The sequence below is a fragment of the Durio zibethinus genome, chromosome 8, assembly GCF_047325235.1.
Source record: "Durio zibethinus cultivar Kanyao isolate XHJ-2024 chromosome 8, ASM4732523v1, whole genome shotgun sequence".
Classification (NCBI taxonomy): domain Eukaryota; kingdom Viridiplantae; phylum Streptophyta; class Magnoliopsida; order Malvales; family Malvaceae; genus Durio; species Durio zibethinus.
In genome coordinates, this window is record NC_143169.1 from 1,606,191 (window position 1) to 1,678,279 (window position 72,089).

At 29.3% G+C, this 72,089-nt stretch overlaps 5 protein-coding genes and 1 pseudogene across 6 annotated transcripts; all 6 read right to left on the reverse strand.

Annotated features, from left to right (window-relative positions):
- Positions 1-12,178: 12,178 nt before the first annotated feature.
- LOC149516954 (putative 2-oxoglutarate-dependent dioxygenase AOP1) lies at positions 12,179-13,840 on the reverse strand. The gene is made up of 3 exons (XM_089765109.1): positions 13,298-13,840; positions 12,767-13,088; positions 12,179-12,580 (listed from the first exon to the last, which is right to left on the reverse strand). The coding sequence occupies exons 1-3, from the start codon at positions 13,669-13,671 to the stop codon at positions 12,338-12,340; spliced, it is 939 nt and encodes a 312-aa protein (XP_089621235.1). The 5' UTR covers positions 13,672-13,840; the 3' UTR covers positions 12,179-12,337.
- A 14,141-nt stretch (positions 13,841-27,981) lies between these two features.
- On the reverse strand, positions 27,982-31,076 carry LOC149516955 (uncharacterized). The gene is made up of 2 exons (XM_089765158.1): positions 30,238-31,076; positions 27,982-28,015 (listed from the first exon to the last, which is right to left on the reverse strand). Exons 1-2 carry the CDS (start codon positions 31,074-31,076, stop codon positions 27,982-27,984), a joined length of 873 nt encoding a protein of 290 aa, XP_089621284.1.
- A 1,986-nt stretch (positions 31,077-33,062) lies between these two features.
- On the reverse strand, positions 33,063-34,794 carry LOC111278748 (putative 2-oxoglutarate-dependent dioxygenase AOP1). Its single transcript, XM_022865373.2, has 3 exons — positions 34,421-34,794; positions 33,917-34,241; positions 33,063-33,441 (listed from the first exon to the last, which is right to left on the reverse strand). The coding sequence occupies exons 1-3, from the start codon at positions 34,792-34,794 to the stop codon at positions 33,199-33,201; spliced, it is 942 nt and encodes a 313-aa protein (XP_022721108.2). The 3' UTR covers positions 33,063-33,198.
- A 4,508-nt stretch (positions 34,795-39,302) lies between these two features.
- LOC111278899 (pleiotropic drug resistance protein 1-like) lies at positions 39,303-47,943 on the reverse strand. Its single transcript, XM_022865640.2, has 24 exons — positions 47,182-47,943; positions 46,894-47,014; positions 46,714-46,802; positions 45,523-45,607; positions 45,251-45,410; positions 45,052-45,128; positions 44,540-44,593; positions 44,353-44,443; positions 43,961-44,262; positions 43,594-43,875; positions 43,187-43,503; positions 42,909-43,069; positions 42,713-42,816; positions 42,470-42,626; positions 42,259-42,387; positions 42,017-42,177; positions 41,580-41,912; positions 41,114-41,404; positions 40,934-41,017; positions 40,699-40,832; positions 40,319-40,546; positions 40,058-40,229; positions 39,708-39,962; positions 39,303-39,619 (listed from the first exon to the last, which is right to left on the reverse strand). Exons 1-24 carry the CDS (start codon positions 47,517-47,519, stop codon positions 39,356-39,358), a joined length of 4,389 nt encoding a protein of 1,462 aa, XP_022721375.2. The 5' UTR covers positions 47,520-47,943; the 3' UTR covers positions 39,303-39,355.
- An 886-nt stretch (positions 47,944-48,829) lies between these two features.
- LOC149516956 (heat shock 70 kDa protein-like) lies at positions 48,830-49,445 on the reverse strand (annotated as a pseudogene).
- A 14,141-nt stretch (positions 49,446-63,586) lies between these two features.
- On the reverse strand, positions 63,587-71,116 carry LOC111278898 (pleiotropic drug resistance protein 1-like). 2 transcript variants are annotated; one of them, XM_089764505.1, is made up of 25 exons: positions 71,088-71,116; positions 70,535-70,843; positions 70,245-70,365; positions 70,065-70,153; positions 69,862-69,946; positions 69,590-69,749; positions 69,392-69,468; positions 68,888-68,941; positions 68,701-68,791; positions 68,310-68,611; positions 67,942-68,223; positions 67,535-67,851; positions 67,260-67,420; positions 67,064-67,167; positions 66,822-66,978; positions 66,610-66,738; positions 66,368-66,528; positions 65,932-66,264; positions 65,466-65,756; positions 65,311-65,394; positions 65,072-65,205; positions 64,695-64,922; positions 64,434-64,605; positions 64,083-64,337; positions 63,587-63,997 (listed from the first exon to the last, which is right to left on the reverse strand). In XM_089764505.1, the coding sequence occupies exons 3-25, from the start codon at positions 70,251-70,253 to the stop codon at positions 63,734-63,736; spliced, it is 3,939 nt and encodes a 1,312-aa protein (XP_089620631.1). In that variant the 5' UTR covers positions 70,254-70,365; positions 70,535-70,843; positions 71,088-71,116; the 3' UTR covers positions 63,587-63,733. The 2 variants fall into 2 exon arrangements, with proteins under 2 accessions (XP_089620631.1, XP_089620630.1); XM_089764504.1 differs by having other exon boundaries at positions 70,535-71,116.
- Positions 71,117-72,089: the final 973 nt, after the last annotated feature.

The following is a 72,089-nucleotide window of genomic DNA, read 5'->3' on the forward strand; positions in this document are numbered from 1 at the left end:
AGTAAACATATATGATCTATGTTTTTTTATATTGCAAAAAATTTGGTAGATTTTTTTGCAAATGAGAAAAAAATAATAATACTATAGATGGTCAAGGAAATTAAGTTGTTATTAAGGTTGTGCAGTCGTCGGTTCAAATCAAAAAAACTAAAAAAAAAAAATTCCTCAATTAAATTAAATTAGGTCGATTTTTTTGGTTTAATAGGGTAAATCGATTAAGTTGTTAGTTTAAGTAGTTTTAACAATTGATTTTCAATTTAAAATTTCTAAACCCGAACCAACCAAAAAAATAAAAAATTAAATATTTAAAATAATGATGATGATGATGATGATGATGATGATGATGATGATGATGATGATGATGATGATGATGATGGGTAAGAAAATTAAGTTGTCATTAAGGTTGTGCATTCATCGGCTCAAATCGAAAAAAATAAAAAAAAATTGCTCAACTAAATTAAATCAAGTCGATTTTTTTGGTTTAATATGGTAAATTGGTTAAGTTGTTAGTTTAAGTAGTTTTAACAATTGGTTTTCAATTTAAAATTTCTAAACCCAAACCAACCAAAAAATAAAATAAATAACTATTTAAAATAAATAAAATATACTTTTTCTTTTCAATTTTTACCTTAAGTCTTTAATTTCATCCGTTTTTCCTCATTGTCTACCACTCAACCTCTATGCATTATGGCTGTTTAGCCTATCCTCTTTAGTCCAATCTCTAAAAATCTAAAAATACAATACATCTCATGACTCATGCAACGAGATGCCACTAAACACCGATCCTCTCACCTTACAAATTACAATAGATCTCGTAATCTTCTCATCTATAATTTTTTTTCTTAGACGCTAAAAACTCAGCCACCATCTATAGTTAAAACCTAAGTGGTAGTCTAACTAAGGACAACTGATCCATCGATGGTTGTATATTTTGTTTGACTTTTCCTTTCATCCTTATCTTTTCAATCTTTGACAATCAAAACTTAAATGAAAGTTTGTTTTGCTTTTTTTGCTTCTCACATAATCACATTTTAACTTTCCTATTTTTGAGAGCTTTTCAGTATGAACTTTCTCACATTTTTTTTTCTTTTCTAAATGGGATTTGTAGCCTTTATAACACATGATTTGTCCATTTAATTTGTTTTGTTTGTTTTTAACTTCCATTAATTGATGGTTTAGCCAGATTTAAAATTTACTTTATTTGTAGTTGACAGACCTTGATCTTGGTATTATAACTACTTATTTTAAACAAAAAATGGATTAATATTTTGCTTTGATATGCTTAGATTTCATTTTATTTATTGGGTTTTTTTTTTATGCTCCATTGATTTTAAGCTTCTCGATATCTCCTAATTTTGTTTAAAAGGATAGCTATTTTTTTAATTAAAAACTGATGAAATCAACTAAACCGACCTACTTAATTTGGTTTAGTTAATTTTGATTTTCACCTTATTAGTTGGTCGGTTTGGTTTTTTCAATAAATGAAGTTAGTTTAGTTGGTTTTCAAATTTTTGTAACCAAATTAACCGAATCAACTGTTTGCTCTACCTTAGTTGTTTTAAGGCTTTAGTCAACGATGAAAATTATCTAAAGCTTCGAGAATCAGTATTTAGAACATTGAAAGAGCTTTTTGACCTTTCATTGGAAACCAAAATGCTCAATGTTTCTGAGAAGTCTTATCATGGATATCTTGGGGAAGACCATGGTAAGTCACCATTATATGAAAGCATCAGCATCATTGATGATCCAAACATCATCCAAAATATAGAAGGCTTATCTAACATCTTGTGGCCTAAAGAAAATGTAGTTTTCAGGTTCTATAACAACTAGGTCAGAGTAAACGATCGGTTCGATTAATTTGATTACAAAAATCTAACAACCGACTAAACCGACTTCATTTATTGAAAAAAACCAAATCAAATGACTAATAGGATGAAAACCAAAATTAATCAAATCAAATTAAGTTAGTTGGTTTAGTTGATTTCATTGTTTTTAATTAAACAAAATATTGTTATCCTTTTAAACAAAATCGACATAAATCGAAAAGCTTAAAATCAATGGAGCACAAAAAAACCTAATAAATAAAATGTAATCTAGGCATATCAAAGCAAAAGATTAATTCATTTTCTATTTAAAATCAGTAGTTATAATACCAAGATCAAGGTCTATCAACTACAAATAAAGTAAACGCTAAATCTCCCTAAACAATTAATTAATAAAAGTTAAAAACAAACAAAACAAATTAAAGAGATAAATCCTGTCTTATAGAGACGGCAAATCCCATTTTGAAAGGAAAACAAATGAAATCATATTGTACTACATTATATTCAAACAAGAATTTTGAATTGTGAGAACGTTCATACTGGAAAGCTTTTAAAAATGAGAAAGGTAAAATTTGATTGTGTGAGAAGCAAAACAAACAAAACAAACATTTATCTGAGTTTTAATTGTCAAAGATAGAAATGAGAAGGATGAAAGAAAAGGTCAACAGAACCTTCGACCATCGATGGATCAATCATCATTAGTTAGACAATCGCTTAGGTTTCGATTGTAGATGGTGGCTGAGTTTTGAGTTTTTGAGAAAGGAAAAGATAGATGAAAAGACTATGAGATTTATTGTAATTTGTGAGGTGAGAGGATAGGTGTTTGGTAGCGTCTCATTGCATGAGTCATAAGATGTATTGTACTTTCAAATTTGTAGAGACTGGATTGGAGATGATAGGTTGAATGGCCACATGCAGAGAGGCTGAGCAGTAGGCAATGAGGAAAATGGGATGAGTGAAGACTTAGGGTAAAAATTGAAAAGAAAAAAAATATATTTTATTTATTTTAAATATTTAATTTTTTCAATTGTTTTGATTGTTTGGGTTTAGAAATTTTAAACTAAAAACCAATCATTAAAATCGCCTAAATCGACAACTTAACTGAGAAGCAAAACAAACAAAACAAACATTCATCTGAGTTTTAATTGTCAAAGATAAAAAGGAGAAGGATGAAAGAAAATGTCAAACAAAACCTTCGACCATTGATGGATCAATCATCATTAGTTAGACAATCGTTTAAGTTTCGATTATAGATGGTGGCTGAGTTTTGAGTTTATGACAAAGGAAAAGATAGATGAAAAGACTATGAGATTTATTATGATTTGTGAGGTGAGAGGATATGTGTTTGGTAGCGTCTCATTGCATGAGTCATAAGATGTATTGTACTTTCAAATTTGTAGAGACTGGATTGGAGAGGATAGGCTGAATGGCCACATGCAGAGAGGTTGAGCAGTAGACAATGAGGAAAATGGGACGAGTGAAGACTTAGGGTAAAAATTGAAAAGAAAAAATATATTTTATTTATTATAAATATTTAATTTTTTTAATTGTTTTGATTGGTTTGGGTTTAGAAATTTTAAACTAAAAAACAATCATTAAAATCGCTTAAATCGACAACTTAACTGAGAAGCAAAACAAACAAAACAAACATTCATCTGAGTTTTAATTGTCAAAGATAGAAAAGAGAAGGATGAAAGAAAAGGTCAAACAAAACCTTCGACCATTGATGGATCAATCATCATTAGTTAGACAATCGTTTAAGTTTCGATTGTAGATGGTGGCTGAGTTTTGAGTTTATGAGAAAGGAAAAGATAGATGAAAAGACTATGAGATTTATTATGATTTGTGAGGTGAGAGGATAGGTGTTTGGTAGCATCTCATTGCATGAGTCATAAGAAGTATTGTACTTTCAAATTTGTAGAGACTGGATTGGAGAGGATAGGTTGAATGGCTACATGCAGAAAGGTTGAGCAGTAGACAATGAGGAAAATAGGATGAGTGAAGACTTAAGGTAAAAATTGAAAAGAAAAAAAAATATTTTATTTATTTTAAATATTTAATTTTTTCAATTGTTTTGATTGGTTTGGGTTTAGAAATTTTAAACTAAAAACCAATCATTAAAATCGCTTAAATCAACAACTTAACTGATTCACCCTATTAAATTGAAAAAACCAATGCGATTTAATTTAATGGAATGATTTTTTTTTTGTTTGAAACAACTAATGCACAACCCTAAAAGCAACTGAATTCATTGAATGCTTTTCGGACTTGAAATTTCACTAAATCCTATTTAGAAGTGTTTTACTTCAAGTCTTTGTTTGAAAATTTTGAGTGGTGTCTCGTAGCTTATTTCTTCTCCCATTGTAAAAAATTTAATGGCTCAAATTAATAAGATGGGAAGTTAAAATTGACCAAAAATTATATCACCTGTTGATCTTTTCCTAGCAATACATATTTGTATTTTCAAGCAAATTCTTGCACTAACTCGATTTGTCTTCTATTCAACTTAAAAGAATTTAAAGCCATATTTCAAATGAACAAATAAAAAAAAAAAAAAAAGAGAAAGAGAGAAAGGAATGAAACTGAAGAAGAATGCCAACGATTTAACTTTTAGTTTCAAAATCAAGATTGAAATTTTGGTAATCTCAAATATTAAAAATAAATTAAAATACTAAATGAATCTTTGAATTTTATGATTTGATTTAAATAAGTTCATATATTTTTGTACCTAAATAAATTTTTATTTTTTTATTTTTATCTAAGTATGCTCTTATTTCAAATAAAAATTTATTTATGTCAAAAGTTATTCAAGTACAAATTAAAGAATAAAAATTTATTTTGATACACATTAATGTTTAAGGGTTTACTTGGATAAAAAGTAAAGGTTAAAAACTTATTTTGTTTTAATAAAAATATAACAACTTATGTAAATTAAATGATCAAATTTAAAATTTTTTTAAATTTTAGCTAAAAGAAATTAAAAGATAATGCATGTGACTTTACCACCAAATCAGCAAAAATCGTGTATGATGATTATTGAAGAAATAAAATAACTTCAATTGTGGCGAGCAAATTTCAACCACCTCGAGCAGCCAAAAAGGGTTTTGAAGCAGTACCGAAACTGATCAATCCATGCAGTGAGAAAGAAACACGCAAATGATAACCATATAATATATAAGCATGAAATACACAACCGCCTCGTGTATAAAATAGGAAGTACAAAACCCATTCCAGTTTGAGAATGTTCCTTTAGGCCTTTTAACCGTTAGCCCAATTAGCCCCACTCCCACATAAGCTAAAATTTGCCACGTTAACCCAATCTTTTATTTTTATCTCTTGTTATTTATTTTTGTGATACATAAACATTGCCATGTTATTTTTATTTTAATTGCCATATCAGCTTATATATATATATATAATCATGGTTTACTCAATAACATCTAATCTAACATTAATCTATACTTTAACTATAACTATTCGTGAAAGTAGACATTAATGAATTTATGATGTTTATAAATTCAATTAGTTGATAAATATATTTTGTATTTTGTGTTAATAGAATTGAAATTTTAAATGTAGATTCATTTTATTATTAATTAATTATAAATTAAATTCAAAATAAATGAATTTAACTATTTACGAATTTAATCATTTATAAATTTATGATATTTATAAATTCAATTAATTGTGTATAAATGCACTTAGTGTTTAATGTAATTTAAGTTTAACATATTTATTAAATAATATAAATACACATGAATTAAATCATGTTGATGATAACTTACTTGACTCCAAATCTATTCCTTAAATCTCCAGCAAAAAACAAAAAACAAAATAAACTCTAAATCAATAATATAGTAAGTTTTTCTTACTACAATACTTATTTGAACATAATTTTTTATGCTATCAACTTAGAAATTTCAATTTGTAGTCGTACTTTAACCTATTTTCCTACATTACAATGTTAAAATAATTCAAAAGAAAACTAAACATCTGCAGCAATGCATGTTATGTGATAATATATCACTACCAGAAAAATGATTTTTATTAATGAAATTTTTCGTCGGTAAAAGTCAATATTCTATTAATAATACTTTTATTGACAGAATTATCAACAGAAAATATTACGTCGATCGTTAACAAGTTATTAATGTCATTCCATTGGTGAAAGTCAAATTTCGTTAGTAATTATCAAATTTAGAATATGAAACTAAAAAGACCTAATATTTTTCTCATTACATGTATTGTTTCTTTATATAATTTTTAGCATCAAAATTTAAAACAAATTATTGAAATGAGTATATGATTAGGATTTAGGACTTAATTGACAAACTTTTAACTCAAATATTTAAAAAATTAAATAACAATCATTGCATTCAAGTGATTCAAAATTCTTAATTACTTAAATTTTTAAATTTATTTAATTTATTACTTTTAAGTTTGTTTAATTTATTCATGTTACATATTAATATAAACTTTGTCAAAATATAATTATAGTAAAAAGAAGTTTTTAATATTCATATTTTTTAACTATCACCTTACTATTTTTGTAATGTTATTAAAAAATAATACAAATTTTTTTAGATATCAAATGTGATAACTGCATACTATTCATCTATCTCTAAAAAAATTTTAAAATCAATAAGTCAAATAATGAAATTATACATTGCAGAGATGTTGCAATCACAAACTCAAAGGGAGCATCGAGAGAAAGGCAGCACAGACGGGCTAGAGGGTGGCATAGGGAAAAAGGCGCAAGCTCAGGGTAGAGGGAGAAAAGAATGGCGTAGGTTCCCAGGCAAGCGTACGGGCTAGAGGGCGGCTTGGAGAGGATGGCATAGGCACCGGGGCTAGTGAGGATTACCAACGAGAGGAGAGGAGAGGAGCGAAGAGAGGGAAGGAGAGAGAAAATAAGAATTAAGGATTGAAATCGAGCAAGAAACAAAAAGGAAAGGGAATTTTGACTAAAAATAGATTTTTAGTGGCGGATTTTTCGTTGGTAATTCAATTTTTTTTTAATTTTTAATAACGGATTATCTATGGAATCTGCAACTGATTACATCGATAATCCATTGTTAAAAAGATTTTCCCTCCAAAAAATTTTTTTTTAATTTCTTTTTACTGAAATTCCTTTTAGCAACAAATTTTTTCTGTCAGTAATTTGTTGTTAAAGCTTTTAGTGACTGATTAACAACATAAAAAAAATTCATTGTTAAAAGTGACACCAAATGCTCATTTTTTCACATTAACTTTTAGCAATAGGTTATAGATAAAATTTATTTTATCGGTATTTCGTTGGTAAAAAAGTTTTTATTTTTATTTTTTGTATTTCATTGATAAACGATTGTAAATCCGTCGATAATTATTGATGAAAAAATTTTATCGATAAATATTTAATGATATTAAACTTATTTTTGGTAATATATATATATATATATATATATAACTAGTAATTTATCCTCACTTTGCTTCGCTTTGGGTTAACATACACTTAGGTTACAATTTTTTCAATATGAACACTTTAATATTTAATGTCAAAAAATCAACAAATGTATTAAATTAAAACTCCATTAATGCATCAACTAAAAATAAAAATTAATTTTGAATGATTCGAAACCATTAATGCATGCTTTACAATGTATTGAAACATAAATAATCAAATTGAAATATAACAATTTCGGTTTCATTAATGATCATGTATACTATTAAATATATATGTCAAACTTAAATTACGTCAAAACATTAAGTATATCCATTCACTGTTCATAGGATTTATGAATACTATAAATTTATAGATGGTTAAGTTCATGAAAAGTTAGATTCATATAATTTGAATTTGGTTTATGATTATTTATATTACTTAATAGTATATATAAATTTGAATTTGGGGTATTGGATATCAACCAAAATACCCCAAAGAACATTGTAAGTCACCTTACATTCCCGACATTCGTGAATATTGGTGAATCAAATGCGGTAATTACATTACGTGGTCTTTCATTCTCTCAATAATTTTACTTCTTTCAAACCAATCAAACGCTATCTGATTTTTATTAAGTTAGCATCTTTCGATTTTCAATAAAAACGATGTTTGACGTTTGATAAAATAAAAAATTAAATACATTCTAATGAATTACAGTAATGAATATAAAAGTTACTGATAGTCATACGATGTGTTAACTACTATAGGAAAGGAACCGACCCACCCTTGCTTTCTCTATCGTTTCGCTTCCTCAGTATAATTAGGTTCTTATTTTCATCTCCTTTCGATTTCCTATCTTCTATCTTCTACCTATCTCCATCAATTTCATTTATTTTCGGAAAAACTCCTTCCTAAAATGGAACCCACTACCTGTTCGGCAAAATTCGTCGTAGAACCGCACCATGTTTCCACTACTCGCAGCAGCCATATACTTGCAAGCCCTAGCTCCTACACACACCAGCATCTCCCAAGCCTTCTATTTTGCTGTTGAGAGCTGAATTTAGAAGGGCTGACTTTAGTTTGATTACTTGTCTTGTCAAATATTTATCCAGGGGTTACTCTTATAAACACAGGTTAATCTGGAAATGCTATCTAAAAGGGAAACAGGGAGAGTTTCTAGGTAGCATTCTGTAAGCCAGAGAGATCAGCAACATCAGTAATCCAATGCAGATTGCCATGGTGAAGGTACTTCAGCACGGTTTCATTTTTCTAGCTTCCCTCATCTGTGGTATACTGCTCATTTTTTGGAACTATTTAAATGGTATGGTGACATTGTCAATGTTTACATTCCTGCTAAAAGAAATGTTCGAGGTCAAAGATATGGGTTTGTCAGTTTTAGGAATGTTAAGGATATTGAGTATTTACTTGAAGCTTTAAATGGTATTTGGATTGGTACTTATAAAAATAGAATTTTCGAAGCTAAAGGAATATCCGGTGTTACAAATCAAGTATAACATGCAAGAACTGCTAAGATTAGAGAACCTAGTAGTAGGCCTGAGGTTCTTCTTAACAAATCTTATGCAGAGGTGGTCAAAGGTATGTGGCAAGAAAATGTAAATGACTTTTAGCAGCCATAAAAAGAGAGTGTCGAAACCTAAAATAAAGAACATTGATGATTTTTGCATGGCAGGGAAAAGGTTTATACGAGTTTGGTTTCTATTTTTTATGGTGTTGCGTATAATCATATTCAAGTCTCTTTAGACAAAGGGTTTTTAGTTATCAAAATCAATTTAGATGAGATACTAAAAGCTTACGTCTCAGAGAATTTAAAGGGAAGTACACAGAACAGTAAGAAGGATTTGTCACATGAGAATCATTCAGTAGAGGTAGCTAACCATGTTTAAGCCAAGGAGTTAGGGGATGAACCAATACAAGCATGGCTTTCAATTGATAATAAGCAATCTCTTAGTGGTGCGGGTCTTCAGATATTCCTAATATTGATCCAATGCAAGAAAATAATTAGAGCCTTGATCCTCTGGTGAATGTTGAAGGAGGATGTATCATTTGTTAACTATCGAAAAAAGCTATGGTGATTGTGATGTGGTTCAAAATTCTTGTGAAGTAGCGGAAGAGCCTAACAACATTGGTGGTTGTCCAGAAATGGTTGAATGTGGTAATGGTGAGGGGGTAATCAAGGACAAGAAATTATTAGAATATTGGTTGAGCTCAAATTCTATGAATTTAGTTGCGGAAGTTGAGAAGGAGAAAGACGAGGAATCTGTCCAAAATGAAGAGGGTGAATTAGAAAAGGAAGATGAGGAGTATGGTGTTAATTGTGAAGACATTATGGACCATCTTTTTTACTTAAGGCAAGAAGAATTTGAAAGGTCACAAAATCAAGAAAAAGAAATGGAAAAACTACAACTGAAGTAGGAATAAGATTTCAAAGATTCCATTGTGTATTCATGATCCCCTTATGATCCTTGAAAAAGATAATAGCTTCTTAGATAATGATATTCGACACATAAATTCATTACATAGAGAAGAGGCTATCAAAACCTAGAAGCTTGGGCAACGGCTCGAGTTGTCATTTAATGGTGATGAAGAAATTATTATTGACAAGTTAAAGGAAATGGAACTGAAGGATCTTGATGATAATGCTAGCAGTTAGTGTTCGATAGTTGTCACATGATGGTTCTATATTTTATAATAGGGTGGTTGATTCTATAATCAACTGGCCATTGCTTGTTATCTATCTCTGAATCCATAAGTATATCCTTTTTCTTACTTTCTGTGATTAGCTTTTTATATTTTCCTGCAAAACTGAAGTGTGGTGGGCTTTTTCATAGTTGGTCATATTTTGGATTCTTGTTTTGTATCTTGATCGCTTTTGATTATTCTGGAGAGTTGGTAGGATGTTTTTCTTCAATTTACATTTAGGTCTTCTTTGATATTCAAATGGGTTTGTGTTGTTTCTTTAGATCTTGTCTTTGCTAGTCTGGACTAACTTTGTAACCTTATGGTTATTTAATAAATTTTGGCTTAGAAAAAAAAATACAATCGGAAAATAAATTTGATTAGAAGCAGCATATTTCCAGGATCATTTTCATGTTTTCATTTTACTGGTATCTTCTGTTTTCAGGGCCAAGCTCCTTCATAGTACGGATTAATTAATTAATGCATTTCTACAAAGAATTAGCCAAAATATTTCTTTTCAAGGATTTGCTTTCTGATTGCAATTGGGTACTATGATGACGCATTCTTTGGGACCAACAGTTTAAAGGAACAAACACTAATAACATTATTCTGAGTCGTAGTTTTTAATTTCTTGGATTTAGTTCGCAATTGCTGGTTCGCCATGCTCTTTCCTTGGTCCCCTAAATCCAGAGGATTATTGGAAACCAGCGGTGGACGCCGTGCCTCTGTTTATCAAATGACGGTAGACTAATGTAACATGAAGTGTTGCCTTGCTTTTAATTTCAGCATTTTATATTAACAGATCAACAAACTATTAACTTACATAGTTTTTACTAATATAGCTTATTGGATTCACAATGGTATAAGGAATCATTTGGATGTCTTGAATTCGATCTTCCATAACAACAATTTGGACTCCAACAATATTTATAATGTCTTGAATTTCATAGGATGCTGCAGAAAAAACAGCAGAAATCAGAAAACTTTGTGACCTAAAACCTCAGAGCATAAAACTTGTGATTTAAGAAAAAAAAAATCCAGAAAATTAGAACAATCTTTGTTTTAAAAAAAAAAAAAAGTTCCCCCTCAGACTTGACAAGAACGAACAGTTAACAGGCTAATCAACAATGCTTGTCAGGTAGCCTACGATGAACTTAGCCCTGATCAATGATCACATCAGTAGCATTTAAAAAAATAGAAGAAGCAGAGTTCAGTCTACATTTGTATGCCACTAGGTTTTGAAAAACAATATAAAGGTCATATTCTTGAAAATTTTTCTTTCAAATAATTAATATTAACTTCTACATCGCAATTCTTTATCTAAGAAAAAACTTGATATCATTTAAATACCAAATTTTTTAAGAAATCCAAGTTGTGCAAGTTTTGGAATTTGCACTTGCATGTATTATGAAATATTCTAAAAGGTTGATGTGGAAGAGTGAACCAATCTGAATTTCTACATATCCTACATTTCTTCCTTGAATAGTAAAATTGAGGAGTACTTGAATAGAGCGTTGTTCTTGTTAAGAGAAATAGATGAGCCACTTTTCATACAGCTACTTTGGGTAAAGGAGAGAATTAGACTAATTGTTGATTAGTTTTTTTTAGATAAATTAAGAAAGGTTAAAAATGTTTAATCGAGTTGATTACTATAATCACTTTTAAGAGGTAGCATATAACATATATGAAATTCAAATATTAACATTTGTAATCTTTTTTTTTTTTTTCGATATATAAGATATCTTTTGTATATATCAAAAAAAAAATTTACTAGATTAAGGATTAAAGGTAGACTAATTAAAATCATGGTAAAATCAAAGATGGTTTTGCCCCAATTTGGATAACATGCATGAACATAACCAAAACAACCCATTACCCAATGTATATATGAGAATTTCTTGACTAAAGAACTTTATTGCCAACTTTACGATGATTTTTATAATTTGCTAAAAACCAATCATGTTATACAATGAATAATGTATTGAGGCGACATATAGCAACATGTCTACTACGTTGTTGATGGGTCCCCTCCTTTTACTGGGTTGGGTTTTGAAGTCCTGCCTGCCTTTCTTTGGGATATTCAGAATGGTCTCAGGTTTAGCTAGGAATCTTACAAGAGTCTGTGCTTTGAAGCCTTTTTCTTGATTATTTATCTCTGATTTTGTTTCTTAGTAAATTATCTTCGGTGTAATATGCAATTAAGCTTTGAATTTTTAAGGGTTTAGGGTTTGCAATTGATCACAGATAACAGAGTTCTTTTATTCAAGAAAAGGTTTTACGATGAATACATAGCCTGGGCATCATTGGACATTCAACATTAATTCAAGACCATATACGTAAGCTGGCAACGAAGCTTTGACGTTGGAGTTATTTTCATCACATTCATAAGCATGTATCAAACACCACAAAAAGCTTTGATAGAACACATAGAGCTATTGCCCTCGTTCGATTGGTTAAAATGAAGGAACTCAAAATGGTCGAAGGACTTGTATTTTATTGGATGCCTTTCATCCCCTAGCTCTTCAAGTATATGTATTGTCCCACTTATGAATGAAAACATTCCGACTGAGTATCTTGTTTCCTTCTCTTTCATGATGACTTGATGGTAACAGTGTGGTATTCTGTCATTACTCCAAGCCTAATCAAAGAAACAGCATTAAAAATTGTCGATTTTCGGATAGTTACATTAATTGAGAAAGAGGGATTCGAATTTTGGATCTCTTGCTTGATGAATCAAAACGATTATCATTGAAGAGAGAAAATAAAGGAAAGGAAAAGAGGGTAGCTTTGAACTTCAAAGATGAAACTGAAGATCGATACTCACCATCAGTGCATCACCTGCCATGACCACAAAAGATGTTGGCGATGGCTGTACATCAACCCACTGACCATCCTTCAATTTCACCTGCAAACCACTAATATGACCTTGATGAATTATGGACAGAAAAGTTTTGTCTGTGTGAGGTTTCAAACCAGTATTACTTTCGTCCATCTCAGGCGTTCTATATTTGAAATATCGAAGAAGATAGTTGGTTACTTTGATGTAAGGATCATAGTAATTTCCAACACCATAACTTTCAAATACCATTCTCATCACGGTTTGTTCCAGTTCTGCTACTAGCTCTGAAAACTTTTGAGCACTTTCACTAATTCATCAAACAACAAATGGAAATAGAAAGTTAATTAATAATATTAACTAACGAAAAGAGAAATGGAAATACATAATTGAAGAAAGAATTGTTTAAGTGCTGTACTCTTAATTTTAATAATCGAGATTCAAATCTTTATAGCCTGAGTTAAAAAAAATACATAATTAGAAGATCATAAAGATTAGAGTGAGTTTCTCAAATTATACCGAAAGCGATCATTTCCAGCAGGCCACATGAGATTAGTGAAACTTTGAGTTCCATCAAGAGTGGTTGGATTGTCCATCGCCAAGGATTCATAGAGAGGAAGAGATCTGTACTGTCCGAAATAGTCAAAGTAAGGTTTATTGCTAGTGTTTCGCTTTTTTACCTCTGTTGGGAGATGGAACAACTCTCCAGCAGTGGCAAAAACTGTGTCATGAAGCTGTCGAGGTACTTTGTCGAATATTGCTTCAAAACAACCGTGATCTTCGAGGGCTTGCCGGATATCACTGCACGTTGACACCCAGGTGCTTGTTCCAGGCTTTAAATTTTCCTGAGAGAGATCAATAACTGGAAGCTTAAGCAGTGTTTCCAAACCCATGATAAATTAATTGCTATTATTATTTCTTCTCCGCAAGTTTTTGGAGATAAATCAATTTGGCATGCTCAGCTTGCTATTTATAGAAGTAAGTATAATGGTTGACTTGGGTTTATAAGGAGCAAAGTATGAATGGTAACTAAGAAAGCTATTGGTAATGCACTTGAAACTTGGCTTGAGCTTCATATGTGAAGTTAACTTAAAAGACTATTGCGCTGCTTGACCTCGATTTGGGGTTATCCTAACTTAAGTAAATGTGCTTAAATTAATTGGACTCCATCTTCGTGATTTTAGTTAAAAAGAAAAATGAGAATTGTAAATTGTTCAATGAATCAAAGTTGTTTTCAAAGAAGTCTATGCAGTAGACACCTGTCTAGTGATATATTTATATTTGTTAAATTAGTACAATTCGAATTTTGATACGGTAAATATAAAATTTTTTTTATTTTTATTAAATTTATATATAATTTTTGATTAAAATTTTAAAATATTTTATTTTTATATTATATCATTATATTATATTTAAAATTATTAAATTTATATAATCTATATGGTCTTAGTTTTATGGCTAAATTTGTTTCTCTTGTTACAATGTGACAAATGGTTGTCTTGTCTTTGGAAGTGATACATGCTCGTTGTTAATAGTCAAGAGCATGCTGCTATTATTTGGTATTTCTCGTTAATGTACAGCCTATTTAAAGGCTTTCATTACAACAATTAGAGCATTTTATTGGTAGATAGAACTGTAAACATGCTAGAGATCAAGTATACCCATTCTATTTTCATATTGAATGTTCAATTTTTTTTTTTGGTCAGATTCAAAACTATGTTTTTTTTTTTTAACATCTTCTTACATTTTTTAGGTTTTTTTTTTCTTTAACTTGTTGGTATTAAAAACTGTAATTTATTATTGTTATAATTTCCTTTGATAAGATTGTAAATTTTTTAAAAAATTATATCCATAAATTAAAATTCAAAGCTTTTAAAAATCTTTTTATCAAATTAATTATAAGAATAAATATAAAAATTCGTACAAAATTTACAAGATATTATTCATTTTAATTCAAAAGTCTCATGATTTTATCTTATAAAAATATTTTATATATATTATAATAAAATATCAAATTATCTTGATATGAGATTAAGATATTATAATAAAAAAATTTATTTTATATTTTAATTTATTATATAAAATAAATTTAAATTATTATTAATTAAAAAATTTTAAAATTTTGATTAAATTATAAGGTTCACGAGCTACTTAAGTCTTACCAACCAGACTAACTTTACTTCTGTTATAGTCAATAATCATATTATCCCTCCGAATGGTAGGGACTGCTAACTTAATCATAGAGCTTGAATTTTTCTTTTTCTTTTATCATAAAAAAGTTTGAAATTATTTTCAGTTCAAGTTTTGACATCCGATTAACAATAAATAAACGAAAGATCAAAGATAATCAATTAACTATAACAAATAATTGAACATATAGAATGATTCCTTTCTTTCACCGTCTTAAAACGATATATGTACTTGTCATCACCTCATAATCAATGTTGGTTCTTGGACCACGTACGGATCGAATTATTGTAACTATTTTCCTAAGATCAAAGCTATGATTTGATGTCCCATTTGGTTGATTCAAAGATATATATAGTCAATGGCAACATGAATTTTAACCTCACAAGTTGAGATTATCACAGTTTTGATATTATTTATTAAGTTAAAAAATATCAATTTAATCACATTAATAAAAATAAAATTAAATAATTAATCAAACACATAATAAATAATAATTTAATATGATTAAGTCTAATTGACTTACGTTCATGAATAAAAAATAAAATTTATTAATTATAAAGAATTATAAACATATATCAAATCAATCTCATTCAATAATCAATATTCATAAGACCCTCTCAATTTCTTTTAATCCACTCTCAAACATTCAAACTTACGTACCCATAAGATGTAACTCTTTAATACTCTTATGAGGTGTCTATCTCACAAAATCCTATAATTCTCTTACATTTTTTTCTCATACTTAATTTTATAGAAACTTCACCTATTTATAATCATATAAACTTACCTGTTAAGAACCTTTTTCCTTTTAAATTTTTTTTTTTGTAAGTCAAATTTACCTATTAAATTTTTTTTTTTTGTAAAATTCTTTTTTTTAAGTTTTTTTATTTATTAAATACTATCCAATAAATCTCAAACAAAACCTCTTATAAAATTTAAATCATTATTCTCAACAAAGAGATCATTAATAAATAAATAAATCCATCAACTTCATTTGGCTCCTATACTATAAAATATACCATATTCTAAAACCATAGAATAGCCCGTAGGGGACCGAAGGATAGAGATGCAACAGGTTTAGTGCTTGAGGTACAAAATACAGGCGTAATCGATTATTTTAATACTCGAAACATCACGTTAATTGAAATTTAAAAAAATGAAAAGATTAAATTGACAAATTGCTAATGAAAATGACAAGGATTATCACAACCTTACTCCCAAATTACAATTTGGGTTTGGCTCTAGCTAAAGAGGGATGAAATACATATATAAATAAATATATATATATATATATATATTATATTGCCAGAATGAAATTGATGGAAAACGAAATAACACCATCTACATTGTTTTCTCTTTATTTTTTTTTTCTGTCTTAGTTTTTCGTACAATAATAATATTGGATACACGTCTACATGTACTTTTTAGATTTCAACTCAACAATAATATCTTTATTAAATTGCGTAATACATATAGAAATGCTTGATTATGGACCATCTCCGCCTTGCTAATTCATCTTTAGGACCACTTTTATTATTATTTTTTTTCACAGATTAAAGCCAAAATCTTTTACAACCCCGATGGCGAAACTTTGATGTAAAATTAATTTTCACAAAAATCTTGAATATTGAAACACAATCAACTACAGTAAAATTAAGTAATAATTGATGTTTCTTGTAACATTACTTTCCTTTCAACGTCAAGGCATAAGATAAACAGAAGATGACAAATTAATTAATTAATTTTTTAAGTTCTTGTTTTATTATACAATTGAGATCTCATTTAGTGTTCCCACTTAGCTAGTAGGAATATACATATATTTAAGTAGAAATTACAAATACAATTATAGATGATAATTAATTAAAATAAATATTCAAGAAAATGAAACTGATATTAATTAGAAATATAAAATAAAATATTTGAATACACAAAAGGGAAACAAAATTACCTTCCAAATAGGAATTTTACATCTTTGAGAAAAGCTTAAATTTAATACACCTAAAAAAGAAAATTTTATTTGACAAGATTAGATGTTAAAATTTTGACTTTGATGAACGATAAGCGGAAAAGATTTTTTTTTTGATGAATTTTAGGTTTTTTTTTTTTTTTTTTTTTGAAAGGCAACAAAATATTTCATCTTCACTGATAAAAAGAGTCAATTCTGTCGTCGAAGAACTGCTGTTATGAGAATAAGATGAAGTAGGAGACTCAATGACCATAGTTTTAGAAGCGATAACAGAGAACAGTCCTTCACAAGAATATTTGTTGTTCAGAAGATTAACTCAGCTACTCAAAGGTCCCAAACCATTCAATTCTTTCAGAAAGTGATCTGAAAATTGCATCATGTTTGATTTTAAGAACTAATTAACAATCTTCCACTGAAACCAAAGGGGAATTAGGGAGCGAGTTAAGATCAATAGAAACAGTTGTAGCTTTAGCAGGTAATACAAACTCTTTAATTGAGGAAGAATGCACATTATGACCGCCTAGAGCTGAATTAGATGAATCAGTAGGATAGACTTTGGGAGGAGATTTAATTTGATTCTTGTTACGAATAATGTTACGAATGATTTTAAATTAAAGTAAAATATTTAATATGATACTTAGATTTTTAAAATTTTTAATTTAATATATAAATTATAAATCTATTAACTAATGTGATACTGGAAGGTTGTTTATACGTTTAGTATCATCATTTAGAGCTAAAGATGTTAGGAGAGAATAGCATATTAGTTAATATATTCATAATTCATGAATCATTAAAGATAAATACATGCAAAATATGTACAAACATAATTATATATATTTACTTGTTTAACAGAAATGAAAGTGAAAACTTGACTTGAATTATTAGTCGTTGAACAAAACCATTGTTAAAAAATTATTCATTTTCACAGCATAGGTCTTTCAACACACTAAGATAAAAATTGTTCTTGAGAGTTGTACAATGCTTGCCTGATTGTTCTTTTTTTTTTTTTTATTCTTTTGTGAGAAACTTTTCTCTCTTCTTTATTGTTTTTAGCCGAATGCCATCATTGTTTTTTATGAAGATGGGAGAGATTTTTATGTTCAATGTAAACTGCCTAAGTTAGTTTCATGCTAAAAAATAAACTGCTCCAAGCAGTTGATTTCATGGGATGATACCTACCTATTGTGGGTGGTTATCCCAACATTTGCCACTAGTACAAAATGAGAGCCAAACTCTCATAATTTCAAGAACATTTTCTCTATTCTTTATATTAGGTTATTACAAGAAAATAAACTATATGACTAGCATAATTTGAAAGCTCAGTTGCTATATAGCTGTTAGGTGCATATAGTAGCTAATAATCACATTTAGTAACTTATATAATTGTTAGATATGTATAATAACTTTCAAGTATAAGTAGAATAAGTATGCAGTACTCTAGACTCATTTAATCACATTTCAAGTTTATCACGATCTTTCTTTTATCATATTACATGATATACTTGTGTATTCATAATTATATTCGACGTTTTAAACATAATTGGTCGATATGTGAATACAACAAAATGTGACACCAGAATGATCTTCCTTTCTTCTAAAATATCTCAATTTCAATTTAACTGCTATTATATATGTCCCATTAGATTGAATCATCCATGACCATTGGTAACAATGCAAGATAACTAACATTGAATTGAAGCTTTAAGAAATAGTCAAAAGCCCTTGAGGGTGCTAAATATGAGATCTTCTAATCTTACGGGTCTAATATAATAAGAAGTAAAGATATATTTTTCTATTACTTTTGTTGGTTGAACAATGCATATATGGTATGAAATATATGCTATGGTATTGCTTTTTTTTTCTCGAAGAGCGTATGTCTTTCATCGTTTATATATCAATACTGTACAAGTGATAGTTCAGATACTCTTAGTATCTAACTTTAGTTTATAACCTTACTTGATTTCATATAATCAATAAAACTTTCACCTGGCATATTAAGACAGATAAAGCGAATTGTGAGTTTATTCACTTTTGATTACAAATCTCAATATCAAGTGACCTTAATTTGATCCTTTATCAAGACGATTTCATTTTTAGCTTGGGCTCATTATCCATAGCTTTAAACTAGTCTAGTTTCTATGGTGTCAAACCATTGAAGTGATTGCCATTATGAAAAGACTAATCATTTATCTAGCATACCTTTCTAATCATATCATATATGTACATATATATAAATGTGTGCATGCATCACAAAAAAAAGTAAAAAACTTTAATGACATTAATTGTATCCAATATAAGTCAACTTAAATGAAAAAATATCATACATTGTTCATATAGAATTGTTCAATCAGTACATGTACATCGACATATATATAACCTTAGAGATCTTATATGGCTATTAAATACATTTCTAGATATAGGCTTAGTAAATGGATCTGTAATCATTTTATGCATAAAAATGTACTACATGTTGACTTTGTTTTATGTAACCATGTCTCTTATGTAGTTATACTTGGTATCTATATGGTTGATCTTAGAATAATATTTAGGATTTTTTGTGAATATGATTGCGACTTAACCATCACAATTCATCAACACTGGATTGGATCCATTCTTCTCAAGTTTCAAATAATTCAAGAATTTCTTAAGCCAAACAACTTTTAACACTATTGCTGAAAATGTTACAAATTTAGTTTTCATTGTGGATAGTGCTATACAAGTATTTTTCTTATTGTTTAACAAAATAACCCCATTATTTAGTAAAAAAGACATAACCAGAGATATATTTTCTTTCATCTAAATCATCTTTCTAATTGACGTTCGTATAGCCAACCAAATACAGATCATTTTCTTGATAGCATAACGAATAATCTACAGTGCCTCTTAGATATCTTAATATTTTTTTAACTATTTTTCAATGGGGTTGACTTAGATTTGATCGATATATTCCTACCATGCCTACGACAAAGTAGATGTCCAACCTTGTGCACATAATAGCATACATAAGGCTTTTAACTGCACTAAAGTAAGAAACTCTTGCCATTTATTTCTTTTCTTAGAGCCTTCACTTTTTATCATAGGATTATCTATCAGCTTATCATTTTACATATTAAATCATTTTAGAACTTTCTTAATGAATTGCTTTTGTGAAAGAGCTAATAACTTCTTAGAATAATCTCTCATGATTTATACATTAAGTATGTAAGATGTTTTACCAATGCCCTTTATTTTAAAATTTAAGGACAACCAGATTTTTACCTTAGTAATATACTTATTTTCATTACCAGCCAACAATATGTCATTCATATAAAGTTACAAGATAACAAATTTATTTTTATCTTTTTTAACATACACATAATGGTCCTCATCAATCATGATAAAATTATATAAAATCATCTCTTAATGAAATCTAATATACCATTGCCTAGAAGATTATTTAAGATCGTAAATTAATTTTAATAGCATGCACACTTGGTACTCTTAACTTTTGTCAATGAAACCTATAAGTTGTTTCATATGGATTTTCTCTTTTAGTCTTCCATTTAGAAAGGTAGTTTTCAAATCCATTTGATGTAACTCCAAATCTAAATTAGTTACAATGACTAGAATTAAGCTTATCGAGGTAAATCTCACAACACGAGAGAAAGTTTTTTTATAATCAATTCCCTTTTATTGAGTATACCCTTTCATTACTAGATAGGTCTTATATCTTTCAATTGTCCTATCTGACTTAAAATCATATTAAATTATCTCTTGATGAAATCTAATATATCATTACCTAGAAGATTATTTAAGACCATCAATCAATTTTAATAACCTGTATAGTTTAAGCTTTTAAATTTTGTTTATGAAACCTATAAGTTGTTTTATATAGATTTTCTCTTATAGTTCTTCATTTAAAAATGTGATTTTCATATCCATTTGATGTAACTCCAAATCTAAACTAGCAGCAATGGCTAAAATTAAGAATATCGAGGTAAATCTCATAACAAGAGAACAAGTCTCTTCATAATTAATTCTCTCTTATTGAGTATATTTTTTCGCTATCAGGCTGGCCTTATGTCTTTCAATTGTTTCATCTTTTATTAAAGATAAGAGAATTTCTTTAACATTTTTTAACGCTTGTATATTTTGTAGGGTAATGAAAAATGTTTACCCTTCTATAACAAAACAACCTTGGGGAATATTTTCATGGTTATTTTGCCTGACTTGTGATTTTTGGAAAACTAATTCATCATTTTTAGTCATGGTTTCACTTGGATAAGATACTATTGGTTCTTGATTAGGAACATACATTAATTGATTTAGAACTAACAAATCATTTACTTTCTCAATCTCATAAAAAGACATTTCCTAATCTATCTTACCTCTTTTTGAAAACTCACTTTTAAAAAAAATGGCATATTGAGATTCAAATTTAGTTACACTCGTACTTGACTGTTAACCTAAGAACATGAATGCTTTTGAATGCTTAGAGTATCTTACAAATGTATTTTTTTGCTTTGAGGACTTAGCTTGCCATGTGAATAAGTGATCTTATGTACATAGGTAGCACAACCCTAAGGTTTCAAATTACTAAGATTAGGTTTTCTCTTAGTATATAATTCATAAGGCATGGATGTAACTAACTTGTAAGGTACTCTATAGAGCAGGCAATAATTAATAATACATCACCCCAAAAGGTGATTTGCTAATTTGCTTGGGTCATCATAGATCTCATCATTTTTAAAAGAGTTATATTTATTCTCTTCGCAACACCATTTTGTTGTGAAGTCCTTGAAATGGTCAATTACTTATTAATACCTTTTTTTATCACATATTTGTCTGAACTGATCAGACAAATACTCATGTCCTAGGTCTGTTGTTAATGTTTTAACATTTTTGTCAAATTTTTTATCAAAGTCACATGTTTTTTAAAGCATTTTAATATTTCAAACTTGTGAGAAATCTAATAGACAAACCTAAAGCATGTAATATCATCAATGAATGTGATGAAATGTTGACCTCATTTTTTTAACCTAACATTCATTAGGTCACAAATATTGGAATGTATCAACTGAAATGAACTTCAATTCTAGTTTCTTTACGAAATGGTTTTCTTATCATTTTTTCTACTAAATAACTTTTACATAATGGTAAACTTAATAAGGCCTAGTAATCCATCTTTTACTAATCTATCCATTCTTTGTTGACTTATATGGACAAATCTAATATGCCAGATATTCACATCAAAATTAACCATACAGGAAAAACTTAGATCATTGTATAGAACAACATCTAATATAATAAAATCATTTGACAAATGTCCAAATCTATAATAAGTTATATCCAAATACAAACTTAAATTAGTATTGTTAAAATTTTTAAAAAAAATACAGTATTTTAGCATTACGTAAAAATGCTTTAAAGATTTGTATTATCTTTAGCTCGTTACATTCATGTGCAAAGTGACCATTTTTGCTATAGTTAAAGCACTTGACTTTTAGTTTGTTATTTTTAGAATAAACCTTAGGACCTTAACCTTTGCTGGTTTAGCCACTCTTTAGCCTCTTAGGAGCTTTCTCTTTGTTCCCACCATGTGTCCCATGCTTAAAGTTTGAAACTTTTTTTGAACTAAATAATGTCATATAAGTATTAACGCTAGGCTTAAATGCTTTAACATGATCTTCATCCAGTTAAACATGAAAGAAAATATTATTGAGAGTCTTTATACTCTCATTATGGGTAAATTACATCTTCATGTGCTTTTAGTTATATGGTAAAAAATGAATAATAGCTTGAACCTATTGTTCATTTGTCAAAGTATGGCTAGCCTCTTGTGGCACACTTATCATGTCTAACATCTCCCTCATATGCTGCCTCACATTTCAAATTGTGGCCAGCATCTTTTAATTTACTTTTTATAGGTGTCAAACTTGATGGTAAATTGTCTTAGTTTGGTAATTGAAGTTTCACCAAACTTTGCTTTTATGGCACTCCACATCTCTTTAGTTATTCCATGAAACTGAAACTCGTGCATAATATCATTCTCTGTACTGCTAAGCAACATTATATGTGTAGTCGAGTTTTTTTTTGGGCCTCATAAGCCTCTTAGTCCTTCTTGTGCTAGGACGTATTCCTTTTCTCAGACTCATTAAGGACATTATTCAGAACATCAAAAGCCTCTTGTTTTTCAAGTACATACTAAATTTTCATACTTCAGATCTAATTGTCCCCATTCAGCTTCTTATATTTGTTTAACTCAACAACAATATTCTTAGAAGTCATTTCTAAGAATAATTTGACATTTGAGAGACATATGCGCTAATTAATGGCTAACATTGTACACTTCTCATTTTGCCACAATGTCACAAATAAAACAATAACAATCATTCATGTAAAAATGAAACCAAAAAGTCATCATGTTCGCTATCAAATTTCATTTTTTTAATGTGTTTGATTATCATTAATTTATTTCATTATGTAAAATCAATCATTTTAAGATAGAATAAATTAATTATCTTAGAACTCCCACTAACCATAAGGTTACCAACATATAATCAATAACATATATATATATATATACATTACTTTCACACAAGCAAGTCTTATAAAACGTAATTTGAATCCATAAACATGTTCATAATAAAAAAGTATACATACATACTAAATGTTAATTAAACATGTTCCTAATCATTTCAAATGACTTGTTTAAAAACATAGATAGATTTTAAAACTCCTCTGATAGTTTTACATTCAAATAACTATAGAGATCCAGGAATTTTGTGTTTCCTATTATGAAGACTTAGGTAGATTAAAAGGGTCGCACTCCTCTTTGACCCCATTCTTACTTATTCCATCACAACATTCTTAATTAATATTTCATACTGAGGACCACTCTTCAAAGACATCTAGATATCTTGAAGAAGATTCTTTTGTCTAAAAGTAAAAAATGTACCAATTAACATTTCATATTTAATCTAGTCATTCCTAATATGTATGCAGTCATGCCAGATCAATTCTTGGATCTTGCTTGATGATATGCCTCTCAATATTATCATTTGGATCCATTTAGTATTGTATCAATTCTAATGTTAGTCTTATGACTCTAAAAAATTACACTTATGTTCTTATAACGATAGGAGACTTCGTGAAAATAGTCATATTTTTTATAACAAAATATGAAAAAAATCATAAATTCATTAGTCAACATAAGTCAAGAAAATGATTAAGATTCAACTCAATCATTCTTGTTGATTTGACATTCCAAAGTCAATCAAGGACATTTTTTTTTGCCTAGGGCAGTCGGACATCCTATCTAGAAACCAAAAAACAAAAAAAACTAATCCAAAATGGCAAAACATCAATGGCATTTCCCTTTTTTTATTATAAGAATTATCACAACAACATTAATTATACCAAGACATAAAAATCATGTCAACTCCTATAGATGTTCTCAAGCATGCAAGAATATATAATGTTTTTGGCTATGAAGAACATACAAAATAAACTAGAACACAAGCCAACCTAGCTTGATACCAATAAAAGATAATACATATAAAATATATATGAATATAATCATATATACTTGTTTAATAGAAGTGAAAGTGTAAATTTGACTTGAATTATTGGTCATTAAATAAAATCACTTGTCAAAAATTGTTCGTTTCCACAGTGTAAATCCTTTAACACACCGAAGTAAGAATTCCTCTTAAGAATTGTATAATGCCTGCCCGATTGCTCTCTTTTCTTATCTTTCTATTCTTTTGTGAAAAACTTTTCTCTCTTCTCTATTGTTTTTGGTTGAATGCCATCATTGTGTTATATAGAGATGGCCAGCATTTTTATGTTTAATGTAAACTGCCAAAAAATAAACTGCCCAAGGCAATTGATTTCATGGGATGATAACCATTCATTATAGACCATTATCCTAACATATCATATTAAAGATTTTTAAAGTTTAAATACTATATTGAACATTTTATTATAATTCATAGATATGGATGGCAATAGAGTAGATATCTATTATTTTTGAAATATTCGTATCTGGATTCATTTAATAGTTATTATATTCAAATTCATTTAAATATCCATTTAAATTTAGTATTGCAATCAAAATATGTTTAAATAAATACTATTCGTTTAAATATTTGAATTCATTAAAATATCTAATTACTTAAATTTTTTTGTCAAAATATAGAATAAACAAAAATTGAATTTAAAATTTAAATCACTTTTAATTAATAACAAATAAAAGTTATTTGCTAAGGTTTGAACCTTCCATAAGTATAAATTTTGCATATATAAATGGGCAATAGATTCAGGTATCTATTACTATTCATTAATATTTAAATAGATTTAGATATTGGATATCTAGAGATATTATTCATAGTCTATCCTAATCCATTACAAATAATAAATCTCATATACAAATCCATTAACTATCTGTTTATATTATTTAAATCTGACATAAACAAATCGAATAATAATGAATGTACATTCATTTACTATTTGTTACCATCCCTATTCATAGATCATTTATAAAATTAAGCCTTATTGTTACCATGGGGCTTGCTAAGGTAAGAAGTTTTAGGTAAAACATCCTTTTGCCTCTATCTTTACTTAACAACCTTTGAATAAGTTTTTATTTGGAAGCTACTGGGATGGCAGATGTGGTGGCTAAAGAAGGTGTGGGACGATTAGAAATGTTTAAGGCTTGATGGTAAGGGGTGTTGGAACATACTGTGTGTTTCTTTGTAAGGCATGGAGTGTAACTTGTATTGACATTTGGATCTAATGAAATTTTCTTTTGATTTAGCAATATATATATATATATTCAAATTTGACTATGTCATAATGTCTATATCTGTGGACCTATCGCTAGACATTGACTTGAGGAGTCACCACTAATCTTTTTTGTTTAGGTGCAATTGACCACTTGACTGAATCTATCTTTTTTTACAGAGAAATCATAAGTTTGACTTAGGTATCTTAGCAAGGTAGATTCAATGTCTGCGAAACCAGAACTAGGTTCGGGAGTGCGCTTACACATGAAAAAGGTTATGGCACCCTACAACGCCTATCGAAAGATAGTACCAGCTCAATTTCGTATTATCCATTACCTTAAAAACTTTACCAAGAAGTTAATTATTGGAAATTATTCTTAATTGACTCCAATGCTTTTGGTAGAAAATTAAGTAAATCCTCCCACCTCAAGAGTATGTAAGAAAACTACTGTTTCTGTTGCAGAGGTTTCGTCGTCGGATTATTTGACATTTTTTTAAAAGGAAAAAAAAAAGAATAATGCTTTAAGCTTTTGATAGAAGTCTTTTTATCTTATTGTTTTATAAAAAAAAACCTCATGCTTTTATTCAAGGAAAATTGATACTTTCAACTTTTCCTTAAAGCATTTTGACATTTCTATTTTCAAGGAGAATTGATACTTTTAACTTTTCCTCAAAAATATTTTTCTTAAAAATTTCATTTTTAAAGAAAATTTTAACTTTTCCTCAAAAAATCCTTTTTTGAAAATTTTATTTCAAAGAAAATTGATACTTTCAACTTTTCTTTAAAATATTTCCTTTTTGACGATTTTATTTTGAAGAAAAATTGATATTTTTATTTTTATTCTTAAGGAAAATTGATACTTTTAACTTTTCCTCAAAAAAACTTTTTGAAAAATTTATTTTTAAGAAAAATTGATAATTTCAAATTTTCCTCAAAAATGCTTTTTGAAATTTTGTTTCTAAGAAAAATTGATACTTTCAATTTTTTCTCAAAATATATTTTTATAATTGAAATTTTTATTTTTAAGGAAAATTGATACTTTCAACTTTTCCTCAAAAATATTTTCTTTTTTTTTGTAAATTTTTATTTTAAAGAAAATTGATACCTTTCAGCTTTTCCTAAAAAAAAAAAATTTTTAGATTTTTTGTTTAGGAAAAATCATTGAAGATTTAAGGATGTTTAATTAAATAAGTAAATTAACTCAATTTAGTCAATAAATAAATAAGAAAAAAAATAATGATAATAATAAATAAATAAAAACCTTTGGCGGCTCAACTGAATGGCTTAATAGGGACATGGCTCGAAAAATAAAATCGACTGGAATGGCTTAAAGGCGGCTCGGCTTGATGGCTCACCAACAGCTAGGTGAAAAGGTTGACACGTCAGCACGTAGCGGGTCAGTTCGAATCATGGCAAAACATGCAGATCTTATCACTTTCAGCTCCTCAAAACGACATTGTTTTTAGCTAATATAAAGACTTGAAATTTCTTTGTTTATTCAGACAGTTTCTTTTCTTTCTCTCTACCCTTCTACCTCTCTCTCTAGGTGATTTTTTATCATTATTTTCCAATGACTATCATCGAAAAGTTCATCGATTTTTGGGTTTTATCATCGAAAACTGGATTTTTCATCGAAAATATGTCGAAAAACTTAAAATTTCGTCGAAAAATTCACTAGATTTTAGAAACTTCAAAAAAATTTCCAGAAAAATGTAAAAAAATCCCAAAAAAAGAATTGATTCCCTAATCAAAACACTGACTTCCCAGAAACTTTCTACTGCAAACTCACTCCAAAATTTTTAATTTTGATTACCTCTTATTTTTCACCACCATTTCTCTATGGTCTTTGTTCTGTGATTGTTGAGGTTTATATAAGGCTAGTTCTAAATTAAATGAGGGTTTAAAAATCAAAATCCCTCTACCTAATTTGTTATCATTGGTTTAAAAACAGGATCTTTTTATCCAGTTTTGAAATTCAAGTCTTGATAGAGTTTCACTAGAACTAATACTCTACCCTTACTTATTATTATTTTTTATTCCTACCGAGAAAATAGATTTGAGAAGTAGGTGTCTACAATTACCCCTTTTTGAATAATTTCTATGAAATAGAGATTATGCAAAGATGTAGATACCCATCACGACCTTATTTGAAAGATAATACTTTGACATAGATTAGATCAAGTCTGAAATGGGATGACCCAAAAATGGATCCGACATAAGCCAAAATCCAATATAAAATGACCTAAACTGAATCGTAATCTAAAATGAATAACTTGGACTAAACTGAATAAGGATCTAGCATAGGCTGAAATCTAAAAAAATGACATGGATTGAACAGAAATCTGAAATAAACACTTAGACTGAATCAAAGAAGGATCTGGCATAGGTCGAAACCCAAAACAAAATGACTTAGATTGAATCGAAGTCTGAAATAAATAAGTTGGATTAAGCTGAAGAAAGATCTGGCATAGGCCGAAACCCAAAAACAAAATGACCTGGATTGAATCGAAATTTGAAATAAACAATTTGGACTAAGCTGAAGAAGGATCTGGCATAAGTCAAAATCCAAAACAAAGTGACCTGGACTGAACCAAAGTCTGAAATGAATAACTTGGACTAAGTCGAAGAAAGATTTGATAGAAGTTAAAATTCAAAACAAAATGACATGGACTAAATCGAAGTCTGAAAGGAATAACTTAGACTAAGAAAGATTTGACAAAAGTCAAAAAAAGATTTGGCATAGGCCAAAATCCGAAAATAAAATGACCAGGATTGAACCAAAGCTCGAAATGAATAATCTGGACTATTAGTGTAGGTTGTATTCGAAACAACTGTTGTTTTATTCTTGACAACTTCAATCATCTATGGGGTTTGAACACCTCATTGTAAAAGCAAATGACATGTATACGTGAAGTATTATGAAATGCCAATTTCTTGGAATGCCTACATGAAATGTTAAGAGACATTGGGCCTATCTAATTATGGATAAAAGATTCTCAAGCTCTTCGTTGTTTTCATTTTTGCTTAAGTGATGAACCCTTTAACTTCTAAACATATTTGGTTAAGAAATCAAACTATCATTGTCTTTTAGCTTCGGCCAAATCGAGATCAACATTTCACTAAGTTTTCATTGCTCTCATTTCACTTACCTATGTCGCTCTTGGCTTTCCAAAGTAATGAAGAAAATTTTCATATCATTGTTTATTTATTCATTATTATTTCGATAAAATGACAAATGTAAAGCAAATGCACATTTCTTTTGACCTGGGTAAAAGGGTAAAGAAAAAGGAAATGAAAACAATAAAATAGGTCAATGTTGACATCAGGAAAGAAATGGATTTTATTGATTGAATGGGATTGAGTTACAAAGATGGGCTAAAGTGGGCTGTCAAATAATCATGATCAAAGTAACCTAGAGTTCTCTTTCCAAAACCATCCACCTGGAATTCTTGATCTTGTTGAGTTCATCAAATCACACGCTCTTTGTGCCATGAAAGTAATATCTTAAACCTCTATGCTACCTTTTCGGACCTTTAACTTAGATATCCTCAAACTGCTCTTTTTGAGGTTTTTAATTCAAGGCCTCCCTTTTTGAAACTCAAACTGCCCTTTACGGGTTTTCAATTTGAGATCTTTTCTTATTTTTTTAATTTTTTTTTGTTTTATTTTTTTTTGTTCGAACTTATATCGCCTTTTACGGGTTTTCAATTTGAGCTCTTTTTCTTTTTTTTTTTGTTAAGAAAAGTACTTTTTTCACAGCATTTGAATTTATTAGATTGGGCAAATCTTCTCCATCCATTTCTGTCAGGATTAAAGCTCCTCTTGAGAATGCCTTCTTGACAACATATGGACTTTCCCAATTTGGATTCCATTTTCCTTCATTGTTATGTTAACTTAGGAGAATCCTTTTCAAAACCAACTCTTCTTCATGAAAACATCGAGATCAAATTTTTCTATCATGCACCCGTATCATTCTCTTTTGGTATAACTGCCTATGACATAGCACTGTCAATCTTTTTTCCTCAATAAAATTTAATTGCTCGTAATGTTCCTGGATCCATTCAGCTTTTTCCAAATCAACTTCCTTTAAAATTCTCAAAAAGAAAATTTTTACTTCTATAGGTAGCACTGCTTCCATCCCATAGACTAAAAAAAATAAGGTTGCCTCAGTAGAAGTACGTACTGATGTTCGATAAATGTGCAAAACAAAAGTTAACTTCTCATGCCAATCTTTATAGGTTTCCATTATTTTTTCAAGATCTTTTTAATATTCTTGTTTGCTGTTTCTATTGTTCCATTCATTTTTGGATGGTAAAGTGCCGAGTTGTAGTGCTTGATCTTAAATTGAGCACATATCTCTTTCATCATCTTGCTATTAAGATTCTTAACATTATCTGAGATAATTTTTTTTAGGAGCCTATATCTACATATTACCTCTTTTTTAATGAACTTACACACCACCGATCAGGTCACACTAGCATATGATGCAACATCAACCCATTTTGTGAAATAGTCAATCATTATAAAAATAAACCTATGTCCATTTGAAGCCTTCAGTGCAATGGGTCTGATAACATCCATGCCCCATATTGAAAATGGCCATGGAGACGCTATGACATGCAGAGCATTTGGAGGGGCATGTATTTTATCTGTGTAGATTTGGCATTTATGACATTTTCTAGCATAATCTATACAGACACTTTTCATGGTCGACCAGTAATACCCTGCCCTTATAATTTGTCTTGCCATCATGTGGCCACTTGCATGAGCTCCACAACTACCATCATGAATTTCTTCCTTGATCTTTTGTGCCTCTGTTGCATTCACACATATCAAGAGAACTAGATCTCGATTCCTCTTATACAAGATATTCCCATCAATGAAGAAACCTATGGCTAATCTCCTAATAATCCTTTTGTCATTTTCAGTAGCATGCTCTTGGTATTGTTGATTCTTTATATACTGTAAAATGTCATGATACCAAGGCTTCCCATCAACCTTTTTTTCGACATTTGAACAATGTGCTGGAAATTCTCTCACATCAAGCTTTATGGGCTGAATTTCAACATCTGTCTTTAACTTAATCATAGCTGCCAATGTGGCTAGGGCATCAACAATTTGATTATCTTCTCTAGGTAGACGTTCAAATTGAATCTTCTCAAATTGTTTGACCAAGATAGTAACATACTTGTGATATTTTATCAGCTTTACATCCCTTGTCTCACATTCTCTTCTTAACTGGTAAATAACCAATGTTGAGTCTTCATAGACTTTTAGTATTTTGATTTTTCTTTCAATTGTAGTTTGTAAACCCATAACATAGGCTTCGTATTTAGCTACATTATTAGTGCAATTGAAGTTCAACCTTGCCATGATAGGGATATAATTTCCTTCTAGAGATATCAAGATTCAATGTCTGCGAAACCAGAACTAGGTTCGGGAGTGCAGTTACACGTGACGAAGGTTATAGCACTCCCACAACGCCCATCAAAAAATGATACCAGCTCGATTTCGTGTTATCCATTAGCCTTAAAACCTTTACTAAGCAGTTAATTACTGAAAATTATTCTTAATTGACTTTAATACTTTTGGCAAAAAATTAAGAAAATCCCCTCATCTCAAAAGTATGCAAGAAAACTATTGTTTCTCTCACAGAGGCTTTGTCGTCGGATTATTTGATATTTTTTTTAAAAGGGAAAGAAAAAAGGAATAATGCTTTAAGCTTTTGATAGAAGTATTTTTATCTTATTGTTTTATAAAAAAAAAAAAAAAAAAACCCACATGCTTTTATTCAAGAAAAATTGATACTTTCAACTTTTTCTCAAAAATATTTTTCTTAAAAATTTTATTTTTAAAGAAAATTTTAGCTTTTCCTAAAAAAATCCTTTTTTGAAAATTTTATTTCAAAGAAAATTGATTTTCCTTTTTGATGATTTTATTTTGAAAGAAAAATGATATTTTCAACTTTTCCTCAAAGATATTTATTTTGAAAAACTTTTTATTTTTATTCTAAAAAAAAATTGATACTTTCAACTTTTCCTCAAGATATTTTTTAGAATTGAAAATTTTATTTTCGAGAAAAATTGATACTTTTAACTTTTCCTAAAAAATGCTTTTCGAAATTTCGTTTTTAAGGAAAATTGATATTTTCAATTTTTCTTCAAAATAGTTTTTATAATTGAAATTTTTAATTTTAAGAAAAATTGATACTTTTAACTTTTCCTCAAAAATATTTCTTTTTTTTTTTTTGCAAATTTTATTTTAAAGAAAATTGATACCTTCAACTTTTCCTAAAAAAAAATTTTTTTAGAATTTTTATTTAGGAAAAATCATTGAAGATTTAAGGATGTTTAATTAAATAAGTAAATTAGCTTAATTTAGTCAATAAATAAATAAAGAAAAAAATAATGATAATAATCAATAAATAAAATAAAATAAAAAAATCTTTGGCGGCTCGACTGAACGGCTCAACAAAGACGTGGCTCCAGAAACAAAATCGGCTAGAATGGCTTAGAGGTGGCTGAGCTTGATAGCTCAGCAACGGCTAGGTGAAAGGGTTGACGGGTCAGTGCGCAGCGGGTCGAGTCAGATCTTGACAAAACATATAGATCCTATCACTTTTAGCTCCCCGAAACGGCGTCATTTTTAGTTGATATAAAAGGCTTGAAATTTCATTTTTTCCTCAAACAGTTTCTTCTCTTCCTCTCTCTACTTTTGCCTCTCTCTCTAGGCGATTTTCAATCGCCATTTTCCATCGACTGTCACCAAAAAATTCATCGGTTTCTAGGTTTTATCGTCGGAAACTGAATTCGTTTGAAATACGTCGAAAAACTTAAATTTTCGTCAAAAAATTCATCGAATTTTGCAAATTTCTAAAAAATTTCCAAAAAAATGCAGAAAAATCCCAAAAAAAGAAATTGATTCCCCGATCGAAACACTGACTTCCCAAAAACTTTCTACTCTAATTACCTCTTATTTTTCACCACCCTTTCTCTGTGTTCTTTGTTCTGTGATTGCTGGGGTTTATATAGGGCTAGTTCTAGATTGAATCAGGGTTTAAAAATCAAAATCCCTCTACCTAATCTTTATCCTTGCTTTAAAAACGGGATCTTTTTATCCAGTTTTGAAATTCAAGTCTTGATAGAGTTTCACTAGAACTGAAACTCTATCCTTACTTATTATTATTCTTTATTCCCACCGAGAAAACAGATTTGGGAAGTGGGTGTCTACAGACTATGAAAATATATGCATTTACAATTGAGCTCAATACCAATTAGGAGGAGAGTTTGGAGACAACCATTTTCCAAATTGTGAAATCCATTAATATATAGTTTAAGAGAGCAGTTGCAAATGATCAATCACAGTTGCAAATGGTTTACGAAGCCATTGCAGCAATCACACGGGCGAATCTATGGCAGAAGCAGACCCACAAATTTACCAAATATACATCGGAGATTTCACACGATAAAGTTCTAATATTACATTAACTAAAGATTCAAACACCGCAATAGGCTTTGATAGGACACTTGGATTTGTAACCCTCGTCTGTCCGGTAGAAGCGGAGCAGCCCCAAATGTTCAAAGGCCTTATATTTTAATGGATGTTCCTCGGCAACAAGCTCTTCAGGCACTTGAATTGTCCCATTGTTGAAAGCAAATAGCCCCATAGAATACCTGTCTGTCTTCCCGCTCATCACCACTTGGTGGCTAGGAGAAAGCACCCGATCATTGCTCCATGCCTAATTAAACCCCCCAAAACAGGATTGCAAATAATTTATATTAATGACTTTTTAATTCAATAAATTTATCCATTTTGACCAATAATTCATTTCATAAATTGAAGTATGGCTAATAAGTAATAAGCCTGCACCAGCTTTTAATTTTCTTCAGCTTACCCTGTCGTCAAAATTTTATTACTTTACAAAAATTTTAATACTTTTCACTCAAATCTCTAGCATAGGAAATAAATATGTGAATGTATCATTTGAGTGCAATATTTTAATACTTGTATCACTGTTCATAAACTAATTACTCCTTTTATTATTACACACATTGCTTTAATGAATCAATCACCGTGCTCTAGTAGTTTATTTCATTAAAAAAATTAAGCAGTTAGATTCTTGTGGTGGAATTTTAATCAGTGAATAGGAATGGAATTTTAAACCATTCAGAAACATTAATTAATTAAGCGTAAAATTAATGAAGAAAGCTCACCATTAGTGCGTCACCGGCAATGACGACAAAGGATGAAGGAGACGAGAAGTCTACGTTAATCCGATTTCCATCCCTCGTATCGACCTCTAGAGCATTGATCTGGTTTTGATGAAGTATGGTTGTGAAACTCTTGTCAGTATGAGAAACAAAGGCTAGATTAGGCTCATTCCCCCGGGCCGCTCGGTTCTTCAAGAGCCGGAGAAGGTAGGTAGTTGTATCAATATATGCATCATAATATTTCTTAACGCCATAGCTCTCAAATATCATTCGGGTCACCATTTGATCTAACTCGGCTGCTACCTTTGCATACTTGAAAATATATTCACTGATTACCAGTAAAAAGCAAAGCAAATTAGTAATAAAAGATGTCAAAAATTTTCAACGATCAGCATGTTCGAGTAATCAGAGTTCAAATCCTATTTCAAATTTCAATTACAATAAAAAATAAAAAAAGATGTTGAAAATTTTAGTATGAGAGAGAACAGTTTGATGATTTATCAATACCAGAAGCGATCATTTCCTTGAGGCCACATTAGATTTGTGAAGAATTGAGTTGCCTCTAGAGTGGTAGCGTTGTCGATGCCCATGCTTTCATGTAGAGGAAGCTTAGGAATTTGTCCGACGTAGCCGTTCAAGGGTTTTTCGTATCTGTTTTTCATTTTTGTTTCTGTTGGGAGATCAAACAATTCTTCCAGGAGGGAGAACACTTGGTTGTGAAGTTCTAATGGAAAATTATCGTATTCTACTATAAAACAACCATACTCTTCGAGTGCTTGTCTAACGTTCTTGCACGCTAGTAACCAAGAGTCTGTTCCAGGCTTCAAATCTTCATCGGAAAAATGTAGAATAGGAAGATTGGGCGATGATTCGGAACCCATAATTAATGCCTTCGTCTGCTTCAAACTGGGCAAGATTAAGATTTCTCTAAATTTCCTGTTTCTTATAGGAACAACATTGCCAATAAAAGACATATGAAATCTAGATTACTTTTGACTGTGGAGGTTGAAATCTTGATTACTTTTGACTGTGTAGAGGTTTACGTGAGAACTGGCAGCTAATCATATTATAATCAAAATTTCTTTGTTATAAAGAGACATAACAGAAATAATAAAATAATTTATTATATTAAATTTCATAAATATTATTGATTAAATCATTATAAAAAAAAAAGTCAACAATAAGACATTGATAATAGAGATAAAAAAATTAATAAATTTTATATAATGATCAAATTAAGAATTTGTTAAAAGTTTAGTATTAAAATAAAAATTCTCAAAAAGTTAAATGATCAAAAGAATAATATGGTTTTTTTATCTCATTTTGTTTTCAAATTTTATAATATCATGTGGCACGTCATGATAATATTACATTGCATTTGATATATTAAACTCAAATTTTTATTTAATCAATTCATATAATTATTATTAATAAATAGCATTCAAGAAATTTAATATTTATAATTTTTTTCGTTTTATTACTTTTTAATTTATACCAAAAAATAAAATATATATATTGAAAATTAATTGCTAATAATTATATATATATGAAATTGAAAGGACGGACCTATATATTATTAATTAATTTTTCTAGCTTTCAACTAAAGGAACAAAAATTAGAATTGACGACTCCCTTTAAAATAATACGAAGACAATGACTTTTGATTTATCTCTAATAAAATTACCAAACATAATTTTTATTGGTTTGTGCAAAACAACGAAAACGTAATTTTATTTTAAAATTATTATTTTAATTTCTTATTCCGTACTAACCTGGTGTCTCGCTTTCAATCTTTGAAAGATCAATCAATGCTTATTATCATGTAATCCTGAGGGAATATTCCAGCTATTCAAGTTCATAATTTTTTTTCTTTTTAAAGATTTCTATTAGCGATGCAATAAAATTCATTTTTAAATATTAACTTAATTCATTTATATAATAATATATTTTTAAAAGATTATATTTATTAAATTTAAAATTTAAATTTTTTATTTATAATTATTTTTATAAATTATATATATTTAATTCAATATCATATGTATATATACATATACAAAAGTTTTCTTGTAAATAAAGATAGTGCGAACCAAGCCGATCGAAACCTCATTGCGTGCTTGGATCAACCATCAAATCTCATGACTCGTGTTTGCTTGGTCAATTTTTCATGTCACGTTAATAAGAACAAACATTATTTACTTTTGAAAAAGACAAAACCATAAGAAATTCAAATCATTTGTCTTATTGCATGCGTCACCATTCACTCCATCTCCCTCAATTTTTTTTTCTAAGCCCGAAGGAGTTTCATTAAAATGCCAAAAGAGTTATAAAATTATATAAAAATTCAAAGATTATATAAAGGTTAGACCTATTCAAAAATCGAATTATCCGAAAGTCTACTTAAATTTTGAAAAAATTTGAATAAAAAATTAAAATCTATTAAATGACTTTAGATATAATTTTTAGACTCGTTTAAATTTTAAATCAAATTGTAAATAAAATATTTAAAATCCAAGCCTAGCTTGACTCGAATTTATTTATATATAATTATATATATATGTGAATTATATAAAAATTAATTCACATATATATAAATTAAAAATAAAATTTATATATACTTTATTAAACTTAATTTTTATTTTTAATTTATATATATGTGAATTAAATATAATCTCATTAAATTTAATTTAATCACATTTTTTAAAATTTTTTATTATATAAATTAAGTTTAATAAGTTTATTTATGATTTATTTTTTTAATTTGGATGAAGCTTGAAAAAATTTTAAGATCTAAAATTTCACATCTAATCAGATCTGATCAAATATGTAAGTTATTAATACAAAGTACAAGTCCAACCCGACTCGATTTGTATACACCTCTAATAAAAATTCAAAGAACAATTTATAAATAACTAAAAAATACAGACATAAAGTATAAATTCAATAAAACAAATACAAATCAAAATTAAAAAATTTCACTAAATAAAAATTCTTACTTTAACTTTGATTTTTACTCTTTTATGTTTTTAAGGTTGCTTTGCTGTTTGAATTTACCAAATTATATTTATTTTATTTTTATTTAATATTTTTCAAGTGATATTTTTGTTATTTGCTAAATATGTACATATTAATAATTTATAAAGCTATACTATAAAAATATATTTGTTAATTCGATCTATATATAAAAGGGGCCCGGAGGGGACTATATATGCTTCTCATCCTCGTCTCCGGTGAATTAAAATTCCCCCACTCCTTGCCCTTTTTTAGGATTTGAATTTTCATACCTGATTTGGAGATATAAAATCACATTTTTTTATTTAATACGAGTAAAATTAGTATTTCTTACTTTTTTTAAATAGGGTTAAATTAAAAACTATGGTAATTTACACATGTTAAATAAATTATTGTATTTAGTAAGTATTTTATAATTTTACGTGACAATAATCTTAAATCATCAAAAGTGATCATATCATTATCTTTGAGGATAATTTAATTTTTATATAAAAAGATGAAAAATTTTTATCAACGAGATGAAATGATATTTTAAATTATCAATAATCAATATTGCTCATTTAATATATGAATTAAAACTGACTTCTTCTTAAAATTATAATTATTTTATATTATACATATTTTTATATTTTCAAACTAATATTCATTGTAATAAGTTCAAAAATAATTTTTATGTTTTTTATGTTTTAAATATTTTATATATAATTTTATTTTTATTTTTCTTTAATTTTGAATTTAATAGATTTGATTTATTTTCTTATTCAAATATTTTTTACATAATTTATACTATAAAAATTAATTTATCTATCAATAAATATATATATATATTAATTTAATTATTTTATTTTATTTTATTATAAAATAAATAAAATATTATTAATATTTTACAAATTACTATCTTTAAACAATATTAAAATTATCAATTTGTATAACTATTTCAATATACATAATTATTTTCATACTATTAAATAAAATAATTTTTAATAATATCAAACAATTGATCTTTAAATTTTAAGAATTAATTATTATAAACAAAATAAATTAATTTCAAATCATAAGTGATAAAATCATTTTGTTAATAAAATTATCTCGATATAACATTATTATAATGATCTTATAAAATATATTCAACATTATCATATAGTAAAAAAAAAATCAAAATCATAAAAAGTGCAAAAATTAAAAGATAATATCTATCATCTGTAGCACAGGACCACTTCGACTATAGGGCCACTAATAATTCAATGACCATTGATGATTGTTTGGTCTATCATTTTAGGGCTGCAAAATTGGTCCCCGACAAGAAAGACAAGAAAAAGATTACAGAAAGAAAATCAGCAATTTTGTCTTTTTTTTTTCCCCTAAATTATTATTAAAAAACCAGGATTTCAATATCTAATTAAAGTGATGAAAATATGTTATCTTTGAATGTCGTGATCCTGTATTCATTATCATTGTACTACTTCATAAATAATAATGTATGATAATGCAGACATGCATTCTGAGGTCAGTTTCTTAAAATTATGTGAACAAAATCATAAATATATGATCATTGATAGGGCAATTAATCAGAAAATAAAGTTAATGAAAGAAACTTTATATTTTCTCTATTGATAAATAAACCTTCATCAATCTTGTGTATTTGTCACCTTTCAGCACCTCTCTTTTCTTCGTAGAAAATTGGTATAATCGTGTCAAAGAAAATTATGCATCCAACCAAAACTCATATGACTTATGGTGGTCGGTAGATTTTGGATTTTTAATTTTAATAATTAAAATTTAATCTCTAACGATTTTAATTATTAAAAAAATCAAGCATAAATTTTAAATTTAGGCCAGGTAAACAAATTTTAAAGCTTCCTGAAGGCAGGCTTAAAATTTTGGGCTAGATATTTAAAATTGAATTCAAGAGAAATTGGGCCATTTGTTAGAAATTTTCAGCTTGTGAGGGCATGGAAAAATTGCTATCTTAAAAAACTTTTTAAAAGAATTTAAAATTTAATTCAATTGATTCGTTAAAAATAAAAAAATTGATGTCGAAAACAAAGTGCAGTTTATATACCTCATTAGCTGCTGAAATTTTTAACTTTATTATTGGTGTTGAAAGCAAAAATGTTTATGCCAATGGAATAAATCCTCAGCCATGCACTTTCTTCCCTTATGATTTGTAAAAACATAATTACAAAAGATTTGGACTTTGGCACAAGAAATATTACATTTGTTTCATATGAAAGAGTTTTTTTTTTATTATTATTGATTCATAGTTACATACAACAAAATCTTCAATTGCAATTAAAAGAATTTGAATCTTGTAATAAATGTATAAAAAATTTAAATGTCATACAATTTCATGGAAATATAACATACAGGAACCTTCGCACTTGTTCCTTTCATAAAACCCTAACACTTTACATTAAGGATCAAACCAAAATTCTAGCGTCTTTGGAAATTAAACACCTTTATGGACACAGTAAAGATTGCTCCAAAGAGTACCGTGAAGCCAAGAATAACTGCTGCAACTACCCCCAGAAATTCATGTCTGAAGCCAAAAAAGTTTCTCAAATATTGTTCAACTGTCTCACCGTTGCCATCCTCAAGGGTATCTTGTAAATCTCCGAATTGTGAAACAACCAATCCATACAGGGTCCAAGATACTGGACAAATCCAATAGTACCATCTCCACCATACAGGAATGCTCTGTAATTGAAGGAGTTGGTAGAAAGTTAGTCTTCAGTTACATACCAAGAACTTGAAAAAAACAAAATTATGTGAAAGCAGCGCTTACAAGGCGTGGGATGATGAATCCTGAAAAGACATTCCATATTCCATAGAATGCTGAGGAAACTATGGATGCAATGTGGTAGTTTGGTGTGACAGCCACAGCCATCATTCCATAGAAGGTGAAGTACAGAAAGGTGAAGTACATAAAGAAGATATACCAGAAGAACTTAGCAGCTGTCCATTCAAACCCGATCATTGCGTATACAATAATTCCATACACAACAGCTTGAATAAAAATATATGGTATCTCGATTAAGACCTGAAGTTGCAAAAATTGAAGTCAATTGTAATGTACTAAATTTCCGTTCGACTTTCTTTACAATTTGAACTCTTCATAACGGGAAAAAAACTTGCCTGGGCAATGGCATATGGCATGGCTGAATACATTCCAGCAGCTCTTTCTCTATAAAAGACCGTCCTTTCAACGGCCACAACAGGTTGCACAGATGCAGAGTTTTGGACACCAAGGAAAAGGACAGCAGCATACATTGAACCCATTGCATTGGCCAGATCTTGCCTCTTTTTCCTGTAATTTCACAGTGTTACGTTAGATATAGGAAGCTGATAAAAAACCAATGTTGAAGTTCGAGCTTTTGCACTTGAGTTTTAGCATACGTTTTAGAGCCAAGGTCCCAGAACAGTGTCCCGAACATCAATGCTATGATAGTTGTAAAAAGAAATCTCACAGCAGTGTATGGTGGATTGCGCCAATATGACCAGTGCTGCTTCCATAAACAAGCTGCACACTGAGTCAAGAATGGCTGAGAGTACTGAGTTGAAAAATAGAGTTCCTTTGAACCTGGAGCAGGTTTGCTTAAATCTTCAATAAGAGCTTTGTTTCTCCTGAGCAAATAACATACATCAGTAGAAGATTCAAGCCTTCAAGGTGGCTAAAATAGCTAGGCAATATATAGATCTCATGCTGAATTAAAGTAATTAGTTGAATAAGTTTACACCACTTTTTGCTGCAATGTTATGTCTGAGTAGCTTATTACCTGTAAAGTTCTGAGTTTTTGTAGACATCAGCAAAATCAACACCTAAAGCTAATTCCTGTGCTGACGTGGTAACTTCCAACATCCAAGTTGCTGGATTGTAGCCATCTTTGATTTTGCTAACTCCTTGAATTCCCTGGAGGAGATGAATATTATTATAGTGTTAGAGATAGAGTTCATGTGAAGTGAAAAATGAATAAGTTGTTTTGAAATTTTTGCTCTTTCATTTCATCTTACCTCAAAATACTTGATAAGATGTTTAGAATGGTGTCCTAATGGCCCCACATATATCTCTTGTCCTCCCCGCTTCATGAGGAATAGCTGCATTGGCATGTTTATTTAGTTAGAAAATTATATATATAAAGAATCAGCAACAAAACAGCGACTTTTTTTCAAAGTCATTTTTAAGTTTCTCACCTCATCAAACGCTTCAAATATGTCAATACTTGGCTGATGGATGGTACACACAACTGTTCTTCCAGTATCCACTGTGTTCCTAACTGTTCTCATAACAATGGCCGCAGCTCTTGCATCAAGACCTGAAGTTGGCTCATCCATGAAAATGATTGAGGGGTTTGCCACAAGCTCAACTGCAATAGTAAGCCTCTTTCGTTGCTCAGTTGATAAACCATTTACACCAGGTAAACCAACTAGTGATTGCCTTAATGGATTCAGTTCCACAAGCTCCATGACTTCCTCGATGAACATCTGAAAACATATGTTGAAATAAAACTAGCAACTTAATCCAGGCCACAGTGATCATTAGTAAAATATTTTAATTTGTTGGATTCTGATGTCAGGATTTCAATCTTAGTAAAACCTCTAACATGTATCAAAGTGGAATAAGAGACTTGAAACAACTTAAAGTTTCATGAATGCCAACCTTTCTGGCTTCAGCATCAACTTCAGCAGGTAGTCGAAGCCAAGCAGAATAGAGCAAGGATTCATACACCGTGACATGAGGAGAGTGAATATCATTTTGCTCACAGTATCCGGATACTCGAGCAAATGTTTCTTGCTTCTTTGGGAAACCTGAAACTGTGATGTTCCCATCGATATAACCACCAGTTTTTCTGCCAGCAAGCACATCCATCAAAGTCGTTTTACCAGCACCACTAACACCCATCAGAGCTGTTAGAACGCCTGGTCTGAAAGCACCACTAACACCCTTCAATAGCAGCAATCTATCTTCAGTGACACCTTGTTCTTTCATTTCCTGCAAGGTTTCAATTCAATCAAATAAACTCCTACATATCTGGACCACATTAAATTGAAACAAGATATAATGCAACCATTGATCGTAATGGAACCTTATGTTACCTGTGGCATATCAACAGAATACACAATGTCATCAAATGTGATGGAATGTGGCTCAAATGGAAGAACCATTCCCTTTTTCTTGTTGGCAAGGGCCCCAACAGTTCCCTCAGTTATAGACGAGGATTTGGACGAGGTGCTTCTTTGAATATCATCTTGAATCTCTGCATGTCAATTGGATTTAGTATTGTACATAATAGCTTGTTCACAAACACGCTGACAAAAATATAGATGAGTTCTAATACCTGATTTAGTTACACGACTTGAGCTACTTTCATAGTTTGATAACTGAATGCTTCCCCCAACGTCAACTCGATTGGTTTGTTCGTTGCTTTCAGGTTCATCTGATATTACGGCCTGAGGCTTCTCAAATGCTGCATATTTATTTGAAAATGACAAAAGATTAGCTCTAACTTCCAAAGAGTCACAAGTTTAAGTAGGTAAAGCTATACTCACGGTTTAGATAGGTAAGAGCGAGAGTAAAACAAATGTTGAACAATAGTGTGAATCCAATCAATCCCCCTGCTCCGATCCAATACCAATGTGGATCTTGGAAGAAACCCCTAGACTTCAACACTTGAATTCCCAGTGATTCATTTGAGTTCGGAAGAACCTTCAATATGAAACAAAATATAAAGGATCAGCAGATTGTTAAGAGATAAAAGCAGAATCATAGACCTTGCAAATTCAAAGCATTACATGTTTCCATTGGTTCCCAAGGAACTCATTAACCATCAATGCATTTTGGCCATACATCATAGGTGAAATCCAGTAACCCCATATCCACCATTTCTTAATGTCCTCTGTAACATTAAACAAAGAAAATTGATTAGAACTGTGTGGAATTTAATTTTCATTAAAAGTTTCCTATTCTGTTTTGTAAGATTTATCATACCTCGTGACAAGACAAAGCCACCCAATGCAAAAAGTACGAGCAAAGCAAATGGTCCAAAAGTGTTAGCAACAATCATGTTTCTACCACTTGCTGCAATGAAACGAAACAACCCCGAAGCCATCTGGTTAACGAGAATAAGGACAAGGTACTGTCTAAACAACCTGCACCAGACAGATTACTTGCATATCAATTTGGACCAGAGCGAATAACCAACAATATATATATATACTAATAGCCAAGTTACTCACGAAATTTTTATTGTCATTTCTTTTGTTTACCTTTCAACATTCGGATCAAATCCAATGACATAGTATGTAAGAAATACCCATATGCCAACTTCTACAAATGTGATAGGGATCTTCAGTATCCATGTTGGCAGAGCATATGCCCATGAAGGAAAGAATAGAAGGTCTCTTTGCTTGTAAAAGACGGGGAGCTTAGCAATGGTCATAGAAAGCTCGGCCATTCCATTAAACATGATCATAACCAAGCCGAAAAACAAGGCTCCCATATAGATTCCTCCCCGTTCAACTGAATCTCGACTCATCTCTGTCCTAAGAAAGAGTGTCATGGTGATTAACGCCATCATTGTGAGCTAGTAGCAGAAAAAAAAAAAAAGGTTAGAGTCACAGTCATTTAAACCATGATAATTATGGTAAAAGAATTAAATATCGTTCGTACGCACTTGAATGAACTTGAAGATGTAGACGAAAGAGTTTCTCTTCATCAGCAGATATTCCCTTGAGATGCAAGCTTTCAGCAACTCCTTCTTTCTAACACCATATTTTCTTGTTGTCAAAGCAGCTGGGTGGCTCTTTGTTTTATCAAATTGAGTTCCAAGTTCATCGCCAAGTTTCATTCCCACATGGAATGATTGGAACGCCTCAGCAAATTCCTTGGCCGTGATAAACCTGTAAGTTTGATCTCTACGTATCCAATACTGCATTTGATCTTTCCTTGATGTAACCTGGGACAAACAAAGTTGAGTTCAATGTGATAGAAGAGAAACTTTCTCCTAACGAAGAAAGGAACAAAACTTCTGCAAGACTTACTTCCTGCAAGAAGTCAGCAGCGCCTTTTCTCTCAGGACACCTGAAGCCCATAGATTCAAAAAAAGTCAGCACATGTTCACGAGGACCCTGATACACTATCCGGCCATCAGAAAGGAGAATAATGTCATCAAAAAGATTATAAGTCTCAGGAGCTGGCTGGAGAAGAGAGATGACTGCAGTTCCATTAAGGATGTGAACACTTTGCTTGAGAGAGTTCACAATTTGGAAAGTTGTAGAGCTGTCAAGACCAGTAGATATTTCATCCATAAACAGTGCCTTAGCTGGTCCAACCAGCATTTCACCTAATTGCATCAACATAATTAGATTTCATGATAAGAAATTTATAGTACAATGGCAATGGAATCAATTGTTGAATTGATTTCATGAATTACCTGTCGTGACACGCTTCCTTTGTCCTCCGGAGATACCCCTTAATATTTCATTTCCCACCATAGTGTCTGCACATACTTCCAGTCCTAAAACCTGTAAAATTTAGGGCAAAGGATTCGACAACAGTTCTGTTATCTCAGTGCTTCTTGGATATCTTTCAATATACTTTGGAGCTTTCAGTAATATTACCTTTAAAATATAATCTGTGATTACATTTGCTTCCTCACCTTCTGTAGCTGTTGCCTGCAATGTTAAGATGACAAAATAAAACAAGTAAATCATGATGTATACAAGATTCTCTAGAATGAGGATTCCTGTCTGATAAAATTAATCTTGGTTTGAATTCTATATCTGACTTTCAATCAAATTCATTTCCCATGGTCATGAACAAAAAGACCAATCCAAGTTGATGGATCAGCTTGAGCCATAGAACATAATTTAAAGGTACATATGCAACTAATTATCCAGGAAGTAAATCAGAATTCCAATTCAGTCAATGATACGCAATTAATGAGAAGCAAAGTCGACTCATCAATTCCAGCACAATTCACTCTCACAATGTCTGAAAAACATGATCAACTTCATCTAATCTCTACATTTATGTATTTGATTCTTTAGTACATATGCTGTATCTTGTAACACGTATACATACTACTCTTACTCGATGAAAGATAGGGTCATTTGAGCACATTGTCCTTTACCTTCATGAAGACATCAACATCAGGATCAGGTTTAATGTTTGCTTGTTTCTCTCTTCTTGACAACTCTGCTAACATCTCTGTAAAAGCTCAAAACAATCATGCTTTCAAGAATAAAGAAACATGTAAATTGTTCCAAAAAAAAAATTATTGGTGGACCAAAGAATAAATTATAAGGGGTGTGGAAATCAATCAAACTAACCAAAACGGGATCCAACCCCTTGGCATCTCGCAGAAAAAGCCAAAGTCTCCCTCACAGTCATTTCTCCGATGTGAAGATCATGTTGGCTTATATAAGCAGCTGTTCTCTGGGGCACAAACTCATCCATGCCATGCCCATTGTAAGTCACTCTCCCCGAACACTGCAACAGAATTTCAATCTCAAATTAGAAATAAAAACAAAGACAGAACCTAATGCAAAAACAAGAAGCCTAGAAAGGAAAGCATTGAAAGAAAAGTAATTTTCTAGAGCACCTTGAGAGCAGGATCAAGCTTCCCAGCTAAGGCCAACAAGAGAGATGTCTTTCCAGAACTTGGAGGACCCAAAAGCAATGTCATCCTGTAATAAATACATGAAATGAAAAATCATTGATGAATTCCAGCATCTCACCAACTTTAAGTTTGAGAGTAAAAATCAAAATTCAGGTGATCATAGTTGTTTTCATGTCGTCTCTCTCTGGTGACGTGTGTAATGACAAATTATTAAAACATTAACACAACATAAATTATAAAACGTATTTAAATTTTAAATACAAACACAATATATTTATTATACATATTACATACGACACAACACAATAAACATAAAACATATTTAAATTTTAAACACAAACATAGTATGTTTATTAGACGTATTACACGCGATGTAATACAATTAATATGTGTATAATTAATTCATTTAAATACGATATGAGTAAACATGAATAACATAAATATATACAAATAAACACGACTAATACGGATATTCACATGAATAGACACAACTAACACAAATATATACAAAAATACAATTAAATTAATAAATAACTATAGACTATCTATTATTTATAACTTAATAAACTTGATATATTAATTATATAAAAAATTTCTTACGTATTAAAAAAATAAAAAAATCTAATACCCATTTAGTATAAATTTAATATATATTTAAATTTTAATATATATTAAATAACTATATTAATTTTTAATATCATACTCAAAATAATAAATTATTAAAGATTAAAAATAAAATAATAATATATAGTACTAATATTAATATTAAATTTATATTATTAATATAAAAAATAATTTTATAATAATTATTAAATTAATATTATAATTTAATGTTTAAAATAATTTTTATAGGATATTAAATAATTAATTAAGTATAATAATTAAAAAATTAAAAATTAAAATAATCTTTATATATTTATATTAAATTAAAATAAATATAAAAATATATTAAATGTGTTAATATGTTAAATGTGTATTTATATAATAAAATTAAATTAAATGTATTATTCATATTATATTATGTATTTAAATATATCGATACATATAAATTATGTTATATCAAAGTATTGATATAAATAAATACGAAATATATTTTTTTAAATGCGTATATATAAATTTTTTCGTATTACGTGACCGTTTCATTGCCAACAAAAATTCAGACTGCCATTTTACCTGCCCGGCTTAACGATGCCACTGACATCATTGAGGATGGTCAACTGTTTCTTTCTACTAGAAAGAATACCCATATCATTCAAGAAGCCCTTGAATCACAACACAAAGTGAAACGTGAGAAAGAATTCTAAATCAGAAACAGTAATATGATAAAATAATGAGTATTTTCCAGGTTGCTACCTCAACCATTCTTGTAGTGAAATTAAGAACTGTAGGTAAAGCACTGTTTCCTACAAAAACTTCGGCTTCTACATTAAGACGCTCGAATCGGACTTCAATTGTAGGAAGATCGATACCAACCCTGAAAAAAATCCAATGTAAATGATTATTGATACATGAGAACAGGATCTTCAAGTACTAAAACATAGTTCCTCTGTTTTGTTTGAAGTCTTTCCCTCCAAAAATATTTCTTTCCATTTCCCTTTTACTAGCAACCGAACATACAAGAAAATACAGAAAACTTCATACGTGTCTATGCGATTCTTGAGCTTCGACAAGAACTTCTCATTATCTTCCTCTGCCACTTTGACCAATCTCTCAAGCAAAGTCCTTCTTTCTTGCCATCCAAGGTCATAAACGTCGATTTCGTTGGCACCACCATGAGAGCTAGTCAATATACCTTTCCTGAGACGAGCAACAGTGGGTAGTTTCTCAAGTGCAGCCCACTTTAAAGCTTCTTCATCATTCTCATCTCGAGAAGACCTTGAAAAAATTTCCACACCATTGTTTCTCCATATCGAAGAACTACCGGATCGTAAACTTCTCCGTAAACTGCTACTCGCTCTATAAATATCACCACCCTCCATTAGCAAAAATGACAACACCCACCAAAACAATGAAAACTTTCACGATCTGGAGCTCAAAAAAAAAAAATGGGGTTTTCCTGTTAAAAACCAAGAAACTAAAGAATTTAATAAGGAAAAAAAAAAGTTTGGTATTCTTTTGTTATCAAACTGTCTTTGAAACTAAAAACCAAAAAAAAAAATGTCGAGAGTGTTGAAACTGAAGACCACAAAAAGGGGAAACCCGTATGAGGTTGAGGAAGAGCCGGTGCAAAAAATCAAGGTTTGCTTTCTATATATAAAGGTTATTGCAATAATGCTGGCGGCCAACCTTTTTTTTTATCTGGCAAAGTTAAAAGTAGTTCGAGGGTGTTTCGTGGGGATAGAATCATATGGTGGCCATAGTTGTATATAAATTAAAAAAAAATGAAAATGAAAATGAAAAAGAAGAAGATTGTTAAGCCGTTTAACTCTTTCCCAACTTAGATTTTGTGCAGACAAAATCCAATCCATGCCATCTTTTCTTAAACTGAAAACTAATTTCATTTCACTTCTGTCTTTTTATTTACTTTATCGTCGTGTCATATTTCTCTAGATATTTGGAGTAAAAAACTCAGGCCAATTTGTTTTTTGTTCTCTATTTTTTTACGTTTCACCTCAGAACCAATTGAATTCAAATTTTTTTTAATCTTTTTTTCTTGGAAAAAAGTTTAGAAACCTTTTTAAGTGAAGTCAGTAAAATTTGTTTTTAAAATAAAAATTTTAAATTAATTAATTAAAATTTTTTATTATATAAATTAAGTATAAAATTTTTAGTTCGTAAATCTTTAATTTAGTAATTAAAAACGTTTGAAAAAACATCAAGATTTAATTTTGAATCAAATCTCTCTTTTTTCTTTTATTTGTATTAAAATTTTATTCTCTTAATGTAACAAAAAAAATTTTTAATTTAATAAGTTTTGATTTTTTTAGAAAATTATTTCTATAAAAATTGTAATAAAACTTTTATTATTAAACAAATATTAATTAAATTTAAATTATAAATTTTATTTTTAATATATATATTGATATTCTTATTAAATTATTCGATCTATTAATTTAGATTTTAAATTAAAAATTTTTTTAAAATAATTATTAATAAAAAATTTTATCTAACGTTTTTTTTCTTTTGTTTTGGCAAATGAATGGAAAACTTTGTAAAAAAAACAAAGGATTATTATTATTCAATCCACTATCAGTGGAAACTAAAGACTCCACAAGCGAATCTTTTTATTTGCCCTGTATCTTTATAAGAAAGATTTCTTTTCTGTCATTAACATCAACAGTCCCTCGATATCGTTAGTTCCCAAACTTTTGTTATCTCTGTACACCTCTTTCATTCACGGTTTCTCCAAACTTAGAAGCTCTCTCTCAACCTTCCATCTCAGACCTCTTCTCAAACCTTCCACCCAGGGGCACATCTTCACCACCACCTTGATACATCTTTGCAAGGATTGGATTGCATGCTCTCAAATTCATCAACTTCTGCCTTTTGGTTCCTGTCAAGCCGTTCAACAGTCTCATCAATGGCCTTCTTGATCTTCTGCTTGTCTGCTGGGTCAAGTTTTCCAGCAAACTTCTCATCTTTCATGGTGTTCCTCATATTGTATAGGTAGTTCTCAAGGGCATTCTTGGCCTCCACCGTCTTTTTCACATCCTTATCCTCTGCCTTGTATCTCTCTGCCTCTTGCACCATTCTTTATTTGGTCATTCCAAAAAAAAAAAAAAATCTTGCTATGACAATTGAAACCTCATTGTTTACAAAGTTATTAACAAAAAGGAATCAATAATCCAAAAATTAAATGGTAAATTAATTTGGTTAAATAGATACAAGGAATCCAAAAATTAATTAAGATTCTTTTCTTTTGTTTTAAAATTTAAATAATTAGTGTTAAACTTATATAAAATTAAATTCATGATTGGTATATTTCAATTTATTCATGTGATTTTTTTAAAAAATACATTTATTAAATTTTAATTTTTTGCATTCATATTATTTTTATTTTTTTATTGTAATTTTTTGTATTAAAAAATTAACCACGTCCGTTTGATTTATTGATAATTAATAAGATCAGCATGAATGTAAAATCCTTTACCAAAACATATGATTTTTTTATTTTTTTCAATTTCTTACTTATTAGTATATCACATCATATAATTCATTTTAAAAATTCCAAGTTTAAATTGAAATAAACGAGATGGAATTTGTGTAATAAAATAGAATTTTGAGTTAGCTCACATAGAACTCGTTCAAACTCTTGTGCATTAAAAAAAAAAAAAAAAAAAAAAAAAACCTAGGAAATGTTATTGAAACTTTGAATTGGCTCTAGTTTATTTAATTATCTGAAAACGACATCACAATTTGAAATGAAATTAAATTGATAAAGTTCAAAGTAAAATTCTTTGTCAAAATATGACAGGTAAATTTTCTTATCATAAGAGTCAATCCCATATAAATCATAATATCCATTATTTTTTTCAATTTAAACCTTTCCCTTTTTAGTATTTTTTATTTAGGGCTTTTTTTATTTACTTTTATAATAAATAAAATAATTTCGATTTAAATATTTCATATAATAATAATAATAATAATAATAATAATAATAATAATAATAATAATAAAAAATAATTAAAACCTCAAAATTTTCCTATGAAACGTTAGCGATGATCTCATCTTACAACTACGAACTCTTGAAGAGGAAGGAATCAGCTTTGCGATCAATGGGTTTGATTCTTTGGTCCTGTAAAAAAAAAATAAAAAAATAAAAAATAATAATAATAATAATAATAAAACAGTGTTGAAAGTGGTCGGAGATGGAATTGTCTCATCTCTTTGCCTTCTAGAAATTCAACAAAAGAAACGAAATGAAAGAAGGGACTACGAAAAAAAAAAAAGGAATGGTTAAATATTTTAGTAATTGAAATCTAAATTTTGTTGTACCTAATATATATATATATAGAGATATATAGATATATATATATATATATTTCATAGATACATTGCTTCTAGATACCAAACACATGTATCCTTCCAAAAAAAAAAACACCCTAAACGGCTGTACCCTTAAAATTACAGGTGTTTCTAGCAATTTCCTGATTAGTTTTTTCCAAGAAAATTATACACGAATCTAAATTTTTTAAACAAAAATTACGTATGTAGATATTTAATTTTATCCAAATAATTTTTGGTCATTTGTGAAATCTTTAAATTTTGATTCAATTAAAATTTAATATTTATTTAATTTTGATAAGTTTTAAAAATTAAAATTGAGATTTATTTGATCCAAATGTCTTAAGGTAAAACCTTGTTAAACAAAATTAAATTTGATCAAAATTGATCAAAATGGTTAAATCTCGAGTCAATTTTTAAAATTCACAACTAATTGGAATCAATATGATTTTAATTTGAAATTTTTAATTTTTAAAACATTAAAAAATCTTATTGCATTTCAAAAAATATAAAATTATCAAAATACATTAATGGTATTTTTGTAATTTGATTTTTTTGAAATTTTATATCATACTTGAATTTTTTTTTTTTAATGATTTTTTATACATTAAAAATCCAGATCACACCTTGAAGTATAAAATTACAAAAATACCCCTTAAAAGATTTTTATAAATTGAATTTTATGAGATTAGAATTTAGCAAAAATCTTCGAAACATGATTTAATATTATTTGATAATTTTTAAAACATTAAAAATCTTAATCATACCTCGAAAGATGTGAAATTACTAAAACACCATTTAGGAGTATTTTTATAATTTAACCTTCCTATGGTCAGTTTGTCACAAAATGTTTCAGATCATGTTTTTAAATTATATGATAATTTTTGGTGCATTAAAAACATTGGCAACACCTCAAGAGGTGTAAAATTACTAAAATTACTCTTAGGGGTAATTTCATAATTTGATTTTCTTGAGGTGAATCTTCATAAAAAATTTTATATCTTAATTTCACATTATTTCATGATTTTTTGTGCTTTAAAATCACAAATATGAATAGGGGAGCATTGTTTTATAAGAAAATAGCTTAAAAATCAAAAACTTTCTAATAGAGGTAAAATAGTCTTTTCATTTAGTTTCAATTGTATTAAAAATTCAACTTTTAGTAGTGAGCATCCTAGACCATATGATCATCTTAATTCGAGGGCCAAGATTAAATTTTAAGAGATATATTTCCTTTCATTTGAAATAGTTGGGAAGGAAAGTTGGAAAAGAAGAAAGAAAAGGCTGAAAAAAGCAACAACAAATAAGAGGGGGAGAAAAGGAAGAAAAATATGTGAAAACAAAAAAAAAAGAGAAAAAAAAAAGAAAGAAAAGTTAGAGAAAGCTTGGAGAAGGTATAATCTCCATTCTCTTTTCTTGCATTCCATTACATCTTTATCTCATTTTCATAGCATTTTTACATTGATTTTTTATTCATTTTTTTTATTTTTCTTCTAAGAAATTTTTAGTTTTATCCTTTTTTTTTATCAAAGCTTCAATCAAATTTCATTCAATTAGTTCATAGTTTGGATTAAAGTTAAAGAATCAAACAACAAAAAATTCAAAAACACCATTAACACCATTTGTAGTTTTGACCAATCTCCACTTTACTATGACCGAACTTCTTTGTGGTTCTTGTGAATGTTTTTCTTGCTTATAAATGATGTTTGTGATGTTTAGATGATTAGTTTACATGTAATTTGCATAAATTTTGATTAGTTAGTGATCTATGTTGGTGTTTGGTTCATTTTCTAGTTCTTAATAGATTCTTTGCTATTTTAGTTTGCTATATATTTGATGGAATTCTCCATTTGATTAAAATGCCTTCAAATGATGAATATTGGGATGTTCAACGCATGTTTGAGTGAAATGGAATGAAAATGTGATTGTGTAAGTGCCATAGGACATTTGGCTAAGATGGTTCCATGCTTGGCCGAAGCTTGTTATTCATTTTGTGCCAAATATTGCTTGATTCCATGTGTTTGATTATGTTTTTGTTATGTTTTTCAAGTTTTCAATGTGTTTGATCCAATTTTCAATAGATAAAATGTTAGTTAATAAGTTGTTTGGCAATTTTTTTATTTTTGTTTAGTTAAATTTTAAAGAGAAAAAATGGTGGAATATGTTTTTCAAAGTTTGCAAAATTTTAGTGTTTGATCCATTTTCTTCATGTTTTTAAATGCACATATTGTTTGCAATTTAATTTTTTAAAAGCCCAAATTTGTAATTAGATTGTTTTTTTGTCATGTATTTATCACATGCATTTTTTCCAAGTAACCCTAAATTTTAAACCCTAAAACTCTAAACTCTAAACCCTAAAACCATAAACCTTAAAACCCTAAACCCTAAATCTTAAACATTAAATCATAAACCCTAAACTTTAAACCCTAAACCACAAAACCTAACCCCTAAACCTTAAACCGTAAACCATTAACCCCAAACCAATTCTAAACCATAACCTAGACTCCAAACCAACCCACACCTAAACCTAACCTCAAAACCAAACCCATACCCCAAACTTTCCCCTAAACCCTAAAAAAATCAAACCAGCCCCTAAACTCTAAAACCCACACTTACCACATTTCATGCTTTTTTTTTTTTTTATTTTGTCACATGCATTCTTAAATTGCCATACATTCATAGTTTGTCATTTACATTCAATCATCACACATTCAGACGATTACTATATTCTCAAAAGCATACATTAGTTTTATAAATAGTGACGGTGTAGACACCTAATTTTATCTAGGTAAAATTTTGATCATTTATGAAGTGCTTAAAATTTAACCTGGTTCAAATCCAACATTTTTCCAAGTTTCTAAAAATAAATTTTAGACTAATTTGACTCAAATATCTCACAATCAACTCTAGTCAAAATTAGTTAAATAAAGTCAAAATCAATCACAATTGGTCAAACTCTATAAAAATAGATAAAACCCAGGTCAACCTTCAAAATTTACAACAAAATTGAAGTCAATGTAGTTTAAAATTGAAATTGGTAATTTTTGAAGCACTAAAAGTTGGATTATACTTCGAAAAGTATAAAATTACAAAAATGCCTTTAAAAATATTTTCATAATTTAGCTTTCCTGAAGTTGAATTTTTGTGAAAACTTTTGGATCATAAATAAATTTTTTTATCATTTTTTATGTACTAAAACCTAGATCATGCCTTGAAGGTATAAAATTACCAAAATACCCTTTAAATGTATTTTTTTAATTTTGACTTTCCTAAAGTCAGAATTTTGTAAAAAGCTCCAAATCATGATTTTATAAATTTTGATGATTTTTAAAATTTTAAAAACCTTGATTATATCTCATGAGGTATAAAATTATCAAAATGTTATTTAGAGGTAATTTCATAATTTGACCTTCCTAAGATTGGTTTTTTACGAAATTTTTAAGATCATAATTTTATAATATTTGATGATTTTGGCATATTCAAAATCATAGCAGTACCTCGGGAGATGTTAACTTATCAAAAAACCCTTTTTAGGCGTATTTTTATAATTTGACCTTCATGAGGTTCAATTTTCACAAAATTTTCAAATCTTAATTCCTTAATATTTCATAATTTTTGGTGTTTGAAAATCCAAAAAATGAGCAAAGAAACATTAGTCTCTAAAAAAAAGTCCAAATACCGAAAACATTATATTAAAGGTACAAAATGGTCTTTTCATTAGTTTAGGGGCTTTAAAAATCACACATTTGTAGTAAGCAATGTGGACCATTAGATCTAATAAGAAATCTTGATCTAATGGCTAAAGATTGCTCCTTGGATCAAAAATAATGAAAGAATTTTGGCCTTTGGATGAAATTTGATCATGTGGCTTATATTCAATATTGGGAGATATTTATTTGTCTTCTTCTTCATTCAAGGTAAGGCTCTTTTTGCATGAAAGAACCAAAGAAAAAAAATGTGAAAACAAAAAGGAGCTCATGATGAAAAAGGTAAAAATTTATGAAAAAAAGAAGAGAAGAGAAATTCTGTGTTTGGTCTTAAAGGTATACATTTCTAATACTATTTTTCCATCTTATGCATTTTCCATCACATTTCATAACATTTTCAAGATAGTTTAATCCATTTTCTTTGTTTTTCTTAAAGCTTTTAGTTTGTTTTTATTTACTTAAAACTTGAAACAACTTCTTCCAATTAATTAATAGTTGGACTAAAGCCAAAAAACTACAAATCTATCATAGAAAACAAATTAGAGGTTCGACCATGGTGTCTTTAGGTTTGGCCAAACCTTCTTTTGACCTCTTTCCTCTTTTTGTTGCTTCAAATGTTAGCTTATAATGCTTATATGATGGTTATATGTTTGTTTTTGCATGTTTTATGGTTGATTGAATGTATACGTTGTTGTTTGAATACCATTTTTGTTCATATGAATTCCTTGCCATTTTTGGATTATTACATGTTTATTAAAGTTGTTTTAAGGCTACAATTCCCTTCATGAGGTAAGTTTCAAGTGTTTAATACTTCGTGTGGATGAAATGGGATAAAGGAATGCATGGGTGAGTAGGCTAAGAAGGTTTGGCCATAGTGTGCATGTGTTTGGTTGAACCTTGTTCCATGTTTTGATAATTTTTGTTTCTTTGATCCATGCCTTATGCTGCATTTTCATGATGTTTGGCAATTTTTCAACATGTTAAACAAAAGCTTCATAAAAAATATATGTATATATGTTGTTTGATGATTGATTTTAATGGATTTTTAAAGTCATTTGGTTATGATAAATGATTAACAATAGTGGAACATTCAAACTAAAATTTAAAGTTTTTCATCTTTGATCCATTTTTGTCTTGAAATTTAATGCATTACATGTTTGTGACATTAAGTTAGTGAATACCTTAGTTTGTAATTATACTTCTAAGTCATTCATTTGACACATGTATTAATTAATGGCATTTTTATAATTTTGCGTACATTTCAAGACTATTTTTTTAAAACCCTAAAAATATATTTTTTGTGAAACTCCAAACTTGATGTCACGCCCTGAGACTAAGACGCAACACGGTCATATTACCTTGAAGTAAACTCCAAAGTAATACGAAACATTCTTTCTTAATCATTATAAAATTTTTCAATAAACTAATATAGTCTGTCAAGTAAAATCTATATATTTAATCTAACTAATAATGCATCTCTATATATCCAAATACAAACTATATAAAAATACAAAACCATTTCATAATATCTCACTAGCCAACATTGTCTCTGATGACTAAGTAATTTTTTCATTTGATCTTCTAGCTTTTCACAAAACTAAGCAACTTGTCACTTACTCATCTGTAAAGATAAAATAAAGGGGAATGAGCAAACCACAACTCAGTAAGTATAGGTTCACACACCTTACCGGATCAAACATCATTTTCATACGTATTATATAGATCATTCAAAATATTCATCAAATTATAATGTCAAAATATTTCAAAGATCATTGTTTTGTCAAATATTTCGTAAATTCATAAATTATTATCAAAACATGTCACTTCATAAATCATTGTAAAATATACTATCATTCAAATACATAATCAAACTAAATCATGGATCAATCATTAAAAATCATCGTAAATTATCATTATCATAAATCATCATTAACATTTGTTTATCGTTAGCTACGGTCACTGTTATAACCCAAGACATTGGCCGTATCAACAATTTCATCCTTATGATCATTGCTAACTTTATAACCCATCAGTCAGGGCCTTATACTAACTACTATTACTCGTTAGCCAGAGTTGTATAACTAATTCTGGTGTTGATGATTTCACTTCCCAGGGATGTAAAAACGTAGCTTATTATAAAATCATTCTTTAAACATAAATCATTTTCTCATTTTATTCATAAGTATGATCCATCGTTTATATAGAGAAACACAAAATAATCATATGCTTGATCCTATTTTAATACATCGAAAATAATGAATAAAATATTCATTCATTTAGAAACATACATATATACATAGATTCAAAAATAAGCAAAATATGTGAGATTCTATTTACCTCCTTCTGATTCCACCACCTAGCTTTTCTCTCCAAATAATTAATAGTCTACTCAAGATAATTTTAATATAATAGTAATTAATCAACCCATTTGAGAGCACTTATGCCAAAACAATTAAGCTAAACAACAAAATAACTCGAGTAACTAATTCTAGCAGCCTGCACTACTGTTACTAAAATGACTATATCTCAAGATATCCAATTCAGAATTAAAATATTTTTAATATGTTAGAAACTAGACTCGACAAGCTTTCTAACCATATATAGCACATCTCGTGATTCCTTGTGGATTAATTATAACAATTTTTGCAATGCACGTCATATGCTGCTGCCAGACAGCTTGTATACCTTCTCATAAAAATTATGTATTTATTCACAGGAAACTCCAAATTCAATTTCACTTATTTCATTGGAAAGTAGACTCAATAAGCTTTCTAGACATATATTGTTTAATATGTAAATCCTTGTATAAAAATTAAGAGGAATTTCGTAATTCCTTCCTGCTGGTGCTTTTAAGCAGCCTGCATATTTTTAAGTAAAAATTATACACTCTTCATAGAAAACTCATATTCAACTTTCATTTGTTTCATTAAAAAGTAGATTCAACATTCTTCTCAATGATATATAATAACCATAGAAATAATCTATTCATTAATACAAAATTCCATTTTGATTCACTATTGCAAATCATAGCATCTCATCTAAAAATAAAATTTCTCTTTCAATCTTTAAAAACTCAAATCTTCACTTTTAGCCTTTAAACTCCATTCAATAATCATCAATAAATCTTAAAAACATGAAATAAACAAAGCCCAGTAATTTACCTAAATAGATAATAAAGATTAATGAAAGATTTCATAATTTTTCTTCATTTTTCTCTTAAAACTTCAACTCTAAATAATAGCAACCAACATAGTATATTTCTTAAATAAAAAGATAGCATATATTCACCTTTAGGAGATTAACTCGGTTATAGTATCTGATTTGAATTTGCCAACTTGATTTTTTATATTCTTAACCCTAAAGAATATGAGAAAGAAGAACTTTTATTTCCTTTATATTTCACGATGGCTAGGTTTTCTCTTTCATATAATACTTCAGCCCCTTTTTCTTTTACTAATTAATCTTTTAATTAACTTAATGAGCTTTAGCAATAATCTAGCCCAATTATCATTTGGGTTGGAGTATTACACTTGAAACCCTAAATCCAAACCCCAAACCTTAAATCATATATCTTAAATCACAAACCCCAAATCCAAACCCTAAACCCCAAATCTTAAAACCCAAACTTTAAATCAAAACCCTAAACTCCAAATCCTAAATAAAAACTCCAAATCCAAACCCTAAACCTAACATTAACCCTAAACCCTGACCCAAGCATAAAACCTATCCCTAAACCTTAACCTAACCCCAAACCAATCCCCAAATCCTAAATCATTCATGCATGTGTATTACATTTTATCTTATCATCACATGCATTTTTTTATAGCATGCATTCATACTTTGTCATCCATATTATATTATCATGCATTCATCATTTTATTATGTTCGTAATTTCATGCATTGATTTTTAAAAATTAGTTTTCAAAGAAAATGTTTTCAAATAATATAATATCTCAAGTAAAAATAATAATTGAGATCTTGCCTAACTATAGGAGAACTTTCGGTGATTATTATTTATGAGAGATCTTATTTTTTATTTTGTACACCATAAATGTGTTATTTTTCTAAAACTTTTAAAATCGTTTTAAAATATTTTATTAAAAGAACAAAAATTTTGGTACAACCAATTACACCTTAAAAAAAATTGGTGGTGACTCTTTTATTTTGTTTTTATTAAAACCATTTTTAATCCCCCCATTTTTTAAAATTTTTTTCATTTGTCCTACTTTTAGGTCTACCCACCCTTGAGTCCCAAGACGTCGTGATAGGTGGAGCTAAGATTTTTATTAAAAAAGGGCCAAATACATATGTGAGTACACAATCATTTATATACACATATGAATATATTATATATATAATTAAAAATAAAATAAGAATGAAAGCAAATATTTAATTAGAAGTCTATTTTTATCAATTCATGTTATTTGCTTTTGTTATTACTTTTTTTTTATCAATTCAAAATAACTAGTTAAATCAATTTTTCAATTAAGTATTTTTTATAAGACAAATTAATTAGATATAGCTTTTCATGAAATATTGGATGTTTTGATTAAAAATAATGTAAAAAAATTTAAAGATTAAAATATATTAGATTAATAGAACTTAATACATAGATCAATACATTGTAACTTTAAAGTTTTTAAAATTTTCAAGTAAATAATCTAATCAAAGCTCTTAAATTATAGTATGAGTATTAGTTTTGATTTTCATTCATAATCTTCAAGTAACATGTTTTTAGTCGTGAACTTCACAAATTTTACTTAAGAATTTATATGTTTTATTGTTTTATCTTTTATTATTAAAGTGTTTAATTTATTTATGCTCAAGGGTTTAACTTATTTATTAGTGCATAATTCATCATCAAGTAGAATTTGAATTATTTCATCTCAAATCAAAAGTATTTAGCCTATTTATTGACATTATAAAAAATGAGTAAATCATTTTATATAAAAAAATTCACATCTTTCAAAAATATTAAATTTAAAAGTTATTATTCATGGAGGAGGGATCAACTTACACAAAAATGTTTGACATGTTTTTAATATTGATTTTAATAAATTTAAGTGATAAAATTAAACTATTTTCTCTTTTTCACTTTCCTTTTTTATTCCTAGGATTTGGTAAAATCAATGGTTCAAAAAGTATAAAAACGTTGAGATAAATTGATCCTTCCTATTATTCATATAAATTTTTCATTTTTAAATAAATTGATCCTTCCCATTATTCATATAAATTTTTCATTTTTAAATAAGACAAAGTTTCAATGTTAAAACTTGAAAAAAAATTTGATGCTTTTTTTTTAATTTAATGAGATAAAAAGTTATAAATAAAATTAATAAAAAATTATTATATTTTAATATGTCATTTATTTGTTTTGAAAGATATATTTTAAAAAATTCACATAACACCCTAAATATGTAAATAACTTTCAAATTTCTCGAGGAAGCCATGCCCCCTCTAACTCTTATGTGGCACCGCCTTTATTTATAAATAAAGTTTTTTTAAAAAAAAATTTAAATGATTATATAAACACTTGATTATGAGTATAATAATTAATTATATGAATATAATACTTGATAACAAATGTAATTAAAAAAATATAAAAAAAAGAATATTTTTGTAATGCTTAGATGACATAGTCGTTGACCTAGCCATATGTTGAACAAAAAAATAATATTTTTGAAGGTACACTTTTTTACTCAAGAATATTATTATTATTATTACTCAAGAAGGTATTTCATTTTCACTTTATCAAAATAATTGATTATATGAATATAATACTTGATAACAAGTGTAATTAAAAAAAATGTAAAAAAGAATATTTTTGTAATGCTTAGATGACATAGTCGTTGACCTAGCCATATGTTGAATAAAAAATTGATATTTTTTAAGGTACATTTTTTTACTCAAGAATGGGGTTAAACCTAATGTAAATTGAAGTTGAAATTTGGTCTTGGTATTTCATTTTTACTTTATCAAAATAATAATGATAATAATAAACAAGGTCTCCTTTTTTAACTCATAATAAGGACATTGTTGACTTTTTAAAAAACATGCAGAGATAGTGTCATCTGTTTTTTTTTTTTTTTTTTTTTTACAGATTTCTTCCTTACGAGTAAGTACATCACATCACAAAAATTTCAATTTTTTTTTTAAAATTGAATTCATTATTGGTTTATTTTAATAAATTAATGTGATTATGTTTTAACAATTATATTTATAAATTTAAAATTCAATTTCTTACATTTATATTATTTTATTTTTAGATTGTAATTTTTTTGTATTAAAAAATTAACCACATCCATTTGATTTATTGAAAATTAATAAGATCAGCATGAATGTTAAATCCTTTATCAAAAAGTATGATTTTTTTTTATTTTTTCTAATTTCTAACTTATTAGTATATCACATGATATAATTCCATTTAAAAACTTCAAATTTAAATTGAAATAAAAGAGATGAAATTTAAACCATTCCTTTTTTTTTTTGTATTCTTTTTAAAATATCTTTTGTCAAAATATGACAAGTAAATTTTCTTATCATACAAGTCAATCCCATATAAATCATAATATCCATTATTTTTTCAATTTAAACCTTTCCTTTTTTAGTATTTTTTATTTAGGAATTTTTTTATTTATTTTTATAATAAATAAAATAATTATAATTTAAATATTTCATATAATAGTAATAATAATAATAATAATAATAATAATAAAAAATTACAACCTCAGAAATCAACAATGATCTCATCTTACAACTAAAAACTCTTGAAGATAAAGGTGTTGGGTTAAAAGCTTCCAATCTAATCACATCAGCGGAAGTAAAATCAAATAATAAATCAAACACACAAGAGACAACAATTTAACGTGATTTGGTCCAACTGACCTACATCCACGGATGAAAAAAAAAATCCATTAGTTGTAGAAAATTACAAACATACATCATATCATCAACCTCACTCAGCAATCAATACTCATAAGACATTCTTAATCTCCTCTAGTCCTATGGAGTATTCTCAACCCAAACAAACACAAACCCAAACCCTTGTGCACTCTTTCAACATAATCAAACACATACCCATATGCTCTCATACATCATACTTATGTGGACCTTCTCAGTCTCCTCTAGTCCACTTACAAACAAACACACACACCCATAAGATGTAAAGCCTCAATATTCCTATGGGATGTCTATACCACAAAACCCTACAACTCTCTTACATCTTTTTCTCATACCTAATCCTGTAGAGACTTCACTTATTTATAACCATACAAACTTGCCCATTAAAAATCATTCTCCTTTTAGAATTCTTCTCCTGTAAGTCAAACTTGCTTATTAAGAATCCATTTCATTTTAGAATTCTTCTCTTGCAAGTCAAACTTACCTATTAAGAATCATCTTTCTTTTAGAATTTTTCTTTTACAAATTTTCTTATCCATCAAGCAATATCTAATAAATCTCAAATAAATTTTTAATAAATTTCAAATAAACCTTTTATAAGATTTGAGTTATTATTCTCAACAAAAAAAAATCAACTTCGCGACCAATAAATTTTACTTTTTGGTCTTGCAATAAAAAAAAACATACAGTGTCGAAAGTGGTCGGAAATCGGATTATCTCTTGTTCGACTCATCTCTTTGCTAAAAAATATCTATATTTTATACATATGCTTTGTTTCTAGAAACCAAGCACCTGTAGCTTCAAAAAAAAAAAATCCCAAACAACTGTAACCTGAAAATTAGAGGCATTTCTAGCAATTTCCACAGTAGTTTTTTTTTTTCAAAAAATTTATATACCAATCTAATTTTTTTAAAAAAAATTACATGCATTTATTATGAGCAAAATACTTGTGTTAAACAATTCGATTAATTCATATAATTATTTTTAAAATATAATTTTTATAAAATTAAAATTTAAATCTTAATATTTATAAATTTTATTATCTTAAATTTTGATTTTTTTGTATTAGAAAAATATTCGTATTTTTACTTGTTTGATTTTAGTAAGGACAAATAATAAAAAGGATTTATGGTTAAAATTTAGATGTCAAATTTTTAACTAAAAATTGTATTGAACCACATGATAAATGGCATAATTTCTTCAAAAGCAACTAATGTCTTCTTTAAAAAAAAAAAAAGGAAAAGGAAATTGAGCAATTAGATGCAATAATTAAAATTACACCACAATTGATTTTTTTTTTTTTAAGAAAAAATTCGATAGTAAATAGGCTGTTTAATCTCTCAAATCAGAATAAAATATACCATACCTGACAGTCTAAGACAAATAATTACAGGTCGTACATTCGAAATGAATCTAATAAATTATCACTAATAGGATTCAAACTCAAGATCTTTTCATCGAGAAAAACGATTTTAACCGATTGAATCAATCACTTATTAATTTTTTTTTTTTTTATAATTCACCTTTTATCAATTTATTTAGACTCTTTTAAAGGGGAAAAACAAACATGGACCAAAAATTTTTAGGTTTCGGACAGATTTATCAGTTCTTTTATCATTTCTTTCTTTATTCTATAATTAACATTACGTTATTAATTTTTTTTCCCATTCATTTCTTCATAATCCATAACCATAATTTCTAGCTCTTTGCTTTTATAGAGTATATATGAAAGTTCTACTTATTTGTTTTCCTCACGATTATAAATCCAAATTTGGGTCTATTTCTTTTATTTATTTTTAAATATTGATCTTTTTTATTCCATAATGATATAGTATTACATAATCAAAAATTTCTTTTTCTCATTCATTCATTCCTTCAAAATCCATAATTTTTAGCTTTTATCAACTACATACATAAAGATACCTTAAAAAGTAAACAAGAAGACAGTTTAAAAGTTGAAATTTGACTAATAAATGTTCGTTCAATTAATTAAAGTTTATTCTCATTTACAAAAAAAATTTTGAGTTCAAATTTTACCGATGATAATTTGTTGAGATTAACTCAAACGTATGACCTGTATTCACTTGTCTTAAATTGTTAAGCATGACACATCTTATCCTAACTTGAGTAACTAAGCAATTTATCTAATTTTTAATTTTTTTATTCTAAAAAAAAAAAAGTTAAAATTTGAAACTTTCAATTTAAAACTTTTACATTTACATCATAAAATAGAGAAGCTTAATTTTTTTTTATATATTTGAAGCGTTAGAGATTAAATTTTAATTAGTAAAATTAAAAGCCTAACACTTCATTAACAAAACTAATTAAGGTTCCGCTAAATTTTCAGTGTATGGATGATGGAAGGGTAAAAAGTCGACAAAGGTTGACACATTTATTATTTTTTATTTATTTGTAAAATATACAATAGTATGTTCGAAAATAAATAAAACAATGAGTAATGACGTCACACGTGATAAATGAATAAAAATCTTCAATTGCAATTAAAAGAATTTGAATCTTGTAATAAATGTATTAAAAATTAAAATGTCATACATTTTGATAGGAATATAACATACAGGAACCTTTTTAATTGTTCCTTTCACAATACCATAACACTTTACATTAAGAATCAAACCAAAATTCTAGCGTCTTTGGAAATTAAACACCCTTATGGACACAGTAAAGATTGCTCCAAAGAGTACTGTGAAGCCAAGAATAACTGCTGCAACTACCCCCAGAAATTCATGTCTGAAGCCAAAAAAGTTTCTCAAATATTGTTCAACCGTCTCCCCGTTGCCATCCTCAAGGGTATCTTGTAAATCTCCGAATTGTGAAACAACCAATCCATACAGGGTCCAAGATACTGGACAAATCCAATAGTACCATCTCCACCATACAGGAATGCTCTGTAAATGGAGTTGGTAGAAAGCTAGTCTTCAGTTACATACCAAGAACTTGAAAAAAACAAAATTATGTGAAAGCGGCGCTTACAGGGCGTGGGATGATGAATCCTGAAAAGACATTCCATATTCCATAGAATGCTGAGGAAACTATAGATGCAATGTGGTAGTTTGGTGTGACAGCCACAGCCATCATTCCATAGAAGGTGAAGTACAGAAAGGTGAAGTACATAAAGAAGATATACCAGAAGAACTTAGCAGCTGTCCATTCAAACCCGATCATTGCGTAGACAATAATTCCATACACAACAGCTTGTACAAAAATATATGGTATCTCGATTAAGACCTGCAGTTGCAAAAATTGAAGTCAATTGTAATGTACTAAAATTCTGTTCGACTTTCTTTACAATTTGAACTCTTCATAATGGGAAAAAAAACTTGCCTGGGCAATGGCATATGGCATGGCTGAATACATTCCAGCAGCTCTTTCTCTATAAAAGACCGTCCTTTCAACGGCCACAACAGGTTGCACAGATGCAGAGTTTTGGATACCAAGGAAAAGAACAGCAGCATACATTGAACCCATTGCATTGGCGAGATCTTGCCTCTTTTTCCTGTAATTTCACAATGTTACATTAGATATAGGAAGCTGATAAAAAACCAATGTTGAAGTTCGAGCTTTTGCACTTGAGTTTTAGCATACGTTTTAGAGCCAAGGTCCCAGAACAGTGTGCCGAACATCAATGCTATGATAGTTGTAAAAAGAAATCTCACAGCAGTGTATGGTGGATTGCGCCAATATGACCAGTGCTGCTTCCATAAGCAAGCTGCACACTGAGTCAAGAATGACTGAGAGTACTGAGTTGGAAAATAGAGTTCCTTTGAACCAGGAGCAGGTTTGCTTAAATCTTCAATAAGAGCTTTGTTTCTCCTGAGCAAATGACATACATCAGTAGAAGATTCAAGCCCTCAAAGTAGTTAAAATAGCTAGGCAATATATAGATCTCATGCAGAATTAAAGTAATTAGTTGAATCACTTTACGATTTTTGCTGCAATGTTATGTCTGAGTAGCTTATTACCTGTAAAGTTCTGAGTTTTTGTAGACATCAGCAAAATCAACACCTAAAGCTAATTCCTGTGCTGACGTGGTAACTTCCAACATCCAAGTTGCTGGATTGTAGCCATCTTTGATTTTGCTAACTCCTTGAATTCCCTGGAGGAGATGAATATTATTATAGTGTTAGAGATATAGTTCATGTGAAGTGGAAAATGAATAAGTTATTAACTTAGAAATTCTTGCTCTTTCATTTCATCTTACCTCAAAATACTTGATAAGATGTTTAGAATGGTGTCCTAATGGCCCCACATATATCTCTTGTCCTCCCCGCTTCATAAGGAATAGCTGCAATGGCATGTTTATTTAGTTACACAATTATATATATATAAAGAATCAGCAACTTTTAAGTTTCTCACCTCATCAAATGCTTCAAATATGTCAATACTTGGCTGATGGATGGTACACACAACTGTTCTTCCAGTATCCACTGTGTTCCTAACTGCTCTCATAACAATGGCAGCAGCTCTTGCATCAAGACCTGAAGTTGGCTCATCCATGAAAATGATTGAGGGGTTTGCCACAAGCTCAACTGCAATAGTAAGCCTCTTTCGTTGCTCAGTTGATAAACCATTTACACCAGGTAAACCAACTAGTGATTGCCTTAATGGATTCAGTTCCACAAGCTCCATGACTTCCTCAATGAACATCTGAAAACATATGTTGAAATAAAACTCTCAACTTAATCCAGGCCATAGTGATCATTAGCAAAATGTTTTATTTTGTTGGACTCTGATGTCAGGATTTCAATCTTAGTAAGACCTCTAACTTGTATCAAACTGGAATAAGGGACTTGAAACAGCTTAAAGTTTCAGGAATGCCAACCTTTCTGGTTTCAGCATCAACTTCTGCAGGTAGTCGAAGCCAAGCAGAATAAAGCAAGGATTCATACACAGTGACATGAGGAGAGTGAATATCATTTTGCTCACAGTATCCGGATACTCGGGAAAATGTTTCTTGCTTCTTCGGGAAACCTGAAACTGTGATGTTCCCATCAATATAACCACCAGTTTTTCTGCCAGCAAGCACATCCATCAAAGTCGTTTTACCAGCACCACTAACACCCATCAGAGCTGTTAGAACGCCTGGTCTGAAAGCACCACTAACACCCTTCAATAGCACCAATCTATCTTCAGTGACACCTTGTTCTTTCATTTCCTGCAAAGTTTCAATTCAAGCAAATAAACTCTCATATATCTGGACCTCATTAAATTGAAACAAGATATAATGCAACCATTGAACGTAATGGAACTTATGTTACCTGTGGCATATCAACAGAGTACACAATGTCATCAAATGTGATGGAATGTGGCTCAAATGGAAGAACCATTCCCTTTTTCTTGTTGGCAAGGGCCCCAACAGTTGCCTCCGTCATAGATGAGGATTTGGACAAGTTGCTTCTTCGAATATCATCTTGAATCTCTGCATATCAATTGGATTTAGTATTGTACATAATGGCTTGTTCACAAACACACTGACACAAATATAGATTAGTTCTAACACCTGATTTAGTTACACGACTTGAGCTACTTTCATAGTTTGATAACTGAATGCTTCCCCCAACATCAACTCCACTGGTTTGTTTGTTGCTTTCATGTTCATCTGATATTACAGCCTGAGGCTTCTCAAATGCTGCACATTTATTTGAAAAATGGAAAAAGATTAGCTCTAACTTCCAAAGAGGCACAAGTTTAAGCAGGTAAAGCCATACTCACAATTTAAATAGGTAAGAGCCAGAGTAAAACAAAAGTTGAACAATACTGTGAATCCAATCAATCCCCCTACTCCGATCCAATACCAATGTGGATCTTGGAAGAAACCCCTAGACTTCAACACTTGAATTCCCAGTGATTCATTTGAGTTCAGAAGAACCTTCAATATGAAAGAAAATATAAAGGATCAGCAGATGTTAAGACATAAAAACAGAATCATAGACCTTGCAAATTCAAAGCATTACATGTTTCCATTGGTTCCCAAGGAACTCATTAACCATCAATGCATTTTGGCCATACATCATAGGCGAAATCCAGTAACCCCATATCCACCATTTCTTTATGTCCTCTGTGACATTAAACAAAGAAAATTGACTAGAACTGTTTAGAGTTTAATTTTCATTAAAAGTTTCCTATTCTGTTTTGTAAGATTTATCATACCTCGTGACAAGACAAAGCCACCCAATGCAAAAAGTATGAGCAAAGCAAATGATCCAAAAGTGTTAGCAACAATCATGTTTCTACCACTTGCTGCAATGAACCGAAACAATCCCGAAGCCATCTGGTTAACGAGAACAAGGACGAGGTACTGTCTAAACAACCTGCACCAGACAGATTACTTGCACATCAATTTGGACCAGAGCTAATAACCAAGCAATATACATACTAATAGCCAAGTTACTCACGAAATTTTTGTTGTCATTTCTTTTGTTTACCTTTCAACATTTGGATCAAATCCAATGACATAGTATGTAAGAAATACCCATATGGCAACTTCTACAAATGTGATAGGGATCTTCAGTATCCATGTTGGTAGAGCATATGCCCATGAAGGAAAGAATAGTAGGTCTCTTTGCTTGTAAAAGACGGGAAGCTTAGCAATGGTCATAGAAAGCTCAGCCATTCCATTAAACATGACCACAACCAAACCGAAAAACAAGGCTCCCATATAGATTCCTCCCCGTTCAACTGAATCTCGACTCATCTCAGTCCTAAGAAAGAGTGTCATGGTGATTAACGCCATCATTGTGAGCTAGTAGCAGAAAGAAAACAAAAGGTTAGAGTCACGGTCATTTAAACCATGATAATTATGGTAAAAGAATTAAATATCATTAGTACGCACTTGAATGAACTTGAAGATGTAGACGAAAGAGTTTCTCTTCATCAGTAGATATTCCCTTGAGATGCAAGCTTTCAGCAACTCCTTCCTTCCAACACCATATTTTCTGGTTGTCAAGGCAGCTGGGTGGCTCTTTGTTTTATCAAATTGGGCTGCAAGTTCATCGCCAAGTTTCATTCCCAAATGGAATGATTGGAACGCCTCAGCAAATTCCTTGGCTGTGATAAACCTGTAAGGTTGATCTCTATGTATCCAATACTGCATTTGATCTTTCCTTGATGTAACCTGTAACAAACAAAGTTGAGTTCAATGTGATAGAAGAGAAACTTTCTCCTAAAGAAGAAAGGATCAAAACTTCTGTCAAGACTTACTTCCTGCAAGAAGTCAGCAACGCCTTTTCTCTCAGGACACCTGAAGCCCATAGATTCAAAAAAGCTCAGCACATGTTCACGAGGACCCTGATACACTATCCGGCCATCAGAAAGGAGAATAATGTCATCAAAAAGATTATAAGTCTCTGGAGCTGGCTGGAGAAGAGATATGACAGCAGTTCCATTAAGGATGTGAACACTTTGCTTGAGAGAGTTCACAATTTGGAAAGTTGTAGAGCTGTCAAGACCGGTAGATATCTCATCCATAAACAGTGCCTTTGCTGGTCCAACCAGCATTTCACCTAATTTCATCGACATAATTATATTTCATGATAAGAAATTTAGAGTTTATGGCAATGGAATCAATTGTTGAATTGATTTCATGAATTACCTGTTGTGACACGCTTCCTTTGTCCTCCAGAGACACCCCTTAACATTTCATTTCCCACCATAGTGTCTGCACATACTTCCAGTCCTAAAAGCTGTAAAATTTAGGGCAAAGGATTCAATAACGGTTTTGTTATCTTAGTACTTCCTGAATATCTTTGAATATACTTTAGAGCTTTCGGTAATATTACCTTTAGAATATAATCTGTGATTACATTTGCTTCCTGACCTTCTGTAGCTGTTGCCTGCAATGTTAAGATGACATATCATGATGAATACAAGATTCTCTAGAATGAGGATTCCTGTCTGATAAAATCAATCTTGGTTTGAATTCTATATCTGACTTTCAATCAAATCCAATTCCTATGGTCATGAATAAAAAGACCAATCCAAGTTGATGGATCAGCTTGAGCCATAGAACATTATTTGAAGGTACATATGCAACTAATTATCCAGGAAGTAAATCAGAATTCCAATTCAGTCAATGATACGCAATTAATGAGAAGCAACGTCAACTCATCAATTCCAGCACAATTAACTCTCACAATGTCTGAAAAACATGATCAACTTCATCTAATCTCTACATTTATGTTATTTGATTCCTTAGCACATATGCTGTATCTTGTAACATGTTTACATACGACTCTTACTCGATGAAAGATAGGGTCATTTGAGCACATTGTCTTAGATTTTACCTTCATGAAGACATCAATATCAGGATCAGGTTTAATGTTTGCTTGTTTCTCTCTTCTTGACAACTCCGATAACATCTCTGTAAAAGCCCAAAACAATCATGCTTTCAAGAATAAAAAAACATGTAAATTATTCCGAAAAAAAATTATTGTTGCACCAAAGAAAAAATTAAAAAGGGTGTGGAAATCAATCAAACTGACCATAACGGTATCCAACCCCTTGGCATCTTGCAGAAAAAGCCAAAGTTTCCCTCACTGTCATTTCTCCTATGTGAAGATCATGTTGGCTTATATAGGCAGCTGTTCTCTGTGGCACAAACTCATCCATGCCATGCCCATTGTAAGTCACTCTCCCCGAACACTGCAACAGAATTTCAATTTCGAATTAGAAATAAAAACAAAGACAGAACCTAATGCAAGAACAAGAAGCCTAGAAAGGAAAGCATTGAAAGAAAAGTAATTTTCTAGAGCACCTTGAGAGCAGTATCAAGCTTCCCAGCTAAGGCCAACAAGAGAGTGGTCTTTCCAGAACTGGGAGGACCCAAAAGCAATGTCATCCTGTAATAAATACATGAAAAGAAAAATCATTGATGAATTCCAGGATCTCCCCAACTTTAAGTTTGAAAGTAAAAATCAAAATTCAGGTGTTGATGAGAAACTGAGATCGCTATTTTACCTGCCCGGCTTAATGATGCCACTGACATCATTGAGGATGGTCAACTGTTTCTTTCTACTAGAAAGAATACCCATATCATTCAAGACGCCCTTGAATCACAACACAAAGTGAAACGTGAGAAAGAATTTTAAATCAAAAACAGTAAAATGATAAAGTAATGAGTATTTTCCAGGTTGGTACCTCAAGCATTCCTGTAGTGAAATTAAGAACCGTAGGTAAAGCACTGTTTCCTACAAAAGCTTCAGCTTCTATATTAAGATGCTCGAATCGGACTTCAATTGTGGGAAGATCGATACCAACCCTGAAAAGAAAATCCAATGTAAATTATTATTGATACATGAGAACAGGATCTTCAAGGACTAAAACAGAGTTCCTCTGTTTTGTTTTAAGTCTTTCCCACCAAAAATATTTCTTTCCATTTCTCTTTTCCTAGTAACCAAACATATATGAAAATACAGAAAACTTCATACGTGTCTATGCGATTCTTGAGCTTCGACAAGAACTTCTCATTATCTTCCTCTTTGACCAACCTCTCAAGCAAAGTCCTTCTTTCTTGCCATCCAAGGTCATAAACATCGATTTCGTTGGCACCACCTTGAGAGCTAGTCAATATACCTTTCCTGAGACGAGTAACAGTGGGTAGTTTCTCAAGTGCAGCCCACTTTAAAGCTTCTTCATCATCCTCATCTCGAGAAGACCTTGAAAAAACTTCCACACCATTGTTTCTCCATATCGAAGAACTACCAGATCGTAAACTTTCCCGTAAACTGCTAGTCGCTCTATAAATATCACCACCCTCCATTAGCAAAAATGCCAACACCCACCAAAACAATCAAACTTTCGCGATTTGAAACACAAAAAAAAAAGAAAAAGGTTTTCCTTTTAAAGACTAAGAAACTAAAGAATTTAATGAGGAAAAAAAAGAACAAGTTTGGTTTTCTTTTGTTATCAAGCTGTCTTTGAACCTAAAAACAAAAAAATTTGCCAAGAGTTTTGAAACTGAAGAACACAAAAAGGGCTAACCAGTATGAGGTTGAGGAAGAGCCTGGTGCAAGAAAATCAAGGTTTGCTTTCTATATATAAAGGTTGTTGCAATAATGCTGGCGGCCAACTTTTTTTTTATCCACCAAAGTTAACAAAGTTCCTGGGTGTTTCGTGGGAATAGAATCATATGTTTCGTGGGAATAGAATCATATGGTGGCCATAGTTGTATAAAAAAATAAAATAAAAATTAAAAAAAAAAGGGAAAAAGAAAGAAGATTGTTGAGCCCGTTTTTACTCTTTCCCAACTTGGATTTTGTGCAGACAAACTTAGATTTTTTGCGGACAAAATCCAATCCATGCCATCTTTTCTTAAACTGAATACTAATTTCACTTCAGTTCTGTCTTTTTCTTTACTGTTGCAAATAGTAAATTATAAAGAATCGGGTTCCCACTATTAACAAAATGGGTCTGATAGAACTTTATTGTCGCGTCATTGTCAAATTTCTCCAAATATTCGGGAATCAAAAACTCAGTCCAATTTGTATTTTTCTTTTTTTTTACTTGCTAACTAGACTAATCCTATTCAAATTCTTTTTAATCCTTTTTTCTTGGAAAAAAGTTTAGTTAAAGTTTTCAGGTAAAATTAATGAAGTTTTTTATTAAAATAAAATTTTAACTAAATAAATTGAAAATTTTTTGCTATATAAATCAAGTATGAAATTTTTGAAAAAAATTTAATAAATTTTGATATTTTTTAAAAAATTATTTTTATAAAAAATTTTGATAAAAATTTTATCATTAAATAAGTATTAATTAAATTTAAATTATAAATTATATTTTCAATATTTTGACATACATTAATCTTCTTATTAAATTATATCGATTTATGAATTTAGATTTTAAATTAAAGTTTTTATTAAATTATTGTTAATAAAAAAAGTTATAAATTTCATTTAAAATTTTTTTTCTTTTGTTTTGGCTAATAAATGGAAAACTTTGTAAAAAAAAATTAAATGGCAAAGTAATTTGGTTAAAATAGAT

Bases quoted from the DNA above. Each gene is read 5' to 3' on its own strand.
- LOC111278898 (XM_089764504.1), bottom strand. From the start codon at position 70,866: ATGGAGGGTGGTGATATTTATAGAGCGACTAGCAGTTTACGGGAAAGT. The intron at 70,154-70,244 runs GTACCAACCTGG...TTGTGATTCAAG, and splicing joins TCACTACAGGAATGCTTGAG to GGCGTCTTGAATGATATGGG. The intron at 64,606-64,694 runs GTATGCTAAAAC...GTGAAATTACAG, and splicing joins TGGGACCTTGGCTCTAAAAC to GAAAAAGAGGCAAGATCTCG.
- LOC149516954 (XM_089765109.1), bottom strand. From the start codon at position 13,671: ATGGGTTTGGAAACACTGCTTAAGCTTCCAGTTATTGATCTCTCTCAG. The intron at 13,089-13,297 runs GTATAATTTGAG...TTGATGAATTAG, and splicing joins GCTGGAAATGATCGCTTTCG to TGAAAGTGCTCAAAAGTTTT. The intron at 12,581-12,766 runs GTGAGTATCGAT...TTCTTTGATTAG, and splicing joins TGGCAGGTGATGCACTGATG to GCTTGGAGTAATGACAGAAT.
- LOC111278899 (XM_022865640.2), bottom strand. From the start codon at position 47,519: ATGGAGGGTGGTGATATTTATAGAGCGAGTAGCAGTTTACGGAGAAGT. The intron at 46,803-46,893 runs GTAGCAACCTGG...TTGTGATTCAAG, and splicing joins TCACTACAAGAATGGTTGAG to GGCTTCTTGAATGATATGGG. The intron at 45,608-46,713 runs GTAAAATGGCAG...TATTTATTACAG, and splicing joins GGCATCGTTAAGCCGGGCAG to GATGACATTGCTTTTGGGTC.
- LOC111278748 (XM_022865373.2), bottom strand. From the start codon at position 34,794: ATGGGTTCCGAATCATCGCCCAATCTTCCTATTCTACATTTTTCCGAT. The intron at 34,242-34,420 runs GTATTGATAAAT...ACTGGTAATCAG, and splicing joins CAAGGAAATGATCGCTTCTG to TGAATATATTTTCAAGTATG. The intron at 33,442-33,916 runs GTGAGCTTTCTT...GGGTTTAATTAG, and splicing joins TTGCCGGTGACGCACTAATG to GCATGGAGCAATGATCGGGT.
- LOC149516955 (XM_089765158.1), bottom strand. From the start codon at position 31,076: ATGGCAAGGTTGAACTTCAATTGCACTAATAATGTAGCTAAATACGAA. The intron at 28,016-30,237 runs GTTTATTTTTAT...TCATTTTTTTAG, and splicing joins AAGGCTTCAAATGGACATAG to ATTTCAGCCTATGCTAGATC.